At 39.5% G+C, this 72,089-nt stretch overlaps 1 long non-coding RNA gene across 1 annotated transcript; it reads left to right on the top strand.

Moving 5' to 3' along the window:
- Positions 1 to 20,372: 20,372 nt before the first annotated feature.
- On the top strand, positions 20,373 to 60,675 carry LOC309669333. Its single transcript, XR_014268899.1, has 4 exons — positions 20,373 to 20,461; positions 43,659 to 43,718; positions 58,341 to 58,483; positions 60,647 to 60,675. It is a non-coding gene; the product is annotated as an uncharacterized lncRNA (long non-coding RNA).
- The last annotated feature ends 11,414 nt before the right edge of the window (positions 60,676 to 72,089 follow it).

Below are 72,089 nucleotides of genomic sequence, written 5' to 3'. Positions count from 1 at the left end.
CCAATACCAGAACACTGAAAACATTGCAAAATCACTAAGTGTTCATTACAGCTCATACAGATGTCCACTTTGCCCTATTGTAATGCCATGAGTAAAGTTCTCAGTGTTTTGGCAGGCTTCACTTACCTGGTTTCATTATCATTTTAATTAAATGAGATTTCAGCTGTGTATTTTTAATTTTATTTTATTATTTTTTTGCATGTGCAGTATGAATGTGATCGGAAGGATTGCAGCTTTTTGGTGTATCCAGTAAATGTGGTCTGAATTGCCTTTATACATCCAAAAATGATTACAAATATGAACGAAGTCACCAAAGCATTTCCCATTCCATGTGACCAACAGGGCTGAATTGGCTATCCCTGCGCTTGATGACTGAAGCTTCTGCTTTGCATCCTACATTTTTTCAAAGCATAATGCAGTTTCTATTTCCCTGTTGTTATGATTGTATGAGACAAACCCTAGCTTTAGAGAAGGCAGCAGCAAGTCAGGGCATTAAAATTAAAGGGGAAAAAAATCTACACAAACCACTTAAGCACACTCATTATTATGGCCCTTGCTACCTCGGGCCACTGGAGAACTTATAATTTAGTCAGCATTATGCAGTTTGAAGTGTTTTATGTTCTGCATGGGAGCAGGCTGCAATTCAAATATCAGTGGCCATGAAAAATATGCACATACGTTTAGTATGAAAATCTCCAAGGGCATAACAGAAGAGACGGGCACATGTAGCTGCAGTGTGATGGAGAATTTCTGTGAATTAATCATTTGGACATAGTTTATCACCATTTTATATTTTGCCAGAGACGCTTCCTCGCCATTTGTTGGGAAAACTTATTATACATGCACATCTTAGGAAGATAATAAGGCCAAAGCCTTTGATGCTTAAAGGCAACAGGCTTTGTTAGATTCTGTTATGACACAGACAACTTCTCCACTGACAGAGCCATTCAGATAACAAGAGTAATTGCTTATTTTATCGAGTTTAGGGAATTGTGCTCCATTCTCCCTTCCTGCCTATTACATCAGCTATTATGACCCATCTTCTATCATAATTTAGGGGGAGTGGAGTATATGCATTTTGAAAGCTTTTCTTGAAAGAATGGAGTGCTGTATTTACGTTTTTCCTTCATTAACCCAAAGTGCAAATACTTAAACGTATTCCTTCCAAAGAAGCAGGGTGGCATGCGTGTGCATGTGTGTGTCCCTTTATGTGCCTCGGTGTTTGTGTGGGAGTGGGTAGGGGAATAAGAAGGGTTCATTTAGTTGTTTCTTTATACCCTCTTCTTACAATTGCCATTGTAATTGGTATTAGCAAAACTACATATTGAGCGGTCGCTTCTGACACTTTAAAAGAACTTTATTGACATCCCCAAACACGTGGGGAATTTTAAAGCAGAACTTTTCCATCTGTAAGTCTTGGTGTGATCAAAGGCTTGATAGCAGCTCCAGATTACTGAAAATGAGGCTACAGACCAGATCCCAGCTCTTTTTGGGAAAAAAAAAAGCGCTTTAAATTTGATTCAGCCTAATCCTCACAAAACCATCAGAAAACTAGCATTGCAAGGAGAGAATTTAAAAAAAAAATAGATGCTTTCAAATTTTATATGCCATCCAAAGATTTTTAAAGGTACAAAACCAAAATTTCAGTGTAGGATTCGATATCTTAAAATGCTGCTGTGCTGTACAGTTTTATTATCTAGAATAACCAATTTTCGCTGCTTCTAAAGCAGTTTTAAAATCCCATCACTATAGCAAAGTTATGAAATGGGCGGAGTCTGACTTCTGAATCAATACAATACAATACCGACATTAACGGAAGGACAACTCGCAAATGGAAGTTGGGAGTTAAATGGAAACCAAAGTAAGCTATACCTCTTTTACTACCTAAAAATACAATAATTTTCCAAAAGAGTAACCACATATAAAGGCCAGTTCTGAGCACATTCTATTAACTATTTTATGAAAGAGGAGTTCATGACTTTTTCCCCCAAAGAGGATGGTGCACTTTTGCACTCCAGAAGCACCAACGAAGAGGCTGCAACTCGTAAGCGAGAACTTTGTGTTCGCTAACATTTGTTTTCCTGGTTCTTGTGAATGCCCTGGTAGAGCATCTGAACTCACTCACCTACCATCACTGCTATCAGGGGGGTAGACTGGATGCCAGCTGCATTTCCCTGATGCTTGTTCTGCTTTTGTCTCCATGAAAAGGTCTTGTTAATACATCCACCTTTGTGTTTGTCATATTTAAATGTGCAGCCAGATTCTTAGTTTTCTAAGGACCTTTTCATCATCTTTTGAAGTCACTCCATGAGACTGGTAACAAATGAGAGCTTGCCAGCTACGGAATGGGTATTAACAATGAATTTTCCACAGCAGACATTCATGCGTTTGTCTTGCGGCTGGCTGCCTGAGAGGACACAACTGTGTTCAGCATCTCAGTGGAGCAGCTGGCAAGATAAGCAGAGTGTCTGGATTAATGTGCTCTGCTCTAATTAGCTCCATAAAGAGGCACTTGGCCTAGGCAGAGGGCTATGCTGGAGTGATGAAAGTGCACTTTTTTTTCAGGACACTCTCTCTGCATAGCACCGGTTTGTCTAGATAGACCAACTCATTTGGGCCAGCTCATTTATGACTGAACTATGCTCTGTTGTGCTTGCTGCTTTGTCATTTCTAACTGCAAGGTCAAGAGTGACATAAGATTTCTGTAGGCTTGATATCCTTGGCAAAATGAGGGAGATTCAGCCATCATGTATTCAAGCAGTTCCATGAAACTTAGGGAAAGAGGATAGCATTTTGATATTTCTTTTCACAGATACTCTGTCCCTATTTTTCGTTATAGGGATGTCACTTTGGGTTGTTTCCTGCAATGGCAGCTGCCGCTCTCTACGCCTCCATGACCATTATGGCTGCAGGGCTGTTGGGTCAGGAACCTGTTGAGATTGCCAGGTAGGTTTGCACTGTCTCCAAAGGGCTGTCCTGCCGCTACCCTCAAGTCAGTTGTATATACAGAGGCAGTGAGCCTGCAAATGGCCCCGCAGCCCGGCTGTCGTGCAGCTGGAACTCCAGTTGCCCACCAGCTTAGCAGCCAGCCACATGCCCGCACGCACACAGTGCTGTGCATGTGCAATGACTCTGGCATACTGGTTGTGCCAGGCTCACCACGCGTGCAAGCTCTGTGTGTGCAGCAAACCTGAGACGTGGTGGATTCACTGAGCTTGCACTGTGTGCCCAGAGCGACTCCTCTGCACCTGAGTAGTAAATCCAAAGTGTGCCATGCACGCACGCAGTAGTCGTCTGTCACTGAGTTCTGGGCATCAGGCAAGTAGTCCACGCTACTGCCTCTGCTCTGACCTGTAGTCTGGAACAAATGTCCAAATTCCCTTTGTCCTGTGGGAACAGTGGAAACTGCTCCAAGGAGAACAAGGCATGGTATCTGGGGAAGATGAGGCACATGGCAACCACGTGGGAGGCAAGCAGATGACCACACAAGAAGAGTTACTGAGAGCCACTTCAAGACAGACAGACATAGCCATCAATGATATATTGTACTAAGATCAGATTGTGTTTGACCCAGTTGCTTCTTGGCAACACTCTGGAATGTTCTCTGGCTGCGGCACATTCTGCGTTACATTGCTAGCTCCTGTGGTTCATCTCCTACGGGGCCCAGTAGTTCGAGTCCTACACAGAAGTAGTAGCTTTTTAGGTTTGCTAAGAGTTAGCCATGGCTTCCATATCAGGATGTCCTTTTACGGCAGAGCTACTTCAGGATTGTCTGAAGCGTTGGTGATGCTTTTCTGCAGCTGTTGTTGAGTTGCCTCAAGTAACTTGGAGCACGCCCTTCGCTGTTCGACCTTCTCCTCGTTCGCCCTCGAGTCTGCCTCCCCTCCTCCTTTCATGTTGCTTGTGATACATACCGCTTCCTGTTTGTGTTTAGTGCTGGTAGTGAGAGCAAACAAACAGCAGTAAACAGGTATTGATTCAAGCAGCAAGCAGTGTGGGACCTGCCAGGGCCGCCCTTCCCAGGCCTCCCAGGACAAGGGCAGGGAGAACTGGGGAGAATTTTTGGCGGGGGGTCTGGGAGAGTATTTCCCCCTGCAGTGCTGAGCCGTGTTTTCCGGGCACTCGCAGCCTGTGGTCTTTCTTTTACTTTTGACGTAGATTTTTCTTTTCAGAAGCAACAGCCGGTGACTGTATTTGGAACAGGGGTCTCGGAGAGTTTATTAATTTTTCCATATTGCCGTATCCATTCCAGCTTGTGTTGCTGCGGCCTCCCTGTCAGGAATGCATTCCCGCTCTTTCAGGTCATTTGTCTGGTCTTTGCCTCCCACCTTCTCCCTGTTACTGAGTTCTCTGTTGGTTCAGGTTGGGCCCCAAACAGTTTTTTATGCCTCCTAGTTACAAGTTTGGCATTGTATGCTGCTGTTTCTTCTTCCCTCCAAATTAATTAACTGCTACTTTATAGATTCTCTGAAAAAAAATGGAAAATCCAGGTCACTTCTGTAACCTGAGCACAAAGACTGTAGTCTGACAGAGCACAAGGCCTAATAGAGCAGAAAGCCCGTGGCCTGACTCCATTGCTTAATCGAGGTTATATATATTAGCAGCAGAAACTGCAAAGGTAGCAGAAATTGCAAGTAGGGACAGGCAAGATCAAAATGGCTCTGGCAAAAGTTATTTTAGTCAGGTAGGGTTTTTTTTTAATTTATTGCTTGGGACAAAGTATGAACGCAAGCTAAAATTGCAACAGCAAATAACCCCAGAGCGTGGCGAGTTATACTTAGCTAGCATTAAGGTAATGTCATGTAGAAGCAGAATATTTGTGGTTAGCTAAAGTGACAAAAATACAGCTGCACTGATATTAATCCTGTATTAATCTTGTAAAGAGATGGGATTTTGAGAAATAGAGGTCTTTGGAAGGGATCTACCTGCTTCCTCTGCATAGACCAGTTTTCTCTTTTTAGGCATTAACTGAACTTGTTATTCTGATTTGGTTGTTGATAACCCGGCTAAGTAGAGAGCTAAGCTTTACTGCTCACTTATCTGTGAGTTTTATGAGTTTATTTAAAGTCCTTGTCATAGCCCTTAAATTCTACTGATCATTAGAGGTCCCAGTTTGGGAGTTTTACTGATGTTTTAGTAACTGGTCAGTAATTCACGATGTGCTTTTAAAGATGCAGCTGGCCGCTAAATGCTTTTCAACTGCAATGTGAAAATCTGAGTGGATGCAATGTGATTTCATAAAACATGATCCTAACTCAGGAAAGGATGAAATGTATTCTTCGAGTTATGTCAGTACATAGATAGCAGTTGAATGCTTCTTAATCTATTGCATATATTTTAAAAGCATATCCTGGTTTGAAATAGAGCATTGCAGGCAGTGAAATTCAATTCTTGCAGAGGGCAGTAGTATATATACATGTATCTAATGTGTAAATGTGAACAATATTGATATCACTCATTATAAAGTCACTTTCACTTGAAAAAAGGTGATAAATCATGTAATAAGTAGCTGTTATTCAATATGGCTACAAAATTTGGTTTTGCTGAGATCTAAACATGAAAATGTTAATATTTAAAGTAATTTGCTGTAGCAATAGGCTAAATTGAATCCGCCAGAAGACAGTCAGCCCATGCAATTTATGCAGTGTTGTAATATGTTATAAAATTATGTTGGAACTGTAAGGTATTTGCAAGGGCTAACTTTTCTTTTGTTGGTATAGGAAAGGTGTAATAAACTGACCTGGAGAAGGGGCCTTACACATTTGAAACAGAATAACAACCACTAAGGGGTTAGTAGGATCCCATTCTGTTGCCATCTCTTAGCATTTCTTTTAGTTCTTCATTTCCCTAGGAAGTGCTTTGGTGAGAAATGTTGGCAGTGAAATGGAGGCAGCTTGGGCAGGTCTAGAAACCCTTGAGCTTGCATTGCTGGATATCAACCTTTCTAACTAACTAACTACTGAGCGACATTTGCACTCAGTGGAATTTTTTCCAATAGTAAAAGGGGAAGAATCATGATCTTCAAGGGGTTTATAGCTTTGGCCAGTTTCCTTTTTCCCTTTTCCAGTTTCCATGCATGCCACTGTGCCTTTGGATCTTCCCCTCCCCCGCCCCCCCAGACAAACACACTCTGCAGTGTTTAAAAACTGTCTGCACTACAGTTCTTTAAAAAAACAGTGGCTGTTTGCCTCAGATCTTTTTTTTTTTTTTTCTGTATTACTGGATTCATGGTTATTGTGTTCCCGGATTACAAAAAGAGACTGGTGACGAATACTGGGTTGTTCATGACTTTTTCCCCCAGGGAAATGCAGTGCCAAAATGTGATTTCCTTTTAGTGAAGCAAAAGTTGCACGTCTGTTGTATTTTCAAAGGGAATTTACCAAGCAAATTTGGGACTTCTCATACCTACACCATTATTTCAAAAAATTTAGCATGGGTTTCCAACATGGATGTTCTTCATTGTATCTTGAGTATCAAGCCTTGTGGAATTAAAGCACTGCAGAGGGAAATGCTATCTGATTTGGAGTCTGCGCCTTACATTGCAGCCTCTATAGTTTAAGTGAGGTAATTGGTGAGAGCATATAGCATAAGCAGCTGTTTCACATGGCTTCCTCTGCAGCCTCAGCTGCTGCGGGATGAAACAGCCCTTGAGGTGGGGGGATTTTCAAGGTGATTCATGCTTTAGCAGGATGAGAACATATTTTAGTCAACTGTACAAAAGAAAAATCTACAGGAATTTTTAAGGTGGTGGTGTTGTTACTGCTACTTCCTGACCAACTGGAGATATTGATATTTGCTCAAGTGGAGCATTTCTGGTAGTAATCTAATTGATTTGTGAGTTAGTTTATTGGCTCTTCCAATGTCATCAGTATTTACTTCAGTAGAAGAAAATCTCCTATAGTGTCCATCCTCCCTTGATTTTCAATCATAACACTATTTAGCACAGTGAATGTATACTTCATTTTGTTTCTGTTACGGTTCGTTTCTGTTAAATGATATGCAAATTCTGGTCAGTACGGTGCTATGAATCTATCACTTATTTTTAATTAGGTTTCTTAAAAAATGGAGGAAAGGAGAAACTGGGATATTCCAGGTAGCTTGAAGAAACATTTTAAGAACAGCGGGTATCACAGGAGAAGTAGGGATACTCTGGTAAAAATGAGAATAAGCAGACAGTTATTTGGACTGCTGTATTCCTCTTTTTGATGTGGGTTTGGGTACTTGCCTGCAAGTCACTTGCCTCTCTGCAAGGCAAGGGAGGGCATTTGCAAGGGAGGGCATTTCCCTGTTGCCTGTGTAAGCCACAGATACAGGAGAAGAGGATGGTGACTGGCTCTACCCTAGTCTATCCCTCCATCTGGGGAGCAGATAGGGCAAATGGAGCTATTCCCTGGAGCTATTCCCTGTTGGTCAGGAGAGAAGGAGAGGAGAGATACTGAGTCTTTTGGAGGGACCATGCATTTAGAGTGAGGAAGGAAATCATTCATGTCCCTTGTCCTCAGTGTGACTACAAGATGACTGATCAAGTTGTCACCGGTGTTGGTTTTGCAAAAGAAACATTTATTTGAAAACTGGAGGGAGTACTTTCACGTTTACATGGCTATCAAGCGATGATAAGATCATTGATGTTTTTTCCCAGTGTTGGTCAGGCTGAGCTAGATTTAAGTTACACATTTAAAATAAGCATCAAAAAGGAATTTGAAAACTGGGTCTCGATACCAGCGGATGTTAGAAATAAAAAGAAAACGGACTCCATCATTTGGTGTTACTTTGCTTTGTTTATAACATAATCTCCTAAATTGATAACAATATCATATAGTATAATGTCATTGCAACAAGATACAGTGTAATATTAACATCTTCAAGTTTTCTAGCTAAAACATACCACTACCACACAGACCGTGTCTTTCGTTTCGTGTTGCAGAGTTTTTAGTTGTCGGCAAACACAGGCGAAATCACAGCAACCTGCAAGGAAAGTAAGGAGAGTATAAATGAGTATCGTTAAAGAACAAGCTACAGTAGCTTTAGAGTGGATGGCTTACTTGGAGTCCCAGGCTGCACAGTGATCGAAGTTTTCTTGTTCATGGTAGATTGCTGTTTTATTTTTGCTTAGAGGTGCTGATTTATAATCTTTATAAAACGTATTATTTTCCAGGGTGATTGACTGGGAGAAGTCTGATACATTCCAGGTGCTAACCGCATGCCAGACACTGGAGGCTGCATGCAGCGTAATCCTCTTGCAGCTATCTCATTATTGGAGGTTTTATGTGAGAGCAAAGCAGAGCACGTAAACCAGAAAAATTTCTATTGACTTCAGAGGATATTGGCTTATGCACTGAGATGCTCGTTGTAACAGAGTCAATAAGAGAGAAGACAGCAGAGAAAAACCTGAGAATGAAAGTTTTACCACAACTTCCCTGACTTCAGGGATATAAAAGGCCCATGCGATGCTGCGTTGCATATGACCCGTTCAGGTTTGGTGTAAAAGCCTTAGCTGAGGAGGCAGAGGTCCAGCCTGCATCCACTCTGTAGCTAAAGAGAGAGGTGTTTTTCTCAGAGCTGTCAAGATATTGCCATTCATAAGCAGTAATTTTATACAAATTAATTTGAAGAGATGGAAAAAAGTTGAGTTTGCTTACAGGTAATACATGTGAACTTTAACAATGTGAAAAATTTAAGAGCAAGTGGAAAGAAAGAGAGAGAGAGCAAGCCATACTTTTCCCTTATATTTAATGAAGCACTGTGAATTTCAGGCTCTTTGGGAAAGGTGTATTACTAAGAGTCATTAATGGAACCTAGGCTTAAAATACACTCAGCTGAATTGCTGACTGAAGAAATGTCTATGTAAAACTTAATGTTTTCCTTTTTGTGAATATTTTAGAATCTTTAAAAAAATTTTTGAAGAAAAAAAAATCAATGTTACACTTCTTACCATTTGCTTTAAAAAGGATTTTCCACTTGCTCATTTCCAGAAGGTCATCTCTGAGATGTACAAGCTAGCCCTTCATTTAGGTCTCCTCTTACATTCATATTTAACTTTCTTTCATTCTGTGGCCTTTATTAGCTGAGCTCAAGGAGCTTGTAGCACATTTTAAACAGCAACACTGGGAGGATGTAAATGCAGAATAATGTATCAGGACTCAAATTTGCATGGTCAAATGTCAAAAAAATTAGGCCTTCCCCAGAACCATGTCAAGAGAAATAACATAAGTGGCCAGCTCAACAGCAGGCATGCCATTATCAGTTAGTTCAACCTGTCATCACTGACTGGGAGTGGAAGCAGTGGTCATTAGCTTTAACTCTGCCAGGGAAGGTTGCGCTTCTTTTTATTTTATTATATATATTTTACACCATCTGACAGTATTTCACAGAGCACCACAATGTTATGGTTTCCTCCTTGACAGGGGAAGGAGGGGGAGGTGCAGATGAGGGAGTAGGGAAGAACACTTGCAATCATCTGTTGTCAGCTGGAGGGGGCAGGAATTGCACTGCCTATCGGATAAATACTCATTTAGAGTAATCACTTTATTTCAGCCCTGTAATGACATTAACAAGCTTGGAATACAGGGAATTACATGAGTCAGAACAAATAATTGAATATTCCACTGCTGGGGAATGCAGCACAAGTCTGACTTAATGTCATGCCATCTCTGAAGCCAGCACTAGCATGCAATTAGATAATAAGCTTAAACAGCATATAATTGGCACTACTAGTATGAAAAACATACTATTAATTGTTAAATTCTTACCTGCTTGTAATTTTCATGAAACAAAAGTATCTTGCATGTCTTTTTAAACAAAAAGAGCCAGAGGAAACATTTCAGTAAGTTTTTAAGAAACTACGGGTTGCTAGTGAAGAGGAAGGAGGAGCTGGAGTCCAGGATCTAGAAGGAATGATTTCAACATGTAAAACTATAACAATCTTTCATTTTTTAGGAAAGCATTTGGTTGAGAAAAGGATAAAAATTATTTAATATATGATATAAAATACTATCATATTTCATATCGAAAGGGAAAGGTCTCCATTAGTCCTTTTGTTGTCAGTACATTTGGTCAAGTCACTGTTTTTTCTTCAGATATTGTTGCCGCACAAACCTGTGATCTCACAACTTTTTTTGTACAGCCTTTTTTTACAGTCACTCAATGCTCTTGGAATGTCATTAATAAGGCCTTTTTATAGAAATATGACAAAGTATCCAAAACTATTCTGGGCTCTGGCAAACAAGGAGGGGGAGGAGTTGTAAAGTGATTAATTAAAACACCACCTCATAACCTGTCTGATTTATCACCAAACTCTAGGTTTTCTTTTCGCCGCATTCTTACAACATCCCAATTCAGTGTAATTTGGCGAATTCCATCATTTTGAGCATCAACCAACCTAATTCATCAAATTATAAACTCTATGGTAGAATATTAAAAGGATTCAGTTGCATATATTGTATACACTGAATGATTTGATAGCAGTTACCACAGGCAGCACAATTCCTGAAGTATGTGACAGTTTAGGTAAAGCCTAATGTCGGACAGATAGAATGTATATGCAGAAGCAGCAGCATCTCCATCACCTGCCTAGATTATATCTGAAAATTACAGTCTTATCCAACAGATAACTCATTAAATTTGCAACACTTGAGCTAAACACAGCGCAGAACTTCTCACATTTATTATAAAGACGAAAAGATTAGGCCATCTTAAAACTAAACTCCTCTTCTGGATCTTTGGCCGTTGGTTTCAGCAGTGTTGGAACTACTTTATATTTCAAACAATAATTTTCAAACATTTGCTATTTGTTCTTCTCACCGGTCTATTACCAGGCCACTGCTGAGCCTTCTGTCAAGACTTGAGCAAAGTACTTTGCTGCAGGAGCGTGGCAGGCCTAGGGAAGAGCTCCTTTTTCTAGAGGGGGTTTGTGGGGAAGCCCAGGCCCTGTGTGACGGTTCAAGCAGGCAGCCAGGTTTTTTCTTCGAAAAGAGAGAGGAATCCAAGCTGACGGGGAATTGTGGGTTATGATAAGTGAAGCTTTGCATGGCTAGCCGAGTCTCAGAGATCTGAGACTTGTCATGTTGAACACTTATTTCTGTTTTCTTAACAGAAGAGAATGACCCCACCTCTTGCTTTCCCGAAGATAAGGCATTCTGGGTGATCGTACTTCAGATTATCGCTGGCATTTGGAAAATGTGACCCATGTGTTTGACAAGTTGGCTTGAAGAAAAGCTGACTGTAAAGTAGCAAGCACAAGCTTTAGATTAGAAGGTCAGGTGAAATATCTACTATAAAAGGATGCAGTTGATCGCCGGATGGAATCCGGGTATGCTGCTCCTGTAATGGTGTAGCTTTGAAATTTATGAAGCTTTTTTAAAAGGAAATTTTTGCTGCTTTGCTACTAATTAGTAATAAAATTTAACCACATTTACGTTATGATTTTTACTCAACAGATGGCATAGTCTCAAGGACTTCCATTTATTCTATCAATAAGAATACCTGCAAACCTCATCTCTCTTAATTTTAATAATGATACTGCAATTAGAAAATGCATTCGCAATTGACGTATTTAACAAAATTTAACCTACTAAAACAATATTAACATTTAAAAACTTTGCAATTACTAACAGCAATCTGAACATTTATATTAATTTGCTATAATTTTCTATCTACTTGTATGTGTAGTCATTCAAAGAAAGCAAGATTATTTTGTGTATTAGTGCTATCCATGCATGTGCCAGGATGCTGGTTCAGTTGTTTCGCCTTGGAACTGTACTAGCACCCCTGAAGAAGTGACTAAAAATGTTAATTTATGCCAGAGAAGGAATTTGCAGGTAATATTTATAGAAAATGCAAAAAAAATATTAGGAGGTACCTACTAAAGAAAGGTAAATGAATGCAGCACTGGTTTCCATGTCACTTCCCAAGTATTTGTCGGGTATCTGGGTGCACTCACTGCCCTCTGAGGGTTTGGAAGCCTGGGCTCAAGGCCAGCGCTGAGATGGTACAGCTGGGTGGCCTGGGGTCCAGCTCTGCTGTGAAAGACGTTGTGTGAGACAGAGCTGTGAGAAGGTTTGCTCCTGTTTTGCTTGAGTGCTGTATTTAAGCTCAGACCCTCGCTTGTTGCCGCTGCCTGACCTTTATTTCAGCTATGCCTGTGGTTGGCCACATACTCCACTGAGCCAGATACCAACTTGTGGACTTAACTGCCTGGTTTGGCTGTGGACCTGCCTTGGCATTACAGACTTGTCCAGTAGTCTGGACTCTTGCTTCTGGTTGCTGCCACTAGACCTGCTTTGCTCTTCTTTTTTAGGTACTGCGGGTCTGTGCCATGCCCTTGCTGATGAAGCTTCTGCCTGCCTTGATAACTGGCTCCCCTTCCCTTATGGAACAGCCAGCCCTTGCTGCTCCCTGTTGGTTGCCTTGGACCTTCTTGAGCCTTGAGCCAAGCACCACGGAACCTGATCTTTGGGCTCTGCAAAACCCCACCACACAGTTTGCAGTCAGGGTCCTGACAGCATTCCTAAATCCTGAAGAAAGCAGATAATAACTTTCATAGCAATGTAAGTTTGGCAATGACTTCAGAAAGGCCAGCTAGCACCTTTCCATTCATAGATAAATATACCTGAACCATCCCTTACAGATACTTGTGTAACATTTTCTTCAGAAACTTTAATGACTGAGATTCTGCACCCTCTCAGACAACTTTGTCTGGAGTGGAACAGTTCTTAAAATTTCACCTGAGAGCTAATCTGGGTGTCTTCTGCTACCTTTGAAACCGGCTACTTTCTGTTTCCCTCTCACTGAATACGAAAGAGTATAGATAATTTTATGTTTTACTACAAATCTTACAATATTTTTAGAGATTCTTCTCAGTACTTTTTCCCAAGGCTGGACAAACGTAATTCCTTCTACCTGTCTTCACAGGCCATGTTGCCTAAACCTATCGCTATTCTTCCCCTGAGCGCTTCTGTCATTTCTCTGCCTTCTTGAGGTATGGTGCCGGGAACTGATTGCTGTGTTCCAGCCAAGGCTGACTGAACAGAGTAGAACAATCTCTATCGCTTTGGTCACATATATGACAGTCCTACCAGTATATGCTAAAAAAGATTTTCCTTTCCCAGCAGCAACATCACAATGCTGAGTCTGTCAATTTGTGGACCAAAATAACTCCTCACTGCTCTAGCTCTGCAGTTATTCTTTACATCATATTATGCACTTCACTTCTTCAGGTCGCAGTTCTTTGCATTTGCCTATTGAATGTCTTCCTGACTTACTAGGTGCATTTTAATACCATTTCTATCTCTGGTTTGAGGCCTTCCAGGTCAGTGACATCTGCAAAATGGTAATTTTTTTTCTCTGACATTCAAGTTGTAAATTAATGTGTTGAATAGTGTTTGGCCAAAGACACTCATATTCTACTCCAATTACAATGTATTCCCAATCTGACACTGATATTCCTAATGTGCATGTTTTCTACCAAGTGAGTGGTCACCCTATTGTAACTTAATCTCCACTGCCTTTGCTGGTTCACTTACAAGACTGTCATGAGGGAAAATATCAAGTTTTAGAAAAATGAGTATATTGAATCTGCTGCTTCTCTCTTTCTATTATGCCAGTTATGCTATCAAGGAAGATAAGTAGCTTGAACTGATGCTAGAAGTTCTTGATGTGTTGGCGAATTCTTTGCCTTCTATGTGCTTAAACACTGATTGCTTAATACATAGTTCTAGGGTGTTGAAACTGAGCCGTTTTGTAGTTCCCTCCATCTTCCTTTTAGGTACTCTGTTTCACTCTTGCTACTCCACCGATCCCTCCAAGTTCTCAAGTGCTTTAGAGATCACATTGACTCCTAAATTTTGCAGGGCACTGATTCTTCAACAGGGGAGCTAGTTCCTCACCAGGCAATGGGAGATAATGCAGCAGGGGTATTCTGAGGCGGCAGGGAGAAGGTACTGATTCCGAGCTAAGAAATCATTGCCAGATACATTCTTGTGGTAGAGGAAGCGCAGCAGGCAGGCTGAGGCAGAGATGGCAAGGAAGGAGAGGTGAGGAGCTCTCCCTGCAGAAGTCCGGAATGGTGCTAAATTTCTCAAATATGGCTTGATTACAGAAAGTTTGGCAATCTCTTCTCAAATGATTTCTGCCAGGCTCTGTGGATTTGAATGCATGTAATTTATTCTTCTCATCCTTTTATTTTTAAGGGGGAGAGGGGAATGTCTGGTATTCTGTCTTTGATAAAAACTAATTGTATTAAAGTTTTGGGAATGAGTGATGTTATTATGAAGAGGTAGACCACGATCTATTTAGGGAAACTGAAGAGAAGATTCCTGGAGAGGGACTTAGTCTTTCCTCCCTATTTTTGTTTTGACAGTTTTCAGAGGAGAACCCACCTACGTGAGCAGTTGTTGAATGTTCTGATTTCGTGCTATTTCTCCACCTCTCCCCTGCAGTAAGCAACCAGAGCAGCTTTGCTTCCTGCTTATCCTCTGATAATTTAGCATTCAGTGGACTAATAATATGGGTTTTGAGAAATCCTGGAACAGAAAGTCTGCTTGCTGACAAAGCATAAATGAGCTTTAGCTTGGTACTTACAAACAGATGTGTACAGCAGCTGGATCTGAAAGAAGATTTGGAGTGCTCAGCACTCGTTTGAAGGCTGCATCCATATATGGTTTTCATGTCTGGATGAACAGCATTTTGTGTTGTCAAATACTGCATGGGGGAGAGAGGGAGATATTATGCCAACACTTGCTGCTTAGCTGCGAGAAAACATCGATGCCAGAAAATATTTCAACATCAAGAATAGCTATATTTCCATACAGACTTGAATAGAACCCAAGGGGTCAAAACATTAAATTCTTGTTTTCACTCTGCGAGTTCTGGTATAGCGGAAAAGGGACATCAACATGGGGCCAGAGCAGTTTTAAATTTATAATTAAACTTTTCTTTTATTTGGAGTGACCTGTACCATGTAAGCTTAGGCATGATTCATTATGAATCTTCTCTGGCTCTTCAGCTGTTGGTTATTGTAGATTACCTCTTAAATAGAAGGAGCTTTTGCTCTACAGGCTTTGTGTATTGCTAAGATGTCTATAACCTCACGAATGCAAGTAGCCAGACTGATCACATGCCACAATGTAAGCAGGGAAATAAGAAATTTTTATTACATATCTGAAGACAGGATGATTTTTGATGCAGTTGTGGAGTTGTTGACAAGAATGTCAATATTTTAATTTGAAAGATACATTATCTTAGAGTGCTGTTATGGCTGGAAGAGTCAAATTTTCTTAAGTTGTCTTCGCCACAGAGATAAGTGACAGTAGACTCTTTCCCTTCTTTCTCCAGGATGTGAGTAAACACACCATTTCTTTATAACCCCCCAGATGGTCTTAGCAGATTCTAGTGGTTTGTTCATCAGCTAGCTTTGTCCACCACCACGGTGGAGGAATGGGAATATGACCACAGACCCAGTTCCCTTTGCAGCTATGTGAAGTATCATTACAGTGGAGACTTCCAGAGTGATTCTGCCTGCCTGTATCCCTGTAAAGTCAGCTGGAGGTCAGGGGACTTCACCGTCATCCGCTGATCTCTGACTGGCGTTAGGAGTGCTGTGGCAGCTGGCTTCCCCTGCAAGGAAGGAGTTTTATGAATCAACGTTGCTGTGAAATTATGAGGATTAGAAGAACAAAAAGAAAAATTTGTTGTTCTTTTATTTTTTTTTTCAACAGGTTGAGGACAATGATTCTAAAAGCTTAAGAAATCTTAAATGAAGGCATTTGAGTGATCCTGAATGAGAACAAAGCTGCCATAGGACTCATAGGAAAAGTCATAGCTACTGTGTTTAAGAATGATTCACCCAGTATTTGCCTATCTTGATGGTAATCATAAAAAATACTCCCCATAATAAGTATTTTCCAGCTGGGAAAGAGGAATAATACCTTCACATGTTTACAGTATGTCAGCAAAGAAGCGTATCAATTTAAAACCAAGAAATAATCCAGTTCTGTGACGCAAACAGTATGCATATAATGAATATGGAGCTCTGTGCTCACAGGGACTTTGGATACATTTCTGTATAAGGGTTTGCATTTTCCTGGAAATGGCAATTTTTACATCAGTGTCAGATTGGCAAAGGGCTGGTGAGATGAGAAACCCTCCTGATGCGTTTACTCACACAGATGTTTAAGAAGAAGACTTTTCAAAGACATCTGCATCTCCGTGGCATTCTGAGGTTGTGCTTGTTCATGGCTGTTCTGCCTGCTGCTTCAAAGGAGGCTGACAAGGCAGATAATACCTCGGTTTACCTGCTCTTCCATTTTTCCTCACCTCATAGTTTATTTTAAACATTTCTCTGACCTTGAGAAGACTCAGGAGAAGGGATTTTAAATGTTGCAATCCTCATTCTATCAGGTTGAGTGACTCAATGCATATTCCTGCAAATGTCTTTGATATGTGATCCTTTATGTGATCCTTTAAAAACCTGTATATAAACATCTTTCATGTCTGTACCTTAACATAGGTGCTGCTTCTTCCACCTTGCAAATTTATGCAAAAGCATAAGCCAGGTTTCTTCCTTTCTCTATTCCTGTAAGCAGAAGTGTTTTATAAAACATACAATACTAAAACCCTGCTGTTAGGTTGTTACCTATAGATTCTATAGAGATACAATATTTGTCATGGTCATAATTTCATCAGAGATATTTTCATCCTCTAATATAAATCTGTGAAACATCAAAACTGTTAATATGTGAGTCATGGTCTGTTTCGTAAAAATTACCATTATGAATTTCATTCAGTGGCAGTGTTTACTAGTAGTCCTAGTTTTGTTCATGATTTGAAATGGGTGGCTCCACACAGGAACTTCAAAACATGTCCATGGAGTCCAGGGTAAGAGCTATTCAGATACAGTGATTTTATTTAGCCTAAAATCCAGACCATTATTAAACTTGATTAAGATTCAGCTGACCATTACTACTGTTCAGTGCTACTGATTTCAGTGTATTTGTGTAACGATTTGTCCCCTTTGAGATCCCCATATGTTAACCTAGAAACCATGTTTACGGATTGTAATCCTTTCTGCTCTACAGGTTTGAGTAATCAGATTACAATACGCCAACTTTAAAGAGACTTGCTGTTTAAAACTGAACAGTTTTGAGGCAAGAATTTGGGACCAGATTTCTTGTTAATATTTTTCCATTGACTTGTTGAACAGTTGTTATAGACAAGACATTGCTATGGTGGTCACAAGGTGAATAGACCTCAAGAAGAATTGTGCGGCCTGAAGAGGTTGTCTGTTGAAAATAGATATTTTTCCATTTGTTTCCCACACATTCTGGTGTAGAAGTGCTGTTTGGGGACATCTCTAATAGCTGTAGGGTCCTTGGAGTTATAGTTTGTGATGGTCACATAGGCAAAGGTGCCCAGAGCATGAACCACAATGAGCATCCAACACCCTGAATGTTTAGTGATGCCTTCTGAGTTCACAAAATCAGATGTTAATAGTGAGATAAGCGAGTCTTCCTTCCACTGCCCTTCCAGTTCCAAACAGAAGTAGGACAACCAGAGTTTTTTAAACCTCGATAGAACTGGTGTCACATCATAGATAAGTTTATATTAATAAATACAATAGGGCCAGGGTCCCAGTCCTTTAAGCTGTATACTATTTAGTTCATACTGCTGAAAAAAAAGAGTCCCAAATGCCCCAAACCCCCTAATTTCTGTTAATGTTTGAAAAAATATTTATAAAAAAATACTATTTAGCTCTGATAATTTGAAAGCACAGTTTTTTTGTTAAGGATCTGTGGGAAACTGAAACCTTAGTAGGTGATAATGAGATTTTTAATTAATTTTGAAAGCACTTAAAACATATTTCTGTGTTTTTACAATTCAAAGTATAGCCTTTTGGGGTTGCTTCCTTGTACGTGGCCCTTGCAGTTGTTTTCACTGCAGGTACAGAGGCTGAGAAATACTAGCTTGCTTTGCTAGATTTCAGTCTTTCTCATTAGAATATGAGACCTTTTCAGGCCGTTATGCTGAAGAAATTCAGGTACTTTTACTCATGAGTAGCTTTAGGATGATGTCCAGTTTTTCAGAAATTAGTTTCTCATCAACTCTCAATTATTAATTATTGTATTTTACAACAGCTGTAGTTTTCTGACTTAGCATTAAAATGATCCTTACATTGTCTTTCTACAGTTTTGTTCAGCTGATTAACTCTAACTGGTTTATCGCTATGCCATCCACTTAAATTAACAGTCTGCAAAGAAAGCAGATAAAATGCTTCACATGTCCCATTACTGGGGTAATATTAGTTACTCAATTAGGCACAGTTACTTCAGTTTCCAATCTGTTTTTTAATGATCAACACAAGACATTAATTTAAAATAGTATTAGCCAACAATTCTATTTAAAGAGATATATTTTAGCAGGTAGAAACAACATTAACAGTGAGAAAAAACATGCTGTTTTACTTACTAAGCATCTGCACTGCAGTTGCTATCATATCTATGAAGCAATACAGTGTTATAGACTTTCCAATTGTGACCTCTAGTTGCAAGAGTGTAGCCTGATCAATTGTCCATTGACAGGCAATGAACTAGGAACGTTTCTGAACACTTTTTCCCATCACATGGAGGGGGGCGGGTAGTTGAGGGTGGGGACAATCCCTATCTTGCTATAAAGTTTATCAGCATTTGATATGTTTTGGGATCTCCTGTGAAATAACGGTAATAATTAATCTTTAACAGTTATTTAAGCAGCTGCTGCATTAGCAATCTGATAACAAAATTGGTTATAGGGAACATAGCTCAGAACAGGGAGGCATTAAAAAGACAGTCTGATAACATATAGCAAGTCCTGTTCTTAAGCGTTAACATTTTTACACACTGGAGAAAAATAAAATGGAACATACTCAAACAACTCTGACAGTCTTTCTGTCCCAGGAGCACTACTATGGAGCTGCATTTATACCTTAATACACTTCCAGTATATTCAGTGCTGCATTAGCAAAATGGCAGCTCTGACTTGGAGAAATACTAGCGTGTCCTGTTTCTAAAATGCAAAGAGTATGACTCATTAATAAGTTTAAAATTTAAAAAGTGGAACTACATTCTGGTTTTACGGCTCTGTCGATGCTGCAAACATAGGAAATCAAAATCCTGCATATGTGCTACTAGGATTCTGAAGCTGAGTGCTTCTATGGCGATTGATTAAGCATCATACTAATTCTGCACAATCAGCATGTTACACAGTTTTTGTAGGTGGGTAAGCCAAAGCATGGAGAATCTGCTTTGCCCGAGATTACGCAATGAAATTGATACCCTTGAAAATGCCAGAAAAAGAGTAAAGTAAGAAAAAAGTGTGGGGAAGCGTGAAATTAAAAAAAAATAAATTATTTTGCCTCAGCCACTGATAACTGGAAAAACATTTTGTGGTTTATTGAAACTAAAACATATAATGAAATTTTGTGATGAAATGAAAGGGAAAAAAGTTATAACTCCCTTGAAAAGACGGATATCGTTAGATCAAATTTGCTTTTGAACTTATCTGCCCATTGTATCCTTGCAGATATATTTTCAAAGGACATTCTTTTCATCAAACATCCCATAATACTTTAACTATAAAATGATTGGTAGCATTATTATTCCCAATTAAAACAAAACCGTGCTTGTCAAAATAAATGAACAAAGTACACTCTGTGATGCAGTATCCTTGACTTTTTTAATCCTGTTTGTTTATTTACATGCTAATTGCAAAAATTGATAATCCGTATGAGGTCACCTAGGTCCATGCAAATGAGTTTTTACTGTATGTTCTGATACTGTAAATATTTATTTAGCTGTCCAAGTTATTGGAACTAAACACTGTAAGGCCAAGTAAGAGCTTCATGAAGGGGAAAAGACAGTAAGAGGAGTTATTTGCAGGAAGTTTTTTTTTAATGTTAATATGCAATATTATATATATTTTGTAGTTATGTAATTGTATAATAATATGATTGCATATTATCATCCATATAAATCATGGTATAATACACGATGACATAACCGATCTTATTTGCTGTGTTCAAACAGCAAATTGACAATTTCAAACCAAGTTGCAGTCACCTTGAAGTTTTGGGGGAAATATATGAAAACGTATTTCAGCATACGTCTACATTTTCCACTGACTCGCTTATTAGGTGCTACACAACCATTTTTACAATGGACTGAGGCAGATTCTCAAACATTGAAGAATGTAACCTTTTTATCACAAAGTTGCTTCAAAGACCATATATATTTGATGAGCATAAACTGATAATACCAGATATTATTACTTTAAATAACAAATAATTGCTTACAAAAGTCATTAAGCCTTTGTCATGCTTTTTGTCCACATTTGTGTCTTGCCAGGTTGGAGTTATATAGGAGATTTAGAAATACGAAGGATTCTTTAACCTGTCTGATAATTATCCTTAACATTTCTGTTACAAACATACAAGGTAAGTCATACTATGCAGCTTATATTAAAATGTGTCTATAAATGTCAAATGCTTATTCTCTCTGAAATATTTCAGGCTTCATTATGTGTAACAGCGCAGAATTAAATGGACTTGGACTTATGTTTATCTCTATATGTACTCATAAATGAATCCTTGAAAGAACTACAGTTTTCCTGTTAAAAAGAGGTGTCATATATTATTCTGTTTAGGAGAGAGTTTCAACCAGTTTCAGTCTCTGTTTATCAAACATCAGGTGAAGCTGCAAAATTATTCAGACAATAGGATTGTTTAGTAATTATGCTGAATAAAAAAAGGAGGAAAGCATGATAATAGAAATGTTGTTTTATTGGAAAGTTCAGGATTCTGAATCTGCATCTTTGTAATAAACTACAGGCATTAACAATTGTCTGCTTCTGCAAGAGAGAACTGCAGGTATTAACCAGACTAAGAGTACAGCACATAAGAATTTATATATGCTGGTTCAAAATCAGTTCTAAATACAAATATTTTAATGTAAGTATTTTTAAGATTATTTGAAGTTAATTTTAAGATTAAGTTTATAAAAGGGCCTTCACTGCACCTGCATTAAAATATTACATCTGCCTGTACATATGGGGAATATCTGCATTCATACACACTAGTGTGCTATCATTCCATAAAGTAACGGCTGCAAATCTCTAATTGTTAAGATATTCCCTCTAGTGTTAAAATAATAAAGAGTGTGTAAACTCAGATCTGCTCAATGGTAGACACATAAACAATTAGGCAAACACTAGCATTTGTGAATATGTTCCTTAACCTCTAAATATTGCAGAATTGCTTATGGTTAGTTTTTGGTCACAATTTGTTGCTGATAATGGCAATGCTCTTATTCCTTTTGGCCACTAAAATGTATTTGGAGGACCAAACACACACCATGTTTTCTTTTGTTACAATTTTAAAATGTCAGGTGTGATGTTCTTGACATTTTAATTTTCATACTTAGTGTACTGAATACAGATTGTTAACACACATTGGATTCAAGTGCCTGTCTTTAACAAAAATAACTTTAAAAAAAAAAAAAAAGATTTTCTATGTTTTTCTGAACCACAAGGAGACAAGAGCCTCCAATCATTTTCAGAGGTGATTGGCTATATGTTATACAGTCCTGAAAAAGCATGGAATCTATACTACCAGAAGTGATATCACGCCTCTTGATTCCGCAACCTAATATAGAGCAACACAACTCTGTCATATATACATCAGTATAAACTTGACACATAAACAAGAATGCAGTTCCCTTCTTCCCCTTTCTCATCTGAAAGGAGCAGGGGGCTGGGGAGCACAATGGCGAGAAGCTTTCTGCTAAAATCTGCTGGAGAGAAGGGGAAATAGATGAGCAAATAGGCATCGGTAACACGTTAAGAAGTTGTTCTTTTGCAGGAGGAGTGAACTCACCAGCTTACATGTTTCTTCTGCTCATTTTGTTGCCTTTCCTGGGAAAGATTTAAATTTTTTAACTTGAGGTACCACACGATGGTAGTTGAGGGGATGAGACTGCAGACATTTCTTTTGCCATCTCAGTAATACTGTGATTTGTCAGCTTTGGTTTATTCCCTGTTGAAGGCGCTTTCAAACTGGAGGTCTGACATTTGTGTTGATTCTGATCCAGTGTTGATCTTTGGACGCTTCACGCTCTACTTAACCAGAGATGAGTTTTGCTGGCTACCCTTACTGCTCATTGTTTCCTTGCAGAGCTAGCAAGTTCCTTGAGAATGGTCTTAGGCTCATATGTTGACCTTTTCCTCCCTCAAGTCCAGATGCAGCAGCCACGGTCCCCTTTCTGAAGCTTCTGAAGTTAAATTCTTGGAAAACGATAGTGTGCATAGACTTCAAATCCTTATGTCCACTATTTCATTATTTAGCAATATCTTAGGACTGACATAAAGACTGTTGTCCCTCGTGTGTGAAAATCGGAGCTGTTCAGACTAATTTCTAACATGTAATTCATTCCATGAATTCTGTTTGCAAACTGCTGAGTGCAAGTTGCTTTTTTATAGATATGCTTTATTACATGGGCAATTTTATATGAATAGTCTTTGAGAGTGAATTGTTGAACCGTTTGCTTCAGCTGCTCACTCTGTGCTGTTCATTCCTCATGCTGAGTGAGTGGCCACCTCAGCTGCCTAGGACTGAGTTTGCTCCCTGACTGAATGACTGAAACTTTCAAAATGCAATCAGAAATGAATAATATATGATAAATGCCCATGTTCACACATGGATAGCCTGGTTTGCATGCAAATATTAGAATTCAGATTGTTCTCAGTGTTTTAGAATATCTCTAGGAATGGCCTGAGAACAGGAACTCTCATGGTGCATTATTTTAAGCATTCATACCACATCACTGTTAAGTGTAAGTGCACTCTCTCTCCACCAGACCTTTCATGGTCCTGCAAGTTTTAATGGGCTCCTCTTTGGTACCATTGGGGATCCCTATCCTCCATCTCTCAATCCAGTTAATAAAATTGACTTTTGTTTCATAGTAGGAGATGGTAGTATTGCTCCATTGTTTCTTGAATACATGGGAGTGGTGGCAACACCAGAGATCAGGTGGTATCGTGACCCTTTTGACTGGTGAGCTCGCAGTGGTATGTTGCATTATCTTCTAGCAAAGAGCTCTTTTGCATGACCTCAAGGGAGAAATGTGATTGATAAAATGTCAGTGATGAATTGAATTTGCCTACACTTTAAAATAGATAAATGCACATATATAAATATAAATTCATATATATACATATATATATAAACAGATATACATACACATACATACACTTTTTTGTGTGTGTGTGTGTGTGTGTATGTCTCATGGTGGAGAAGACTAAGAGGCAGCTGTTGCCCAGCCTCCACAAGAAATTTGGAATTCTTTACCCTCCATGTAAACATCTAATTGTGCACTCATGAGTAGAGTGTTTCTTCCCCGGGTGTCCATCCCTGATGGTCATCATAACAGGCTTTTGGGGTTATGAAGCTAGCAAGGCATCTCAGGGAAGGTACACAGTGCCTTCCCCAGTGTTGCTTCAGTGTGAAGACGTTCCTTAGAATGATACATTTCCTGATGGCTTCATTATGGGCTGGTGTTTTAGAGGTCTGAGCTGACCTTCAAGAAGCTGTCCTAGAAATGCTTCATCCGCTGCCAGTTTGCAATTGTTTTATCTTGGAATGAATTCTCCTGGCTCATCACCAGGTTTTAAATTTGCTGGTGAAGCTTAGAATCTCAGACTCGTTTAGGTTGGAAGGGACCTTTGAGATCACTGAGTCCAACCGTAAACCTAACACTGCCAAGTCCACCACTAAACCGTGTCCCTAAGTGCCACATCAATACGTCTTTTAAATACCTCCGGAGATGGTGATTCCACCACTTCCCTGGGCAGCCTGTTCCAATGCTTGACAACCCTTTTGGTGAAGACATTTTTCCCAATATCCAACCTAAACCTCCCGTTGCAGAACTTGAGGCTGTTTCCTTTTGTCCTATCGCTTGTTACTTAGGAAAAGAGACTGACCCCCACCTCGCTACAGCCTCCTTTCAGGTAGTTGCAGAGAGCAATAAGGTCTTCCGTCACTCTCCTTTTCTCCAGACTAAACAACCCCAGTTCCCTCAGCTGGGACTTATGCTTGAGACCCTTCACCAGCTTTGTTGCCCTTCTCTGGACACACGCCAACACCTCTGTGTCTTGTAGTGAGGGGCCCAAAACTTAACACAGCATTCGAGGTGGGGCCTCACCAGTGCTGAGTACAGGGGGACAATCACTCCCCTAGTCCTGCTGGCCACTCTATTCCTGATACAAGCAGGTTGCTATTGGCCTTCTTTGTCCCCTGGGCACACTGCCAGCTCATATTGAGCTTGTAGCAAGTTCAAGAATTTCTCAGTCTGGACCCAAACACACGCTTCTGTATGTGTTCAGGTTAGGCCAGAAATCCAGCTCGAGAAAAGGAGAGAAAACTGCACGGTGAGAGTGCCATTCTCACTGCCTCTCAGAGGAGAAGCAATTGGTAAGTGACACAGAGGAGAAAAGAGAATCAGAGCTTTCAAAATTGTGGCTCAGTAGCGTAGCCTTTGCCTTCAGAAGCTGGGTATGATAATGTCTATAAAAGCTGCTTCATCTTTCATAAAGGAGACTTCACCCTCTCAGTTGAAGGAAGTAACTATTCCCTGCATGTTCCACATTTTTTGACATTGAGATGTTTTAAGTTGAGAAAAGTAACATAGCCTACCCAGAACATCTGCATGCCACATGGGATTCCCGTGGCCTTACCATCTCCCTTGACAAAGAAATCTACATGATGCTTTACATTATACATATTTGTGTATGCGTACTGCCAAATAACACCTTTAATTATATCAGCATAAAGAGGGATACAACAGCTATCAAACATCAAAAGTTTTTACCATCATGCGCATTCCTATCACAGCTATCTGTTGACTCCTTGGACTGTTTTTCCTTAGTACAATATATCTATATTCCATATGCAAATTCCACTGTGAGTGATTTGCCTGTTTTGTAAGCTAGACTGCACCTGTAACATGTGGGATTGAGTTAAAAATGACAAGCAGACAAGCCCAAGGCACATTATCTTGACAAACTCAGCCTCCGAAAATTAGCCTGTGCCTGAATTATTAAAATAACAAGGAATATTTCACTCAGCTGTGGAGAAATGCTCCTAATTGTCCACTTTAGCCAACTTCTTTCAGACTTCACGATCGGTCAATTTACAGTAGCGGCTTGCAAATTCCTGAACTCCCATTAGAGAAAAGTGCAACAGCAGTCCAACACACCCTCATTTATTTTAATAACCTGCCAAGGAGACATGAAAATGTTAAAGTTGGAAGGCTATAACATGACAGGAACCTGACTTGTCACAGCCACATTATAATCTAGTTAAACTACTTTCTTTCTGCCTTTCATGTCTTTTCAGGTAAGTGGAAAACTAATTGTCAAATTACTAATTTTGTTGGCATTAATATCAATACCAAGGCTAGAGAAGCATGAACAGATAGGCCCGCGTTTTTTCTTCATGTTGTGCTTGGATGCTGGAAAGCATTCTGAAAATATAGAATGATAAAATCAGAGCCCGGTCTTTCTATCAGCACTGACCTATTTATTTTAAGAGGCATTGAAGCTCCATAAAAAGGCTAGTTAAAGTCTCTGGGTTCTTTTATTATTATTTAATGCCTGGAAATCTTGTTTACTTCAATCTTGTTTCCTTTGTGCATAATAGTGTACCTGACGTAACAGGGCCAGTATTCACATCTAAAGTATTAATGGTAGAGTCTGATCTTGTAGGAGAATACAAGGAACTGCACTACCAAGAAAAAAATCTTCAGCAATGTCGGGGTCACACTGTCTTTCAAAATCAAATGTAAGTAGGTCATGCTTCAACTGCAGGCAGGGTCGAGAACATTACTGCAAAAAGTGCTCGGGACGGTTAAGGAGCATGCTGAGAGAGCTGGGGACAGCTCAGGTGACTGGAAGGAGGACCTAATTGTGATGTACCTGGAGATATGAATCCAGCTACAGGCGTGCTGTTAGACCCTTATACCTACAGGGGGTTACTTGCCCTACATGATATGAAGGCCCTCAGGTGCTCTCTCAAGGCAGGGCTGAATCTATTACTTGGGTCTTCAATCTATTTTCCTGTTTGTTTGTTGGTTGGTTGTGTTTTGGGGGGGGCAGCTGTTTATTTGCTTGCTTTTTTGTTTGTTTTTCTTGCTCATTTGATGATAACCTTTCTGGGGCACGGGACTTGGCTTCAGAAGTGTTTGCAGAGATTTGACTGGCCGTCATGGCACAGATATGTTCCTATGAATAATAAGCCATTCACAAAGAAGAGTGAGGAGCCTTAATAAGAAAAGAAGCACAGCCTTTCCCAGTGAAACATGGAAGCTTCTCCTGCCAAGTACTTAGCTTTGCCTCTATTTCATCTGGAACAGGCCTCTTAGGTCTAAGGTAGAATGGCAAGTTTTATTAGCCGTGATTTTGCAGGGAGCTGAGTGTTCAGATTGTAGAAACATGTTGCTATTTCTTGTACAATTTTGGACAGAAGTTATTTTCCATTGTCTTTTACTTGCTCTTTTTTTTTCTCTGCTGAAAAAAAACCCACGCAGAAGCCTATTCCCACAGCCCCTTAGCACTTCGGTTCTGTCCCGGTTGGAACCAGAAAATGTAGCATCAGAAGACAAAACTCTTGGTGTTACTGACAGGATTAATAAGAGTGTGATTGCATTTGAGTGAGACCTGATGGCTTTGTAAATATTTTCTTGTGGAGAGTATGAACATAGGCAAACCCACAACAGCACAGACCAGTGGTAGGACTGAAAAACGCAACTCTGAAAGATTCTTTATGCCTCTGTCTGTCTTCATCCCCCTCTGCTCTTCTCACTACTCTCACCATACTTCACACAGAATAGGTTGGCTAGGTTTGGGCTATGACACAAATATTTGTGACGTGGTAGTATTGCAATGAGCAGGAAGAGAAGAAGAGAGGAGAAGGAAAGTAAGTCTGCTGGAGCACACGCAGGGAAGGGTGAGAAAAGTGGTACAGTTAGTGTTTCAGCTCCCAGAAGATGATAAGGATTATGTGCAAACTTGGGATGGTAAATGGTGCAGCTAAAGGGTATAAGAGCAGTCAAGCAGCACTGAGACGGGGTCTTAAAAATAGCTGGTTTCCTGGTGTTGCTGGCAGAGCAGGGCAAGTTTCTGTAGTCCCCTGAGAACTGGGTCACCCAGGAGCAGCTCTTAGAGAGCTTTACTCAGAGTAAAATGGTAGCTACTTTATGAGATGTTAAATTGGCTTTTGAGAAAACTCACTGATTCCCCGAAAGACTGATGGTTTGGGTTGGATGGAATTTTTTTCCAAATCATTTTCCTGCCTAATTAAAGCTTTTTGAATAATTAGAAATTAATAGAAATACAATGATTTAGTGTCAGTGACACTGCCTTTGTGTTCACACGCGTGTATGTGTGGCACGTACTCTCCTGTACTTGGTTCTTCCTGTCAGCAATCTACAAAGTACTTATAAAAGTGCTTTTTACTTTTCCCATTGTCTGCTTTAAAAATGTCTCCATTTTGGGAGACAAGACGACAGCCGTGAATGTTTAACTTGCCATTAGCATCTATATTTTATGTTTGAAACATTTAAAAGCTTCTGTTTTAAATGAAGATAAACACATCCCCAAACAGCTGTGCAATGCATGACACAGAACAATTGAGTAAGCATCAAAGTGCTTAATAGATAAAACAGTGCTGGATGTGGTAAAATAAACAGGACTTAATCCCTTTATAACTTGAGTAAATAAATACAGCTTTAATTCAGATACAGTTTTGCCTTTAGGTTGCTCTGTTCTGTTAACACCTATCTGTCAGCGGTAATACCATGTAAATGAGCCACTCTGAGCCTTTCCCCTTGCATCTTGTTTAATCCTCTTCCATTCTTCTAATCATCCTACACACAGAGGCCAATATCTATTTTCATCTGGCAAGATAGGATCTCCTAAGGAATTAAAGACTGTTTCCACTTAGCTCCACAGTAGGCAAAGGCTGGGCTGTGATCTAGGGCTTTAGGGACTTCTCATAATGCGCTGGTGCTTGCTAGATCGAAGAATTGAGTTCTGGCTACTGGATTTTTAATCCTCCTGTGGCTGATGTTGGGAGCTCCAGTGATTTAAGATCTTTGATTACTCAGAGCTTGGCCCTTTGATTGAGTGAACTTCTGAAGACAGCCTGTGACTGATTTCAAGTTAGTGGTTTTAAGTAACTACTGGAAAAAATAGATAGGAAAAGCCCTGTGATTAAGATGCACTGTCTCTCTTTTTAATTGACTTTCTGAAGCTATCTGATGCTTTACTCTCTATACACAAAAGAAAAACTGTATAGATCAGTATTTGTTCTAATGAAGAACTCAAGTGTCACAAGATTTGTCTGTACTTGTTTGCAATGACATGTCTGTTAAAAGTGTAGACACTGAAGGGTATATTTTAAAAACATACTTCTCACAGGTTAGGTATTAGAAGTAGCAGCAAATATAGCCTTAATGCACAGGGCTTAGTTAAGCAGTTGATATCATTTCAGTTTGCAATACATTTGCAGACACTATATATTCACCAGCAGAACTGTGCACGCATAAAGGCAGGTAGGGGTCATGGAAAGCTGTTTATGCTGGCAATTTGAAGCGTTAGCAGACTGTGAAACTGAACAAAGGCGTTTTGATGCATCTAACCATATTCCTGCTGAAATGTTTAACAACAGTCATTCTGAAGCAGGTGGAACTTCTCTGCAGAGTAATGTTCCAATAACATTTGCCTTTTTTGGAAATAAAACAGCTTTTTTATAAAATACAATTTTAGTGCAGTTACCTTGTTTCAATGTGGTCCTCAAGTAAAAGGAGTGTAGATGTTGGCTAGTTATATCTTAGATACCTGTTACAAGCAACAACACCCTTCTTGTTTAAAAGGTGAGATAAAATACAGTTTCTGTGGGAGCATTGCAGGAACTGTTCAGTTGTATCTTGTTTGAAGGTCCAGCATCTCTACCTTGGGAAATAAAGAGAAAGTAAGGGTAAGAAAATTGGCTGAGAAAAAAGAGTGACTATGCGGGAGCCAATTCAGCTTGCCAATTCATCTTATGAGTGAGCTGCAGAATTATTAAGAAGCATAAGTAAGCTATGGAGAGGTCCTGGATTTATTTTCATGTGCTCAGTAAGATTTTAAATATGAAGGGAGTGAAAGAGACTGTGTCTCCAACTTGTTTATATCAACATCAGCTAGCGTTTAGGTTCACATTTAAGCAAGACTGAACTCTGGTCATTTTCTTAGAGAAGAAAGGGAAAGAGCTCGGAAGGCTATTACCTTCCCAGTGGAGGGCTTGGCCAGGAAAGAATAGAGTGCACATAGACGTCTCCAGAACACTGTACATATTGCTTTTTTTCCCAAAAGAAGAACCCCATGGATGCATGGAGCAGCTATGCAAGAGCAGCTCCTCTGAGTCTGTAGTATAAAATCTCATAAGCTAAAGCTTGCCCTTATCAAACTTTTTTGTTTTGACATTAAGATTATGAACTATCACTTTGGAGTGACCTCATGTGCTCCTTTAATGGTAGAGCTAAGGCTTCTGAATAGGACAGTGGGTGGGAACTAAACCCCTTTGCTAGCTGGGAGCTGAGTTTTCCTTCTCCTGTTTTACTTCCCATTTAATTGTCAGGTTCACGAAACAATGCAGAAGGACGCCACTTTTGTTCAGCGAGTCAGTTATAAGGTATTAATCATGTTTCAGGACAACCACAGCAGTTACAGATATAATTCCTATTCACTGGGTATGTAATTTCATCCTGTTTCTTAGACCTCTCTGCAAAGACAATCGCATCAGGATCTTTGCCTTAAAGCAACACAGACATTTCAGGTATGCACCATGAACATGCTTGAAAAAGTACAGATGACACTGCATCTCTGTACTGACCTTGTAGATAAAGAGGATTTTGTATATACTTATATAGGACATTTTGAACGTTTTGCCGATGTTTCTCTTTGTAAACTGCATGCGTGCACATGCCCTCACTCCCATATACGTGTCTATATGAATGTGGCAGCTTCAGGAGCTATGGTGATGATTATCATTTCTACTTTAGTGAAATAAAGCCTTGCTTGTCTTCTCCAGTGAAGGTTTCTGGTGTATTCCCTTCACCCAGCTGTCTGTTCAGAACACAATGCCACGTTTTCCTCCGTGTTTCCCTCCCTTGGTGCTTTTGCTTTGTGCAGTCTCTGTTAACTTACTGTTTTGGGTGCCTGTCTCACAGTAGTTTTATGTCTTTCCCACAATTCTCTTTCACAAGCTAATGTCTGCAGTCCTCCCAGATTTCAGCTTTTGCATGGGAGCCGCACCGACTGGAGAATGGAAGTGTTTGATGCTGATACCCTTTTGTTCTATGAGAACATCCTCTGTAATCTTCTTGAGCAGGCTTTAGGGAATACGCAACTTTGCTTTTGCACTTGAAACTGGGCTGCGTGAATATGCTAATAAACTGTACATATGAGTTTGGGAATTTCATTCGTATAGCGTAGACCATTCTGCTGCATTTCTGATGGGCACATACTTGGTCATTTGGGCATGTGCACATGATGTGGCAAATCTGCATAACCAAATATCCAACAGTATAACGCTCCCTGTATAATCATTCATTAATTTTATTAAAGGTGGGCTGGGACTGGAATGAGGATTAATTAGGAAAAGTAAAAAGCATAATTAGCAACATACTTTTCCTCTCACAGCTTTCTTTTCCTCTGGATTCTTTTTCCTGGTGCCCTAATTATTTCCCATCTTTTAAAATTCACTTTAATTTCAATTTAACTCTCCCTGGGCATGCAAACTTGACAAGTGTTTTTTTTCTGCCAAAGATTGATTGACAGCAGTTTCGAAACTGTCACAGTGCTAATTAAAACCTTGAATATGTGTCTTTATGAAGCCTGAAACACTCTGCACTGCTGCAAAATCCTGGATCTTGTGTTTTGAATGAGGTTTTTTAACAGCTAATATGGAATCATTATCACTTGCCTTTCCTCAGGCTTGATATCCAGCTCTCTCCTTCACACTTTATTTATCACTGAATTTAGAGCTTATGTTGACAACACGAGAAAGAGAAGCCCTCCCAGGCAATGATTCCTGCTCTGTCTATCCAATGTCATTTCACACTTTGCCTTTTCTGCTTGGCAGAGCTGGGCAGAGTTTGGCCCTTACCAAAGCGCAGCACAGTTTGACTCACAGTCCTGTGGATACCCAGGGAATTCCCGTTAGGGATACAGCGGTCATATTTTACCATCTCTGGACTGACTGACTACTGGAACTGTGTTGTCAGGAATCTTCTACCTTATGCTTAAAAAAGGAATATTGATAACATAAGGCACTGATTACTGTATGCACCAGACTTGGGTCCTGCTTTCTAGCTTCCAAACTTTCTGGAGGCAAGAGTATTCCCAGAACCTTAAGAAAGGCATGGCTGGAGGCTAAGGCAAGTATCTGCCACTAAGCCACAGCTGTAAAGGCAAGGTAGGGTAACAATCCCTGCCTTCAGTTGGAATATGGCTCTCTTTCTAACCCCATCTTAGTCAGTTTTCCAGTAAAGCAGAGAAAATGATGTGGAGGCAGGGTGAGGATTCTGCATCCCTTCCTTTACGGCAACCGGTAGAGATGATTAACTGTGCAAAGCTGTGTGAGAGGATATCCTGCAGCAAGCATGTTACCAGTTCTGGTTCGAAAGTCCAGAGCAGGTCTTGTTGCTTCTCATGGACACAATAGCACTGTGGTACCTCTTCATAAGTACAGTTCATTTCATACCATGATACTTAGTGTGATAATATTGATTAAATGAATAAACCAAGTGGAAATGGCCTGGCTACTTCACGTTTTAAGAATCTGCATAAATATGTTGCACAGAGGCATTAGATTAAGTAATCTGTATTATCAAGGTGATTTTTTTTTAATTGTCTATCTGACTATAGACAGAAAATACATTTGGATTTTCTGTGGTCTTACACAACACTTAAAAATAGGCTCACTTTGTCTTTCTGTTTCTTGTTGACATAAGCATTCTGAAAGATTTTTGTGTTTAAAGAATTTTTTTACTTCTTAATACAGAGTGATCAAAAATAGAAAATATTACCCTTATTTGGTATAAGTCTTCTTGTACTAAATTATATGACAATGGAAGGTTTAAGATTGTCTTTTTTGAGTTAAGGTGATATTGTTACAGGTGATAATTCTTGCAGAAACAAAATAAAAATTTAAACAGTTTGGCTAAAAATTCTTTCCTCTCTCAGACACTCAGCTTCTAGTTCTTTAGCTTCAGCAGTCTTTTAATTGTTAGTTGTCCCAGCCAGCATGATGCTTAGGCCCTGATTCCCCTATTCTAAACATAGAACAAGATCGTCAGGATCACCTGCTGGAGAAGTGGCTGGCTTCTCAGTGCCTGAGACCCTTCTATCTGTCACACTCAGCCACCTCATCTGTGGGCCTGAATATCCAGCGTAAATCTTTTAGTCTGAGTGCTTTTTCTCTCTGTCTGAATGGCTCTGTTTTCATCCTCCTCGCCTTCCTCTGCTGAATCAAGGTCAGCAAGACCAGCCAGAGGGAAGCGCAGAAAAACAGCGTAGTGACAAGAGTTAGCAGACCTCAGTATGAATTGACCGGTGAAGGATGATTTCAAAAGATCTCAGCTGCTCTAAAACCGGCCACTAAAAAAAACAGTATCTCCTCCAGTTGATGATAAGGATGATCTGACTCTCGCCTATCCATCCCCCACCCCATGCACACTCTCCCTATGTATTTAGAATATATATATTTCTTAAGTCCCTGCCTGCATCACTCCTCTGTCACAGTAATTTTCATGGGAAAAATTGCTATCCATCAATTTGTGAGCTGTTGGACTTTTTAGGAATACATCATAAGCATATCAAGGTATAGAGAAGAGAGGTGAAAATGCATTTAGCTATGGAGGGCAAGAAGCAGATGTCAAAGATACATTTTTCCCTTCCCTATGCAAAAACCTTTCTGGCAAATTTATTTTAAGGAGCTAACACAGTTATTCCTAAGTAACGGCTTTTACCACATAAATTCAGTCTTGAATAGAGTGGCTATTGCTTACACTTCTGATTTTAACATGAACATTTTCACAAGAAATTGTGTGTAGTGATAGAAACTGCCTGCTGTGGCAGTGATTGTGCCTAATTGCAGACAGGAGATATCCATAGGTCCATCCTCAGTCAAAAACTGCTTGTTTGGTTCCCCTCTGCTTATGGAAGTGGAGGGGATTATCAGATTTTGACTCCTTTTTACCCCAAAGGAACCTTTATCAGTCCCTGAACATTCTGCATATTTTCAAATAGATAATTTATAATTGTTTAAATATAAAAATATAAATTTTCTTTACCCCAAGTTTAAATTATTGGTAGTACTAATAAAAGTGCCCTGATTAAGAAGTGCTAGGCTCTGTATAACATAATATAAATAGTCTTGCCTAACAGATAACCAGCTAAATACAGGATGGGAAGGTGGTAGGACAGCATAATGATCTTGTTTTGCATGAAAAGCAATAATCTTAGTTGATCACACTCTGAGACAGACTATAGTTCAAAAAAAAGGAATAAGTGTTAAATAAGACAGAAGACGGTCATTTATTTTTTTCTGAGCAGGACTTCCTTATCAGCCTGCAGACACTGGAAGCTCCCTTCTCCTCTTGATGGGTATCAGAGTGCAAAAGGTCTAGCTGATAAAATTCTTTAATGATCTAAAGGTAACTTTGGGAAGTAAAGGATATCAGATATTGGAGGCTGAATGAACTATTGCTCTCTGTATAGTAGCAGTGGCTTATCTTTCATACAGTGAAAAAACTGAGCAAAGTTTGAAGCAGAATAACTGTTTATTTGGCTTTGTAAATATGGATTTAAACAGCAAGTAGAATGGAGAAAATAGAGCAGTGGGAACCTTTTCATCTGTCCTCAATTAATTTGTTTCTGTTAGGGTTCATGGACCAAAATAAATAAACAAATAAATCCTGACATTGTTATTAATCATATTTATTATTGCAGTGGTTAAGGGTCAGCCAAGTATTGATCTCCATTTTGCTAAGCCCTGTACAAACACCGAGTTGACAATTTAAATAGACAAGTTGCAAATAATTCAGAGCATAACTGGAATAAACTGGTCATAGCAGGACCCATCTTGTCAATTCCACAATTAATTTTAGTAGGAGATGAATCATTCAAAAAGAGAAGTAAAGTGAAGTTGGTTATGGAGTGACTGAAGGGCAGGAAAAAGAAGAATGTGGAAAAAGATAAGTATGTGTTGGGGTCATAGAGCTTCTTGCAAAGTAAGAACTAGATTATTATTAAGAGACAATCAGATACTATGGAGTCATCTCTCCTCCAAAACAGAAAATCATAGTCTCATGACTGACATTAAATCTGTGCTCAGAACCTCATTCAAACGTACATTTATTGAGAGCAACATACTTTTTTTGTGTGTTGCCAGCATGCAGGCAACTTGATTTCACCCATTTTTACATCATGTGTAACAGCGAGAACAATTGAAGGGAACCTGGGGCTGATCATAGCCTTTCAGCTCTTCTCCACCCTGTTCTTGTTTCCTGCAATTTCAACATAAGCCAGTTTCTAATTTTCCATTCAGTTCTTCTGTATCACTGGCACTATTCTGCCCCTTCAGACTAGAGCGTGCTAGGCCACCTCTACAAAGTCTTCTTAGGTTCTGGCGTGGCCAGGAATTGCATGTGGTTGCAGGGACTTCTACTCTTCAGTCTTTGTGGAAGTGCCACTGCTCCTGTATGTAGCCCACCTCTTGGGACCCCTCTGTCTAAGCAGTCCTGAGTGACATGGAGCCCTACACCACTTACTGCTGGAAAGAGAGGAACTCTTTACTGTCCCAGTGGCAGTCAGACACCTCCCATTGTTTTTTTAGTATCGTTACAGCACTGGAACAGTTTGCCTGGACAGGTTGTGAAATACCCATCCTCAGAGAGCTTCAAAATGTGATTGGACAAGGCCCTAGGCAATCTGTTCTAGCTTTGATGTTAAGCATGCCTTGAGCCATATGTTCGTCTGGATGGCCTCCTATGGCCCCTTCATACCTAAATTACTCTGTGACGACCCAAATTACTCTGTCAATAGGTCAGTAAAATCTTTGGACAAAAATTTTTAATTTTATCATCTTTTAAGTATTTAATGAAGGATGGAAAAGATGAGGCCTGAGTTGCCTCCAAGTGATATCATAGATCTTCCAAAGCTGCATTTGAAACAACTGTAACTGCTCAAAAAAGCTCGTCAGTAATGTCAGAGCCTTTTTTGATTTAGTTTTCATTTATGGATTTACCTTTTCTTGCCCATGGAGTTTAAAACAGCTGGGGCACAATTCTTCGTCACAGGTGATGTTTTATTTAAGGACTTCAGTGGTTAAAGGAGTTCTCAACAGACCTTAAGTTTACTTGATCTATTTCACGGGACCTTTACTAGACGTCTTCTATATGCCTCTTTCAGAGTTTCAGGAAAAGATTTTTTGGAGTTTTGGAGTTCTAAATTTCTAGCTACCAACAAGTAATCTTTTGGCACAAAAACAACAACTCATCTGGCAATGGGTATATATTTGTCTTAATTCTCTCCTGAAACAAATCAGAAGAGCTTTTGTGTTTTTAACTGAAATGGCTTCAGGTTAATTCACAATGCAGCAAAATTTGATTATTTAATCTTCTCAATATTAACCTGTTTGTGCCTTTCAAACCTGGCTTTCCAGTGAAATTATAAAATACCTGAGTATATATTTTATGCATGCAAGCTGCTAGCTCTTTTTTTCAATCTTATTATTGACCATAAGGAAATGTGGACTGGACACAGCATTACAGTTTTAGTATCCTTATTCAAGCAAAAGGGAACAAACCCTATGAATTATTGATCAGATAAATACAATGATATGTGTATATATATATATGCAGGTATATAATACATATTACATATCCATCCCCACGTGCATCCCATCTTCTTTTTAGTGTTCCATGTTCAGTCTGCTTGAAACAGTAATTTCCTTGAGAAAAGTACTTGTTTTTCCCCCTGAATATGCAATATTTAAGCAGTATGATAGATTCAAAATCCACTGAAGTGAATGCAACTGTCCAGCTTCAGTGGTCTTTCAGTCTAGGTTCTGGTGATGTGTTGACAATAACTTAAATACTTGTTTCCTATTCAGTGATGTCATTTTTTATAGAATAGGTGCACCATAAATCCTTTTTTTATTAAGTGGCCACTCCTAGATGGAGCTGTATGAAATATGAGTGGTGCTGGAGTTCGGTGTATGCTTGATCAACTTGAGGTAACAGTACTTCTTTATCAGTTACATTGTCAGATAAATTGCTTCTGGCTCCAACCTGTTTAAATGCTGCAGCAACCATGTTGCTGTTCCTGGTGATTATATTGTTACTACTACTGTTCTCTGTCCTCTGCATTAGCTTCCTGTCAGTTTGTGTGTTAATTTTTAAAATTTTATCATTGACTTTCAAAGCATGCGAGGGTGAAACCTTTCCATTATTGTTAACCTACAAAGTTTTCCCAAACCTGAATAGATGTGTGCTGGGATCGGCAAAGGTGCATGAGGAACATGGGTATCCAGCTCCATTGGCACTGCTCTCAGACTGGCTGCCTAAGTTCCTTAGATGCCTTTAAAAATGGCAGACCTTAGAATTTTCCTCAACAGTCTAAATCTTAAATGCGTACCTCATTAGATGCTTTGTTAAAGTACATTTCCCCCACCTCTGGTTTCATTTAGGTTGTGTGGATCTGCTGAGGTTCTTTTTAAGAGGGCAGTACATCATCCTTTCATCATCTATGTTCATCCAATATACTTGATGATACATACAGATTTTTCTAGGTTGTCATTCTATTATAAACACATCAATATAACTCCTCTACCCATTTGTCACCTCAGCCTGGAAATGCCACTGTGAAGAGACAGCCATAGCTAAGCAGAGAACTCATGGTGGAGCTTTCACTGCAGACAGGCAGCACACACACACAGATGGTGCAAGTAGGGACAGTCTGTGAAGAAGACATTTAAGAAATACTGCCCAGAGATTCATGGGAGGTGTTAGGAGGCCAAACCTCAACTGGAGTTGACACTTGTGTGGGATATCAAGAGCAACAGCAAGAACTTCTATTCTGACAGCAGTAATAAAAGCCTGAACAAGGAAAGTGTGATCCCATTGCTGAATGGGTGGTTTAGTAACAACATACACAGATAAGGCTGAGGCAACCAGTGCCTTGTTTGCTTCAGTCTTCACAAACAAGGTGTCCCTGGCCTCTGTGCTTAGTGAAAAGGCTTAAGGAGAACTACCAGCGGTGGATGTAGATTGAGGCAGGGGTAACTTGAGAAAACTCAACCCATAGAAGTCCATGGCCTGTACCCAAGGTTTTTGAGAGAGCTGACAAGTGTTCTTGTGAGGCTGTTTTCTACTTTCAGAACACTTTCAATGCTGACTTCCACAAGATCCTCATAAGGAACCTGATGAAGTATGGGCTGGATGAGCAGACAGTGAGGGGGACTGAAAATTAGGTGAACGGCCAGGTCCAGAGGGTGCTGATCAGTGGCACAAGTCTAGCTGGAGGCCAGTAACTAGTGGTGTACCCCAGGAGTCAATACTGGGGCCAGTCCTGTTCAACATTTCATTAACGATCTGGATGATGGAGCAGAGCGTACCCTCAGCAAATTTGCTGCGGACACAAAACTGGAAGGAGTGGCTGATATGCCAGAGTGTTGTGCTGCCATCCAGAGGGACCTCAACAGGCTGAAGAAATGGGGTCACAAAGTTCAGCAAGGGAAGATGCAAAATCCTGCACCTGGGGAGGTCCAATCCTATGCACCAGAATATGCTGAGGGCTGACTGCCTGGAAAGCAGCTTTGCAGAAAAGGACCTGGAGGTCCTGGTGAGCACCACATTGAACAAACCAGGACATGCAGCTATGTTCACTTGCAGAAAAGCAAGCTAATGGTATCCTGAGCGGCATGAGGAGTGTTGCCAGCAGGTCAAGGGAGGTGATCTTTCCCCTCTACTCAGCACTGGTGAGGCCACACCTGGAGTGCTGGATCCAGTTCTGGACATCCCAGTACAAGAGAGACATGGGCACACTGGAGAGAGTCCAGCGAAGGGCCTCTAAAATGATTAAGGGACTGGAACATCTGTCATATAAGGAGAGGCTTAGAGAGCTGGTACTGTTTAGCCTGGAGAAGAGAAGGCTCAGGGGAGATCTTATCAATGTATGTAAATACCTCAAGGGAGGGTGCGAAGAAGACAGTCAGCCTCTCTTCAATTGTGCCAGTGACAGGACCGGAGACAATGGGCATAAACTGAAACACAGGAGGTTCCATATGAAAGAAACAATTTTTTACTTTAAGGGTGACTGAGCACTGGCAGAGGTTGCCCAGAGAGACTTTGGAGTCTGACCTTGGAGATATTCAGAAGCTGTCTGGACATGGTCCTGGGCAACCAGCTCTATGTGGCCTTCCTTGAGCAGGGCAGTTGCACCAGATAACCTTCCAATGCCCCTTCCAACCTTAACATTCTGGGATTCTGGGATTCTATGACTTCTTTGAAAAGATATGGAGATCAAGGAAGATCCCTAGTGATTGGTTGGATCATCAAGCTCAGAGAGCAGTGGTTAGTTGGTCATGGACTACCTGGAGCTGAATGACAACAGCTGCAGTGGTTTATACTGGAACCTGTCCTTTTAAGCACATTTATCAATGACCTGGAGAAAACAATGGAGTCCTTGCTTCTCAAGCTTGCAGGTGGCACCAAACTGGGTGATAGTGACCAATTGTGATCAAGGCAGGGCTGCCATTCAGGGGCACCTGGACAGGCTGAAAGGATTGATCAACAGGAATCTCTTGAAATTTGGCAATATGTCCTGTGTATGGGAAGAGAAAACCCTCTACAAGAATACAGGCAGGGGACAGAGTGGCAGGGAAGCAGCTCTGCAGAAGCTGGACATGAGCCAGCAGTGTGTCCTAGCAGAAAAGAAAGTCCTGGACTATATTAACAGAAACATATCTGATAGCTGGAAAAAATTATTATTCCCACCTGTTCAGCACTCGTAGACCCCATCTAGAGAAAGGCACTGATAAACTGGAGCAAGTTGCAGTTGAACTAGATGATTGTTTTAGGTCCCTTCCAAATGAACTGTCTATTCTATTCTATTCTATTCTATTCTATTCTATTCTATTCTATTCTATTCTATTCTATTCTATTCTATTCTATTCCTATTCTACCCTGCTCTACTCTAAAGTTCAACAGAATTTGCAGAAGGTTGGACTTGAGACCTCTTGAAGTCCCTTCTAACCTGAGTCATCCAAAGAACTGATGCTCCTATCCTCAGAATTCTTTTCACAGTGGACAATCCCAAATATGCAAAATCCTTGTGATTAGGAGTTTGTGTGACACTTTCACCTAAAATTTCATCAGGAATATTAATGATGAACTGAGCTTACCAATAGGTTGGTTCCTTTAGTAGGAACTTGACGGAATTTCTGTCTTGCGTTTTTTATATGTGCTCTATGTGAATGCTCTTGCTTTGTGTGTCTTTTCTTCTGAGGGGGATGAAGAGAGAAAAAAAATGTTTTTTTTAATGCCTTGACACAGGCAAGTTTACTCTTCTTCCTCTTCCTGTTTGACTCTGTTTTTTCACATTCAAAGGGGCTTGTGACACCTGCAGTTTCACTTGCCCAGGTGAGCTTTGTCTCTTACGCCTCTCAGCAGTAAGTCATGCTACAAATTTTTATCTGACTTTGCAGTTTCTATAAGCAAAAAATTATGAGGTACAAAATAGATACGACTTTTTACTGACCTTGTTGTTAGGCCCATCTGCAAATTCCCTAATTTGTTGGTACTTATTTGCACCAAGAAAGCTGAAAAAAGTAGTTTAAATTTTGTATTTCTTTAAAAATGATGTAATAGACAAGTATTATCTTGAGGGCAGTGGATGTTGTCTACCTTGACTTCGGCAAGGCTTTCGACACTGTCTCCCACATCATCCTCACAGGCAAGATTAGGAAGTGTGGGTTAGATGAATGGACAGTGGGGTGGATTGAATAGTGGCTGACAGATAGAGCTCAGAGGGTTGGGGTTAGTGGTGCAGAGTCTGGTTGGAGGTCAGTAACGAGTGGTGTCCCTCAGGGGTCAGTACTGGGTCCAGTCCTGTTCAATATATTCATCAATGACCTGGATGAAGGGATAGAGTGTACCATCAGCAAGTTTGCTGATGACACGAAACTGGGAGGAGTGGCTGACATGCCAGAAGGCTGTGCTGCCTTACAGTGTGACCTGGACAGGCTGGAGAGTTGGGCAGAGAGAAACCTTATGAAATTCAATAAGGGCAAGTGTAGGGTACTGCATCTGGGGAGGAATATCCCCTCTCTGCTCTGGTGAGGCCGCATCTGGAGTATTGTGTCCAGCTTTGGGCTCCCCAGTTCAAGAAAGACAGGGATCTGCTGGACAGGGTCCAGCAAAGGGCTACAAAGATGATTAGGGGATTAGAACATCTTTCATATGAGGAAAGGCTGAGGGACTTGGGTCTTTTTAGTCTAGAGAAAAGAAGACTGAGGGGGGATCTTATTAATGCTTATAAATACTTAAAGGGAGGGTGCCAGGGGGATGGGAACAGTCTTTTTTCAGTCATGCCCAATGATTGGACAAGAGGTAACGGGCACAAACTTGAACATAGGAAGTTCCATCTAAACATGAGGAGGGACTTCTTTACTTTGAGGGTGGCAGAGCACTGGAACAGGCTGCCCAGAGAGGTGGTGGAGTCTCCCACTCTGGAGACATTCAAAACCTGCCTTGTCGCCGTCCTGTGCAACCTGCTGTAGGTGACCCTGCTCTGGCGGGGGCTTGGACTAGATGATCTCCAGAGGACCCTTTCAACCCTGACCATTCTGTGATTCTGTGATTCTGTGATTCTATATTTGGCAGTTCTCAGTAAAGGGTTTTCTGAAGATGCGCTAACGAAAATATCTTGTTTGGGTAAGATAAATTATTTTCTCGAATAATGAGCTGAAGGATCAAACAGATGTGAAAGTAGGTACAAAAATGAGAGAATGACAACTTCAGCAAATGCTATCTTGCTTCCTATTAAGGTGTACATTACTCGGTGTCAGCACTGATTGGTCTAACCAACTAAGCTTAGTCTAAGCAAGGATCTTTGGGATTATCAGAGAGGGAAGCAAGTGGTACAAGAGGAACGTACTTTTTTCAGGATCTTTCCCTTTTAGCTTTTCACACAAAATCAAGCCATAGCTATAGCAGAGGGAGTGGCAGAATAATTCTAGGGGCCAAGTCTCAATGAAGGAGGGCAGCATGTGGGATACAAATTTGCTTCAGAGGTTTATGAATAGAGGCATTTTGGATTTCTTTGCAGAGATACTGAGTTTGTGAGCTTCTCCTTCCAAAGGAGGTATGAGTCATGCAAAAGGTGTTGTTTAAAAGCACTGATAAACACTAGATTTTTCTTTGTGAAAAATTAATGATGGTAAAAGAGGAAGTTTCAAAGTTAGGTGTCTAATTCTTTATTTCACCACCTAAGTGACTGGAATTGCTTTCTTTGTTACAAACAGGTACAACCTTTGAGCAGAACTGGGCTTCAAATACACTTCTTAAAACAGGTAATTTTATTTCATGTTAGTGTACTAGGTGCTAAATGATTATACATTATTGATCTGCACAGCCAGTCTTCAAAACTGTTATTATTAAACAGAAGTCTTCGTGTGGAAGCATTTTTTGAAGAGAACATAGTTTTGCTCTTTTTAGTGAACTAGAAGTAAATTCTGAATTTGCTTTCTTATCATGTCCATACTCTGGTTCTGTAATAGGTTATTATATGTTTTCAGTTCTTGAGGTTTTGGATATGGTAAGAAAAAAATGTAAGTGTCACTTCTGGAGTATACAGTAGGTAGTTTACTTTGTAAAAAGCAAATAACTCAGCTTTTTTCTTCTCCCTCCAAAATATAGGTGACAGGTTATTTATAAAAACACATCTTAGGCGAGTAATTCAAACCTCAAATTTTTATATTCCTTTAAGTGTCATTTTTTCCCTAAAGGCTGTTATCAAAATAATCTAAATCACTTTCTTTATATTAATCAAAGAATTACAGCACTTAAATTTGTAGTTGTCACTCACATAGTTTGTGCCTAAAGCATTTTGAAATTGTTTTGTGTGGTCTTTTCAATCACTGTGGGTTTTTTTCTCAAGACATTGTCAACATGCACAAAGAATGGGATCACAATAGTGATGAATTTCATTCCTTTGGGACTTTGAAGGTGAGGTGTAATCTGATCACCAAGGGTTTTAACAAAACTAGTCATTGTTTCAGGAATTCTAACATTAAGCACAGTCAAAAACTACTCAGTCATAGAACATATTTTCCAGCAAATTAAAAAGTAACAAACCCAGGAGTTTCCTACTCTGTTTAACAAAACCTAATGAAATCTGTAACTGAACATCTTCAAGAAGTAGCTTCTAGTTTTTATGTTGAAAGTTCAAGGACAGTTAACACCTCATCATTAGTTTGGGCATTTTATATCACAGCAAAATTCCTAAAATAGCACCTGCATTATGACTGTAGATTAGATTATTCATATAAATATTACTAGGAATTATTCGTTCATGTTGTAGAACCTCGGAAAAGCAGAGTATTGCTTACTAGAGAACACATGAGCTTCTTGAAATAAGTAATTTTGTCTGTAATTAACAGGCACTGAGAAAAAAGACGAATAGTTCAATGACTGATAGAAATGATGCATTTGATTATTGGACAGTCATGCATAAAATAAATGTGAAAATAATATCTCTAATACAAGCTAATGCAAACAGTTTAGTAATTTTAAGTAGAGTCATCAATTAAATGGACATTGCTGAGGTCTAACATATTTATCTTTGATAGTGTATCTTCTTAACCAGCTCAAATTCAACAAACAGGATTAATCTAAAGACTTATGGGATAAATAAATACAACGTTCATCCCAGCATCTTGGATATATACTTTCTGGGGTGATACAGACTTTTTTTTATTACCTCTGAATGAGTTTGTGAATTAAACTGTAAAGGACAAAAGAGAGGAATATACTTATTACCCATTAATAGAATGTTATTTCAGGTCCCCTATAAAAAGTCTGTTATACAGTTTCACACTTTGCTGAGCTCACTGTAATTATGACAGTTAACAGAAATGTAATTCGTAATAGAAAGAGTAATAATGAATATTTAGGACTTATTGTGGTGTGTTTTGTATAAATACGTGTAAATTATCCACTGAAGCCGACCAGCACTTGTGTATTCTCTCATATTCAGGGTATTTATCTGTGGCGTAATCTCCTTAAGTTGCACTGAATTCATTCAAAAATTAGCCAATAAAATCAACAGTGGTAGAAAAAGCCCAAGAAAGAATGATGTTTGCATTTGGACAAGTACATTGAAGGAAACAAAAATATAAATGAAGGAAATAAATGTGTTCTTTTTCTTCATTTTATTCAAAGTACAGCCAGAACTCTTGGGTAATTTTCTCCACCTTTTTGACAGCCCTGACAGAACTGAATGTTGTGGTTTGATGCCTTTTTTTTTTTAATCAGTAGGACAGCAACTAAGAATTTTACCCATGACAGCCAAAGAGTCAGAACAAGAAAAGAAAGGTAAATTTCCTCTGGTTACTTTTATAAAGTTACAGGCAGCCCTGCAAATCCTTGAAAATTTTATTTATTTTATGATTTTCCAACTGTTTTGTTGATAATGTAATAAAATTATAGATTAGAACAATGAAAACTAAACTTCCTAGATAATATGTGTTTTTTTTTTTTTTAAATTCTGAGAATAGCGAGATATTGAAGCTAATAAATTACCTTGTTTAAATGGCTGTTTGGAAACCTTTGGCCTGTTACTGAAGAGGTGGGGCAGTTTCGCTTCTCAACTCTAACTGACTCTGAGTCACATCATAATCAAAATATTAACAATAACATCTTTTGTAAATTATTTTTATTATTTTATTTGCCATTTCATCTTGGTTTAGTAGCTCATTTTGATCTTTTTAACGCAGTGATCTTGCTTTTTTTTCTTAATTTCTCTTTTTTCTTTCTTTAATGATGCCTTTGATAACTCTGGGTGTTACAGCAGGGAGAGGGAAAGTGAGAAAGAGAAAAATGTGCAAGTGAACGTCTTCATTGAGAAATAAACCAGAATTTGGCAAATAGTTGAATTAACTGTGTTTACTAGGTGGCTTGCATCATGTTATCCTCTTCCCCCACACAACTAGCTACTGTATTTTAAGGAAGATATCTGAAGTCACACAAAGAATTGAAAAATCAATAAACTAGCTTAGGTGCTCGAGCAGTAAAAAATCAATTTTGTGGTGTCTTGTTTTCTAAGCAAAGTTTGTGGAATTACACTGTAATTATGGATAAACTATGCATAAAAATTAACCTCCCTGAAGGTCTGAAAATATACAATTGTATATTTTTTCTTTAATAATCAGTACTAAATGCCATTATTTAATGACATTTTCAAACAAATAAGTTTATCATTTAGTACAGTGATCTATCCAGTAAATAAAATAATTTCATTCCAATATATATTTCATTTCTATTACTATATAATATGTATGTAATCATATGTATTCATCTCCATCCTTTATGTGTAAAATGGGAAAAAAATAATTGTGTCTTTGATTACAGCCTTTACTCTCATTTGAAAGGCAAACCTCTCCTGTCACGAGTGGAACAGATACGCTAAGGGGCCAGTGGCCCATTCGTTTTGAATTTTATTTTCAGTAAATCGAGAATGCATCTGTACCATCAGTGACAAAAGAGAATGGATGGTCACACGAAAACTCTGGATCTCAGATCTGTTATGTTCATTGACAGATGATCCAGTGACCAGGATTCAGTGAACAACTGACTACAGTCAGATTTGCATCAAGTGCTGTGTTTTTAGATTTCAAACCCATCCCCTCTAGAAGCAACATCTAGGAAGGTTAAACATGCCTCACTCAGTTTGGGGCTGCATCACACATGTTAATGTGAGATAACAGCTGCTAAGTGACCAGTACGGTTTGAAGGATTGTGGGTATTTTCATGGCAGATGGATGTCAAAACTCACATCGCTTATGGGATCACCTTACAGTAGACTACCTAGGAGATACAGGTTCTAGTCCTTAGGTTGCATGTATAAAAGGCTTGCTCAGTGTTTTTAAGAAGAAGGCGCTCTCCCTGTCCCTAGGATTATTTTACAGGATTGTCTTGTGACCTGGCCTGCCCAGGAAGAGGAAAGACTGACTATTCTTACCTCTATGCCAGGCAAATGCTGCATCTGCTAGGTAAAAGTTAGATATCGTATATATAGCACTATCACCGTGTAACCATTATGGTTTGTATGGGGTCTGAGAATAAGAAAATAATCAAAGTGAACCCTAGGGGTGAGACAGGCCGAGATGCACCCAGTTTGAAATTCTCGCTGATGTGTGAAGAATGGCTGCAAGAGTGCTGTGTGCCATCAGGCGTTGGGTAGCTATGGTCATGGCTGGTAGCAAAAAATTAGAGAACAGTATTAGCACCACTGAAACCCCGAGGGACTTCTGTGTCTTCAGATTTAGCAGCAAAAAGGCAAGCGGACAGGTAAATTTAATATTTAAATTTTAGAGTGTACCATGGCACTGAGAGTATTGAAACACAAGACTGATGTGGACAAGGAAGTTCCCTACTCCCATGCAGATGGGACTTCATGCACTGCGTTCTGTGTCCTGCAGCCACGGGGTCAGAGACTTCAAGCTGCTTATCAGGCTCAATCTTTCTCCCTGTCACACTTGCATTGCTGCTGCAAGAGCCAGGAAAAAGCTATGGACCTGTGTGTGGGATGCAAATAGGTATTGGGGGGTGTCTAATCTCTCTGTTCCTCCCAACTAGTGCCTGTTTTTATCCTGAGAAACTTCTATCTGTATAACCTGATGGAGGAAAAAGTACGACAGCGGATAGGATTCATAGTCCTAGGAAAACATTTCACATATGTAAAGAAGTGGACAAATTGTAGTCATTATAATGTTTTAAAAGTCTTAGTAGGCACATTGCTGGTGTTTTTAGAACTTACTTTACTTAGATTAAAACCCAAAAGGATTTTAACAGAGTGAAAGAGTCACAAGTAGCATTTCTTAGCATTTAGAATTAAAGTGGCCTGCTCAAGCCAATGCATCAATGAAAAGGAAAAGCCAAGCTTGCCTTTTAGAGTTCTTTAAACAGAAAGACTTATTTTGATTGTAACAAAAAGACCCATAAATCTATGCACATATATATTGATCTTTCTTTCCTCTTAAAAATGACTCTGTCCCAGTAAGTTGGCATATTTCATAAACAAACCAAGAAATTATTGATCCATCATATACTCTAAAAATCCTGTGAAGAATCTAGGTTGCTTTTAAGTTCATGCTGTTCCTAAGGGAATGAAAAACTCCAAAATGAAAAATAGATATTTAAAAAGAAGCACAAATAATAGAAGACGTATAGCTACTTTTACTTCTGCTTAACTTTTCATCATAATTCATTCTCTGTTCATCAAAACTATTCTTTGTGAGCTAATAGGAAATGTAATTTCATAATATGATTCCTTGTGGCGGCTATTAGTTATTAAATTAATTATATATCCCTGCAGATATCTCTGTTACTTTTTGGCAAACGCTGTGATAGTGCATATTTTCTTAAGCAGGAATAGTACAAAATTAAGACAGCCTAGCATCTCATTGCTGAAAACAATGTTATATTCGGTTTGGTTTAGAGATGGATTCTAGTCACATGTCCTATTGAAAAGGAAATAATGAAGTAGATTGCAGGTGCTTAGTAGTACTAAGTTAAGGAACAATGCTATGAAATGTTAGAGCCAGGTCAAGCTATCTTCCTTACACTGTTTTGAAGAGCTGACATGACACACGGAATCACCAGGAGCTTAACCATGAATGACTTCACATCCCAGGGACGGCAGTAGGCTGACATTGCCTTCCGGAAAGGAGAGGGAATTCATTATATTAGTTAGTGGTAAACCAAGCCATTGTTACTGGCTATTTATTTAGTCACCGATCCATTAACTACAAAGATGCAGTTCTTCTCCATTAAAGTGTAATAACAGAGCTGTGGAAGCTAGGACTATTTTTGCAGAACAGCTGCCCTGAAGTAGCTGAAATTCCTGTACTTAGGCAAATATCAGGAAAAAAAAGCTTGGACGCTGTGGTGCAAAACTGTGGTCTGAAAAAGACTTCCCTCTTGTCAGCTGTCTAGTCCTGGAGACGCTTTCCAGTGTCACCTGAAAGTTCCTCATGTTCCTGCTCTTCTTCTTTTGTCCTTGCCTTTTTGTACTTGCTCCCACCTGCACAGGTAGATGTCCCCTTCCTCTGATGGGGTGAGAAACAAGAACTCCATGAGCAGTGTTTAAATCTCCTGCTCAGTCTTTAGCAGCGGGCTGTCAGCTCACCTATACACACTCACAGGGCTGGGCATGAACTAGGGCATGAATCAGTTGTTCCCGTGTGCACAATGGCACAGATTCTGTAAGAAGAAAAGAGAGTGCAGACAGTTACTTTCTGCCCCCTATTCCTTTATTTTCTTGTCTTTGTCAAGCAAGCAATGCCTTACTTTTAAGGCTTTTCTTCTATTTTGCCTATTATGTGAATAAGAGGAAGGCCGAAAAGATCAATCAAACCTTGGCAGAACAATGTAGGAGTTGATTAAAGATGTTTTCAACAGTAAGAGTAAAAAAAGCTTAAGCAGCATACAGGATCCTTATGCTAACCACAAAAATAAAAAAAAAATAGAAAAAGAAAAGCTTCTTTGTACTGATCTAACAGCACACTGAACTACCAGAAATACAAATCATGGAGCTGATTCATGAGATTGTATTTGTTAGATCTTTTTTCCCCCTCTCTTGTAACACAGTAGGGTAGAGCTGTGCAAGGAAGAAGCCTTTGTGACTAACAGCCATGTGAAATGTGAATGTTTACTGTTTGTGTGCCCTCTGTGTTTTATTGCAAAGATTGAGTGATCGTTATGAGTAGGGGAAAAGCCAGCTCCTCTGATTGCGACTTTAAGGGTCGAGGGCCTTACTAGAGTTTTCTGAATTTTCATTTGATTTTTCCGGCCTGTACATTGAAGGAAATCTCCAGCCTTTGTGGAGCTTCACTCCTGCTGCTGAGGGGGTTGTAGAGACGAGTTTCTGAGCTGGTATGTGAAACTGGGAAAACAAATTGGCTTTTTCTGAGCTTACAGTAAAGCCCAGCTGAAGTTTTCAGAGAGCTGTGGTGGAAAACTTCCTTCAAGCTGGGTACGGACTCATTCACTGAGGCAATATGAGGAGAGAAGAATAAAGCTTTCCCTCACTTGTCTGAGTGAGAAAAAAATCAGCACAACAAACAGGGAGAGGTATTATTAGTATTCACTCCATCAGAAGGATATCAGAATGACTCAAACTGAGCTGCTGCTCTGAAGGCTGCTTTATATTCTCAGTGCACCTGGTCTAAGATCAAGGCTTCCCAAATAGGAGTACTTTACACTCATAGGCTTAACATGCTTTATACTTCCACTGACTTTTTAAAAAAAAGGATCTTAAGTTTAAAAAAAAAAAAAGCGAAGATATGAATACTATTACCATTGAAATTCAGAAAGATACATTTGAAATGTATTTGTAGAACAGTTGTTGCATACTCAATGTCTTGAGCATATAGAGAGGATCGTATTCCATTTATTTATCATGGATTATCTTATTTATATTGGGACATGATACTTTGAACATTTAGTTCAGTACACCACAAATTGTGTGATAACGGTAGGAAGCTAAGCCTAGGTATTATTTAGGTGTTTTCATTTGGTAAATAAGATGTGAAGGGACCATAAGTTGGACGCTAAATGTAAAAGTAACATTCGATCAGTCTTCCTTCAAAAACAAAAAAAGACTTCTTTGAACAAAGAAAACCTGAGGGCTACAGATACTTCAAAATATAGAAACTTCAAATGTTTCTCATAACTGCTCTGTATGAGATAGTCAGAAAGTATAAACTATTTTTTGCATGATTATTTTTGAGGAGAAATGTTGCATTTTCCAGAAAGATGAAGAGAGTATTTTTCATAGTAATAACCATGACAAAATTTACAATGATTGAGAAATAGTTGCTTAATTCTTCATGAAAGACTGTCAGATGCAAAAAAAATACAAACAAAAATCATTAAAGTAATTTTTATATAGTTAAGAACACAATTATTGAAACAGTGTTGCTACTAAGAAAATCTTAAGACGTATGCTGCCAGAGTCACTCCTACAGAGGATCTGTGTATGGGTACGGTTTAGTGAGTGCTATAAAGCTATGTTTAAGAAGCAGAAAAATCTTTGCATTGTCAACAAAATGCCAGTTCCTTTTTCAGATGAGGAAACACTAATTAACTTGCTCTTGCTCTCTGTTGCTACTAACACTTCAAAACAATTAAGTATACCACGGTTCCAAAAATACATAAGCATAATCTACCCCATAGTTAGACAACTATCAAATTGAATTAGAAATACTTGATAATGTAATAAGTTTAAGTGAATTAGAGGTTTTTTGGCAGTTTTTCAGTATTTAGTGCCTACCATGCTACTGTTAATTTCGGGAGGACAACAGTTCATGATAAATAATGAAAAAGATTTGCTTCTAGCTAATTACTTAGCTCATATACTGCATAATGCAACAAATTATGTAATAGATTAATCATCACTTGATGATATAGGAAATAGAAGTTTTCAATTACATTGTATAGCAATGAGTTTTCTAGTTGCTGGAAATACTTAATTTTGTTAACTTTAAATACATGGAAGTTTTAAGTTTTATCCCTCTAAGATTATCTCTATGAGGTTGAAAGATTCTTGATTATTTCCCAGCTATTAAAAATTAGATATCGAATGTCAGATGAGACAGATTTTTCAGTTCTCTGAGAATGAAGAAATGGTAATGACGGATTCACATCTGGTGCCTGAATACTAATTATTTCTTTTCCAGAGTATGTTAAAAAATAAGTCAGGAAAAATGTAAGGTGTCTCCATTTAATGATATACAATTGCTCTCAAATATCTGACTTCACTTTTTGATTTGGCAAACAAAACTCCCCTTACCTGATCCAGTCACCTTTTGAGAAAAAATGTCAAGCATTCTTGAAGGCTCGGTAATGAAAAAGACGGGGTATAGAGTGTTTGTCAGGAATATCGTAGTGAGATGCTTAGTAGAGCATGCATACAGCTTCAGAAGTGTTGTGTTAGGAAACAACATTTCAATCTTCAAATCCTGAGTATCTTAATTACTTAAAACCTGTGGAATTTATGTTCACTCTAATACAACAGTAAGAATAATATTTCCTTGAGTAAACCGGCTTGCTAAGAATACAGAAATCTCATAAACATGGATTCTGTAGAGACTGTTTAAATTTAAATTTTATTTCGCTTATACATAACAAAAGTTTTACGAATTGATTTACAGTGCCTATTTGCATGGAACTGTATTAAGCAGGTATCATTTAAAATTTAAACCTACAATACTGAATTGTATGTCTGAAGAAAATAAATATGTGCTCACAGACACAAACACGTATCTAGACGAAAAACTTATTAAACTAAATGGTGTTCCCTAAAATATTCCTTGAAACAAACTTTTCAAGGAAAAGTAGTTGTTTTCCTCTTTGGAGTCTCTTGATCAAACACTTTTTTTGGGGCAGGGAACGCAGATATTTTAATCCCTTTAAGTTGCAGAGGTCTCAGACCCCATTCTACTGCTTCTTGGGGGTGTGCTGCAATTGCCAGGTGAGGACCCCTTGACTTCTGCAAGGCCTCAGGAGCCTTTCAAATACCCTCGGTGACTTAGAGCTTAGTGTACATCCCTTGTTTTCCCATTTCTGGCATCCCACTCAGCACAAATCCATACTTGCCATATGCTTATTTCTCTCTCCTTCTGAAACATGCTCCCACAATGAAGTACCGCATCTTCACAGCTACCTGCAAGTCTGGGGCTTCCTCAGGTAGCCAGTGTTGTCTATCCCCTCCCACACGTGGCATACAGAATAGCTGACGACATTTCAGTAGAGGAGCACACCACAAACTGCAGCTGTGTGGTGACATATCTTAATAGAGTGAGAGAGGGATATTGGAGACAGGGCACGGTGAGGGGTCCAGGCAAGACCTGGCTTCCTATCCAGTTGTTCCTAATAATTGTTTCTACCTAAATCAGAAGTCCCATGTCTTACAAATTGTGGAAGTGTAAACACATCTGTGAACAGAAGATCATTCTTGTATAAACAGAGTACTTTTTCTGAGTAATGTCTTCCAAGGCTTTTTTAAAACTAGCCTTCAGATGTCTCTACTAGATATGCCAAAGTCACTGCAGAGAAAGCATCCGCCATGTGAGTTTCTGCCCCAAGAGCAGCCAAAGATGTGCGTAATGCCTACACTTCCAGAGGCAAAGATACAGTTGCATTTCTGGATGCATGTACAATCTCTACCTCTGCTTTGGGCTATGTCTCAAAAATATAACCTTACCACTAGCGCTTCTGATGTTAATTAGCAGTGCCAAAATACTGGGTTGGACTGATACTTCTGGGAAATTTAGAACTTGATTTTGACCTAAGTTTTGATTTAGTGACAATCCTTTTCACAGAATCACAGGATCATGGAATTTTCAGAGTTGGAAGGGACCTCTACAGATCATCTAGCCCAACTCCCCTGCTAAAGCAGGATTGCCCAGAGCACGTTACTCAGGACTGCATCCAGGCGGGTCTTGAAAATCTCCAGAGAAGGGGACTTCACAACCTCCCTGGGCAGCCTGTGCCAGTGCTCTGTCACCCTCACCGTAAGGAAGTTTTTCCGTGTATTTGAACGGAACTTCCTGTGTTCCAACTTGTGCCCATTGCCCCTTATCCTGTCACTTGGAACCATTGAAAAGAGCCTGGCTCCATCCTCCTTCAACCCACCCTTTAGATACTTGTATGCCATAATAAGGTCTCCTCTCAGCCTTCTCTTCTCCAGGCTAAAGAGTCCCAGCTCTCTCAGCCTTTCCTCATAAGAGAGATGCTCCAATCCCTTAATCATCTTAGTCGCCCTACGCTGGACTCTCTCCAGCAGTTCCCTGTCCCTCTTGAACCGGGGAGCCCAAAACTGGACACAGTATTCCAGTTGTGGCCTCACCAGTGCAGAGTAGAGGGGGAGAATGACCTCCTTCAACCTACTGGCCGCACTCCAAGGATTCCATTGGCCTTTTTGGCAACAAGGGCACATTGCTGGGTCATGGATAATTTTCTGTCTACCAGGACCCCCAGATCCTTCTCCTCAGAGCTACTTCCAGCAGGTCCACCCCTAACCTATACTGGTGCTTTGCATTCTTCCTTCCCAGGTGCAGAACATTGCACTTACTCTTGTTGAACCTCATTAGGTTCTTCTCTGCCCAGCTCTCCAGCCTGTCCAGGTCACGCTGGATGGCAGCGGGGCCCTCTTGAGTGTCAACCACCCCTCCCAGTTTGGTATCATCAGCAAACTTGCTGAGGATCCACTCTGTCCCCTCATTCAGGTCATTGATGAATATATTGAACAAGATTGGAAAACTTTTCCATAAGTTGTTATGATATACCAATATCTCCCTCCCTAAAGCCACCTTTTGTTTTGTCTAAACATTGCACCAGTGAAAAGAAGTTCAGAAATTTGTTTACTGACTAGTTGCTAGAAACACTGACAGTTTGCCAAATGTCTCCCTCTGAAATTTCCTGGGTGGTTTTAAGAATAAATGTTACCCATTCTTTGTACAACATCTTGTAGCTTTGTCCTCCATTCTAGGCTCTTATTTAAAATCCTGTCTAAGCTGATCTCTGTAACTGTACACCAAATGTAACACAGATTGTGATTGTTTGCAGCATTGTCTTGCTGCTCACATAAGAATTCTCAGCCGCCCATTGTTGCAGAAGAATCAGTGGCCACCTTTTATCACATTTCCACATTGCTCCATTCATTAGAGGTTTCTTTTCCTAACACTGTCGTTAGACCTTTACTGATGTGCACTTGACATGTCTCTTGAATGTTTGCCCTCCAGTCTTCTTCCTATTATTGCTGCCTGAACAACAGGACTTTCAGGACCAGACTATCTTAAATCCCGTTGCTTTTACCTCCCACTTCTCTTTTGTTTTAGTGGGCATTTTTTCTCTCTGAAGCATCCATTCAGAATTTGATCTCCCAGTGGTTAATCTCATTACAGATAATCCCATGTACTGAAAATCCTTCCAACAGGATAATCTTGCAAACAGCTTCCCTCTGCCGCCTTCCCACCATTCTTTCAGGGGTGAATAATTTTGATCTGTTAAACCAATGGATCTCACCTATATACACGTACATTTCCCCTAAGACTAATCGGTTCGTACTGAATTAGTAGCCTCATGCTTTGCATCCAGTCTGATTTCTTCACTATGCAATAGAAAATCAGACTGATGTTTTCATCACCACTGACATATATGAAAGAACTGTGACATGGAACATACTCAAAGACTGGTGACAAAAGGAGGCACAGGCTTCTGAAAAATAGCATTACTCAGTTTATTAATACCTATTAGCTGTGGAATATGGAGATAGCAATTATTATAATAATTTCACTGGAAATTAACTACATGTAAATCTAAATGTCGTCTTTCAATGAGTGTGTGCAAGAGCAGGAATTTATACTTGCACCTGTATGTGTACATACTGCACAAAGTACATTTAAATCATAACATTTGCTACAATGTTAGAATGCTTTCCATAGGAAAAAAAATTACAAAAACATTGTCACAGTAAAAAAAATAATCTTATGTGTTACATAACAATTTGATTCCTGCTAATAATTAATAAAAAATAATTTTCCTAACAATTTGTGTATTATATTAATGGCCTGAAACATAAATTGCACAGCTGAATAAAAATCTTAACTGTGGTCTGCAAGATATACAGGTATAGATACGTACACAGATTCTTTCAGCATATATTTTATGTGTCTTGCCATGTGTAAATAGCAGGGAAAATATGAGTTTAAAGCTCTGAGCAGTCTGAGTCTGCTTCCCTGACTGGGTTATCCAAACTTTATCTGAGAACTGGAGAGTTAGTCAAATGCCATAAACCACGTACAACTTACCAAAGAATAAGGCCAATTTTTGTAAACAGACTTTTAATTATTTTTAATTAGGCGATGTCTTAGATTTTATTGGAATTTAATGGAGCTTGTCAAATGTTTGAAAAAATATTCCTCAAATAAATTATTCAACGAATATTGCCATTATACATGAATTAATTTATTCAGTGAATAATATTCAGCCAGCTACAGAATTGGTCAAATGCTGCTAAAAGCTATTTGCTGAAGAATGGTTTTGATGAATAACATCAGTACTCTTTGAATAATACATTTGACAAAGACTACCTGACCAGTTCTATTTTTATCAGGTTAGAGATTTTGAAGTCTTACAACTGAGCAGCCATAGAAACTCTGGGTACACAAGACCCATGTGAAACCCAGTTATTTGAGTAGTTCTTGCTAATACAGTGAACTAGGGAATGCTGAATATTTTGCAGTAGTCCACATACCATTAATATCTTCTGAAAATTAGGATTGCAGGACTCCTGACTCCACAGATAAACTATTGGATTTTTTTGACTATTTAGTGTAATGCTTAGGAGGCTTTTGTTCTCTGATCATTTTCTCGGTAACCTGGCTACAACCTCCAGGAGATTCAGGACTTCTGCCATCTATCCAGCAGCTCCAAGAAGAGAGTGGAAGCTACTGAATTCTTAATGACTTTTGAAAAACAAGGGCTTCTTTAGCTGTTTAGATCCAGACTTATCATGGGACTGACTTCAGGCTCTTAAAAAAAAGAGTTACAGATCTGGAAGAGTTAGGACATGCTGCACTGTCCTGCTAAATTCAAAAGCAGCGAGAAGCAGTTTTTGAATCAAAGGGAGACACAACCCCTCCAGTCCGCTGACCATGAGATTTAGAGGGACTGAAACAGTGTGACCTAGCAGGTTTATTACCGGCCTTGTTGACAGGTAAATGAGTATGGTCTGAGAAAATGAAGTGGGGGTGTATGGGTGTGTGGGTGTAAAATAGGATTTACATGATTTAGCCCTGGAGTGCAAAGCTTTGAGTACAATACTTATGGACATTAGGCAAACTGCTGCATTCAGAGCAGCAGCAGGGTTAATTAATCCAAACCAGTTCAGATTGTGGTTGCCTGGCTAATCACCACTGTGCTTTTATTTAATTTAGAAGACCAGGACTCCTCATGTTCCACTTTCTACTCTGTGCAGAAGATTTGTCTTGCCCAGTCTTTAGAGAGGGACTGATTGCACTCAGGGCATTTGAGTAATACTGCATTTGAACTATGGTCAGAGCTTGTGGACATAACTGCAGAAACTGGATTTAAAATATAAAATAATATGTAATAAAACCCGACTGGGAAGTAGGGTACTTAAACATGGATCTATGCCTTTCTGGGGTCCAGCTGCCCAGGCTGTCCTGTTATTAGACACAGTACTCTGCTGCTGTAGCCTTACAAATCTATGTAGTTAAAGCTTAAGCATGTCAAGAGGAACCTTCCTCAGAAGCTGGGCCTATGGACACACCTTCACAGGCTATGTCAGTATTAACCATTAAATTAGTCCAGTAATAGGAACAGCCTTCTAGGGCTAAAGGATCCAAGATCCCTACTATCCACATTTCCATTGGGTTTAGTTTTGGCTAGGTCTAGTCTGATCCTATGGTCTGAATGTCTGATTTCATTTGATGTGCATTAGTTTTGCTGCTGGGGAGCGAGCATCTTCCAGTTTAATTTCATCCAGATAGACTCTCTGAGACAAATGAAAACTCAGTAACTTGGGTGGATTGAGAGATTTGCATCAAAAGTGCATTGCTCGGTGGAACAAAACACTAACATAGACACCCTCTTTATTGCTCATGGAAGCAGGCTGGCTGTGTGTTAGATTTTAGATAATCATGGAACAAAATTAGGGGTTTATTATACTTTCTCATTAAAAAGGCAGCACTTCTTAGCTGCAAAAAATGTTATTAGGCTCAGTTACAATGCCAAAATAATAATAATAATAATAATAATAATAATAATAATAATAATAATAATAATAATAATAATAATTTCTCATTCCTACAAGTTTTGGTCTTTGTATTTTGCCATCTATGAGGAAATCCCAAATGGTATGATGAACAAAGACCTTTAAAGCTCTACTCCCTCTGGTGTATAATGGTTTTACTGTAACTGCATCCATGAGTTAGAAATATTATGGGTCAAAAGCAGGCTTAGGAGGCCCTCAAGTCTGACCTAATTATCTACAGTACATTTCCACTTTTCTCCAGATACAGTTCTATATCTGGAGGCCAATTAATTTTCATGCTATGTACAGTGGAGCATATTTTTGTGTCTCTTGTAGTCACTTGGGACCTAAGAATACTATAATATTTCAGTATAATAACAGAACATAATTGAGATATTGTGATTTAGTAATATAATAAAGAGCTCAACATCACAGGTAACTACTGTATAAACTACACCAGAAACATAAAGCTGTATGCCTAACATTTTAGAAGAATTTGAGGTGAGGAACACTAAAAGCCAAACCTCTTCATCTCAAATCTACTTGTCTCTGTTTTGGCTGTGTCCTCTGTAACACAATGGCCATACTGCAATGTGTGAACACACTAGCCAGGACTCAGTCTGACCTAAATGCCCTAGAAAACCATTATTTAACTGGTTTTGTGATTATCCTGCTGTGTAAGTTGGAGCCATTTAAACCTTGTGTGCCTCTGTTTCCTGATGATGACATTCAGTTTACCATTCTTTGACAGACCACTATGGACTACCAATGTAGAGGAACTAAAACTTACCAGTAAACCATCCTAGTTATTGCTCTCTGTATTACAAAATAGGATTCCTACTAAGTGCATCCTACTCTAATATGAAGCTGTTTCCTTTCCTCTGTCTGTGGAGTGAGTTCAAGAGGGCACACACAGCACTGCTCAGCAGGAGTGGGTGACACCACTTCTGTGCTGGAGCACATAAGACCTGAGAACCAGGAAAATAATGCTTTAGTGAAAGTAGAAAGAAAAAGAGAAAGAAAAAAACACAAATTATGGAATGAACAAGGGCAATCACATTTAAAAGAAAAGAGAGATAAAAACAAGTGTGTTGACACACAAATAAAAAATGTGAGGTGTAACTTCTAAAGCACTGAACATTGGACTGGTGCTATTGTATCAGTGGATACTTCCCAAAACCCTATGTAAAGTTTATTCAAGTGCACTTTTATATTAGGTGTTGTCTGCCCTGCCCTCTGTGGTGACCTAATGCTCTCTAAAGTATAACATACAGTTTCTTAATGTTCAGCCCATATAGCTTGTCCGTTTGTACATATGCCTCAGTCTGGCATCACACTTGCTCACTATTATTATTTTAAAATTCCATGAAGAACAGCGCGATGAATGGTTGAACTATTTATTTTGCTCACCGAATACGCACTGTATGCTCTGTTTTGTTAACAAGCCTGTGGCTGGGCAGCACATCACATTCAGGATCAGGAAAACTCTATAGATGGAGGGGAGATTGTGCCTTTCCTTGAGAGTTATCTTGTTGTGCAGCTGGGAGAGGCATCTGGGCTGTGGGGTGGTGCAGGTCGGGATGGCTGGAGGTGAGGTGGATTTTAGTAACGTAGGCTTTGCATGAAAGGAAGGTAAACATGTAGTCAAGTGTTGAGGTGATGGTGATGAAAGAGGCTGCTGCAGAGCTCCAGCGGGTACGGTGAGGTTTGGGCATGTTAGGAGTTTGTCATTGGCTTGGAAATCAGGGCTAAAGGGAAGGGCACCTCTTCAAGGAAGAGTAGGTAAAGGTTTCCAAACCTCTAGTTTCAAGCTGCTTTATTCAGCAGTCCTGACTGAATAAAGGACTTACCTTCGAGCTTGCGCTATATTAAGCCCACCTTTAGTGTGTGGGAGCTTCCCGGCATCCTTGCTGGGGGGAGGAGGTTTCTCTCCTGAGTGCTGGATCAGGTGCTGCTGCAGGTGGGTCGAATTCTGCGTGCAATTCTTGCAGGTGCTCTGGGGCCAGATTACAACATGTTGTGGGGCTGTGCTTAGCTGGGGACAACTTGGTTGTTTTAATGCTGGCTAAGCTTTTAGGTGTTCTATTTCTCTTAAATGAAGCTGTTATTGATTCTTTTACCATATTTATTCCTGTTTATTTTATATTTGCTGAAAGAAACAAGACAGCGAGTGGACATTACTGTGTAAACAGTCTGATGGGTTTCTTCTCCTCAGCTTCATACGTGCCAATATTATAGAGAGGGATTCTGGTGTTTCTTTTGATTTTCAACTTCTGAGTGCCCATCGGAGAAGTCGTCGGTAAGGATTAAAAAACTAAATAAATGAGTACAAAGAAAATGATACTTATTACAATGCATGGGCCTGTAATCTCTGTGGGAGAAAAAGAACAGGCTTCGGCAGCCGAAAGGCTGAAAGGAGATGTCTGTGGAATGGAGTCAAATGCTGCCCAGAGAGTGTGACGTTAGAAACACGTAGGTGACAGCCTGTCACCTAGAAGGCTTTATTTTGGCTGTTCAAATCTAGTGAAAAAACAATAAAATCGGTGACGGCTGAGAAAATAGTGACCAATGTTAGGCTGTAAGAGATTTGTTAAAGTAATAAGTAATATTGAGAAAGTGGGGACTGAATGTTATAAGAACTTCAGGATGCCAAAAAGCAGTGTATTTGTAGTGCTGGTGAGACTGAGGTGCCAGGAGTGCTACATACTGTCTTCTTCTTAACTGGAGTGAGTAATTCTGCAGAAAACAGGCAAGTTAAGCTGAAAAATGAGATGCACATCTTAAATGGTAGAATAATTTAAGCTGGTAAGTGATGGAGTCTCAGTCTTCTTCGTCTTCAAATCAAGACTGATCACCTTTTGTGGGAAGATGTATTGTAGATGAATGTAAGCTCCCAGCCAGTGCAGGGCATAGCTGAGTAAAACGTAACACTTTGTGTCAGACTGAGCCTTCTCCTGGTTCCTTCTGTCCTTAATGTGTGTAAATTCTCATCTTTTTGACTGTACCGAGTGCAGGGGCCCAGGCTGGGCTGGCTGTGGGGGGCTGCAGGGCTGCCCTCTGGTGAGGAGCAGCCGGGGCTGCCCCGTACAGGACATGGCCAGTTCCATCCCGTTCCAGCCAGCTCCAACCAGTTCCAGCCAGCTCCAACTGACCCACCGCTGGGCATGGCCCAGCCCTGCAGCCAGGGTGGTGGTGCCTCGGGGAAAACCTGTGTAAGACAGGGTGGAAAACACCACACAAGCAGAGGAGGAAGGGGCAAAAAAGGAGTGAGAAACAGCAGAGGGAACACTGCAGCTGGAGGAGGAGGAGGAGGAGGAGGAGGAGAAGGAGGAGGAGGAGGAGGAGAAAGAGGAAGAGAAGGAGGTGCTCCAGGGCACCACTGGAGCAGACACCCACTGCAGCCTGTGGAGTACCCCATGCCAGAGCAGCGGATGCTTCCTGACAGGACTGCGTCCCACCGAGATCCCATGCTGGTGCAGATTTTTCTTTTTTCCTGAAGGACTGCAGCCCACAGGGAGAGCCCATGATGGAGCAGTGGAAAAACTGGAGGAGGAAGGAATGGCAGAGAGGAACTGCTGTGTGCTGACCACACGCGCCCCACCATCCCCTCCTGCGCTGCTCTGAGGAGGAAGGGTGTTGTTTTAATGCTGGTCTTTGTTTCTCACTACCTGAATCTGTTTTAATTGGCCATAGAGTAATGGAATTTTCCCCAGGTTGAGTCTGTTTTGCCCGCAACAGTAACTAGTAAGCAATTTCCCCGTCTTTATCTTGAGAGGGGTATTTCTCATCCTGCTTCCCCTGCCCTGCCCCACCGAGGAGGGTCTGTGAGTGAGCATCTGGGTGAGCATTTGGCTGTTAGCCGCCGCTAAACCGCATATTGACACGTAGTAGTGAAAATCTGAGTATACAACATAAATCTAGAGTATGCTTCCAAGCCGTAATGTTTTCAAGGGATTGCTGCAAACCCAACGTGCATGAAATGCTTAGTTTGGTCAGATTTCATCTAAATTTGGAACATTTATCTATCACCTACTGAATTCAACGGGCTAAAAAATTATGTTGAAATTTTTGGTTTAAGGAGAAGTAATGTAGCTAGACATGCTGATGGAGGACTTTGATAATTCTAAAACTGGCCTGAAACAGGGAAGGTCTAAAGTTTTCCTGTAAGGAGATGCCAGAAAAAAACATTGCTGTGACTATGAACTAAGAAGAGTGACTGGAAAACATAATATTGCAGATAAACACGTGTCTATTTCCATGGTGGTTGAAGAGTATAACATCAGTCTGTAAACAAGAGAGATGAATTTAATTGAGAAAGTGAAATGACAAAGGAGAAATTGTCCTGCCTATATGATCTGGAGACAATCGCATAAGTTGGAACCTCTGTATATGGGTCGTTTTGGTCTCTCCACTATCATTTTGGAAGAGGTATTAATCCACCTTGCTATTGTGTTTTATCCAGGTTGAACCACAACAGCAATGCAATGTGGGGAGTTTAGATAAGAAAATCTAACCAGAACACAAACAACAAGAAGAAAAAAAAAGGGGAAAAAAAGGTAACATTCAAGAGAAGTTTGAATGGGGTTTTGCGTGATTAAAGTTCAGGTTAAGTTTTGTTGGTTAAATCTGTACTGCTTTTCTGATAAGTGGTCCCCAAAGTCATTGTGACATGATGTGTTCCGCACTCTGTCCACCTCTTGGGCATTGCAAGCAGCTGAGGAAAACCTTGCCTGGGTATGCCTGGCAGCGTATTAACCATACAAAGCTTTTGGGAGTCCTTAGGGAAATAAGTTTCTGCGTGTTTTAGAGGATGGCCTTCTGCTTTGCCTAGGGCTTCATGCCTGGGGTTGCTACATAGGTAGATGGTGAGTCTGGAATTGAATGAAGAGCTCCTTTCAAATGACAGTCTGGATGTACTTGTGGGCACCAGATTTTCATCTGGCAGGGCTGGACCTGGGATCTCTGCAGTAGTTCTGATCAGTGGGTATGTGACATTAAAGGTTATGGACCTAAAATGAAGCATATTATGTTCCAGTCACAGCCATTCATTTTACAGTTTTGTCAGGTTAGGCACTGTAAGATGTCTACTGCACTTAGTGGCTATTCTAAAGTTATTTTGAGTTTCCTGGACCTTAAAAGATGACAGTAACATGTTGGCCAGTTGATATACATGTGCTGCAGAAACTGTAGCAAAAGACATTTAACGGATATTGGAAAAAGCAGAGAAAAAAAGAAGATGGGATTCCAGGTGTTGGAAACAATGTTAAATACAAAAAAAAATATTACTGTGGACACGTGGCAATTTTGCCTCTGGAGATGCATATATATGGCATGCTTCTAGGGCATATACTCAGTCTCCAACTTTCATGAGTGCTAAAATCCAGCAAATTTTTGATATTATCTCCGTCAGACTTCAATGGTCTTTGAGGAAGAGAATTCTTTTTAGCACTGTAGCTCTTAGAAAAGGGATAAAGCAGAAATGTTCAAACAGCTTTAAGTACCTGTCTCAAGAGAGTCGAGCTTAAACCATCATTTAATCTCTGCTATGCTGAGACTAGAGGTCTGAGAAAGATTTTTTTTTGTTTAAAGCAAAATTGGTGAATTTGGACTTTTGTTCCTTTTCCGTGAGGACAAAATTGGTCCACGCTTCCAATGCACTGTGAAAAAATAACTCACATATTTTGAGACTGAAAAAAATCAAGGTGGTTGCAGATATGAAGTTTAGCTGAAAGAAACCCAGTCTATTCTGGTAACACTAAAAGGAACGGTTTGAAAGGCAATGTCTTGGGATTCAGGAGCACAAATGTAGTCTCCATGACTCTTGTCTTTGTTAAAAAAGATTTCCTTTTTCCCTTCTCTTTCCAAATATCTCTTTGTATCTTACCACTTTCTTGTGTTTATGTAGGTGACTTTGAGTATAGCTGGACCCTGCAGTCAAGTATCATTGAACTAACCTGAAACCCAAGGAGGTGGGGTTTTACTGTTACATTAGCCAGAACCCAGCTTCCTAGAGAGAACTTCCCAGTTGCAACTTTTTTTTTCCCCCAGAGGAATTTTTTCCAACTTTCGTAAAGTAATAGAATATAGCCTTTATTAAAATTATTCCATGTAGGCACTATGAAAACATACGTCCATCAGTATCAGTGTGCTAAAACCCTTTGATATCATGGTAATAGATACCTAGATTTCCCCAGCTGTACCCGAAGACAAAGATCACAGATTGCGGAAATCTGTAGTACTTTGGGGCTGACGAGCTACTTGGGTGTGTTTTTTAATTGCTAGCAGTGAGAAGCAATAGCAGATATTGCCATATAGCGAAGCAATTGGCAATTACTGAACAGCGATAGTTGCACGACGGTGGTTGGTGCTTGTGAAGGTCTACAGCTCTTCTCTGATTGACGTCGCCTGGCTCATTGTGTACCTGGCTGCTGGAAGTTTACGTGTGAGAACCAATGATAGGACAAGGGGTAATGGATTCAAACTGGAACACAAGAGGTTCCACTTAAATTTGAGAAGAAACTTCTTCTCAGTGAGGGTGACAGAGCACTGGAACAGGCTGCCCAGGGAGGTTGTGGAGTCTCCTTCTCTGGAGACATTCAAAACTCGCCTGGACGCCTTCCTGTGCAACGTCATCTAGGTGTTCCTGCTCCGACAGGGGGATTGGACTAGATGATCTTTTGAGGTCCCTTCCAATCCCTAGCATACTGTGATACTGTGATACTGTGATACTGTGAGAAGGCAGCCAGCTCACAATATGGAGGCAACACAACTGTTGCTCTGTTGCCAGTATATGTAGGAATAGGAAACATGAGTGTTTGAAATGAGTGTTTATCACCAGCAGAATGGGAGAAGGGCTAAAGATTAAGAGATGGAGGCGGCTGAGAGACTGGCAAGTCATGCAGGACATGTACTTGCTGAAGTGCTCCAAATCGCAATGCTGCAAAGAAATTTCCTCCCTGACCTTATGTATGGCAGATAATTTGGGGAGATGCATTAAGTTGGACCTGTTTCTCCTGCCTGCCACGTGTGCATCAACTTCTAAAACCTCTGTTGCAGCTAAACATGTTTTAAACCCATTTCCAGGCAGTGACAATCTGCCATAGAGGAGGATTTTTAAAGCTCTGTACACACTATATGCTTTACAGGCATGAAAGAATACATAACTTTGTGACACCACCACCACCACCCCCACCCCCCCCCATCTGTAACAACATGTATGCATGCGTGGTGCAGAACTGCCACTAAATAGTCTAACCAGCTGGGCTACCCTTGTACTCCTCAGGCTCCTTTTTTCCTAGCCTGCTCTTAATTTGAAGCTTTTCATGGCTCAGTCACCCTTTTCTAAGTATGGGAGTTGTCACAAAAAAGGACCCTCCTCTATAGGATTTTTAAAGCTCTGCAGAATCTCCGCAGTGTGTTTATGCTGGTGTGTGGACACGTCCTCCTGTGTTAGCAGGTAGCATGTGCCAGTCAATGAGCATGTATTATAACAAAAAGTGAACAAATGTATTGTGGTAAATAGAATAGCCCCTGAATTGTCAAAGTTATTTCTTCTAAAATCTGTGTTTACATGCTGCTTGAAGGAGAGTATGAGTAGGGCTCATACTATGAAATTCTAATTGTAAGAGTTTAGTATTGAACTCTTTGTAAAAGAAACATTAAAAACATTTATTTGGTGGAATATTTCAGGGAATTTTAGCTAAGTGAAGCTTAATGTTTTGGCTTTTTTTTTTTTTTCTGAAAGCTTTTCAGGCTTTTCTAGTGTATTCGTTTCTTTGATCTTCTTTTGTAATAACATGATAGTCTCACATTTCAATAGAGAAACTGGAACTAAAGTACACATGAAAAAGTCCATAACAGCTCTCTTGCTGTTTATTTCAACAATCTTAATTAAAGAAAACCCTAATCCTACAACAGACTTGTGATTTGCCTTTTCTTTGAAGCACAATTAGTTTTCATTCATATCCCTTGATGTCAGTGAGGGAAAACTATTGGTGGGCGCATCAGTGCTGATGGGGTTCAATTAATACAATTTTTTTTTCTGAAATGTATCTCACAATAAAACCATGCACACAACGCACGTGCACACACACACACACGAAAGTAAGCTCTGTATTCATGCTGCCTGCAAAGCCATGTCTAAGTCTGTCTTGGCTGCTAGCCAAGGTCTCTAAAAACCCATTAAGGCTATTAGAGAAATTATTTCTCTTCCTTTGTGAGCTGGGTGAATTTCACAGTTATCATTGCAGGAGGAAATGAATTGGGAATATATCTGTCTGGGGATGGTTGGCCCTTCAGTGGGAATTAAGCCAACTCAGTGTAAAACAGCAGCTGTGTCAGTGCACGTACTTGCAGGAGAGAGTCAGTGGATGGCACTGTAATATAACTATTGTGCCAAAAAACGTCTTGGAAAATTGTAAGTGCTCTCTGATATTTGTGAGTAAATTCATATCTTCTTGCAATTACAGGCTTTATTGGAAATCAGCTTTTGCTTTAAAATTATATGTAAACCAATATTTCCCATGTCGTGTGCTTTCCAGATTCAGGAGAACTAAGCAATTCATTCCCAAAATGGTGCAGCCGCATCATGTATGGCATTGTATGGTGACCTTGTCAGACCACAATAACAATATAAAAACATACAGTACAAATTCAGGAGATTTACAAAGATGGTTGGACTTGGCCTGTGCCCTTTCTTATGCTTCACAATTTTTGCATTTGGAATTACCAGTTCCGGGGAAGTTCTTGATCGGTGTGGAAGTCAGAAGGAGCAGAATTTCCTTTTGAAAAGCTATGGTAAGTACAGCTTATGCAATCTGCCACGTCAAAGTTCACAAGAGAAGAGAATCGCTTTTCTTGTTTTTAAAATCTCACTTTTCAAATACCCTGAGTTGAAACTTGGAGTTTCTGGAACCCACATGTCAAATATATGCTAGAACAAGCACGGTGACACAAGATGAACCTTTAGCTTTGTACTTAGTCACACAAAAGGTTTTTATCTATCAAGTGAAACAAGCAAGATATGTTATATGTTTCCCAACTTTTTGCCAGTACTCTTATTAGTGATTTGGGAAAGGAAACGCGTTTCCTTCCCCACATCACATACGTTTTCTGAGAGGGTTTGTTTATTTATCTTTACTTTATTTTTTCCTCCTTTAAATTCTGGCCTATTTTCTTCATCTGTTTGTCTCCCTGGTTGCTAGCAGCTAGCAATGGTCTGTGCAGAACTTTTTTACTGCTCTGCTTTTAGATGCTGCAGGTAACAGAATTATGCAGACTGTGTCAAATTATGCTCTTTGTACCCTCTGATCCTGTAAGATTTTTCAAACCTTACGTATGTCAGTTTCTTAGAGGGCTTTGCATGTTTTCCAAGCTTCTTTCGTAGATCCACAACAGCACAGGACTGAAAGGAGTAGGACAATGGCAACAAACATCTCTTTTTCTCCAAAATGGTAGATATAATAGCTAGAGGAAATGAAATGTGTGAACCGCTTGAAAAAAATAAGTAGCCATAAGTATGGCCTCTACAGTTACTAAGGTAATCCTTGGTATGATATTTGCCCTGAATAACGTCTTTTTTCTCTGTTTCTATTACATCTCTTCCCTCCCCCCCTCTTGTGCTCAGAGTTCACCATTGAACACTGAAAGTTTTCTATGCAGTTCATGTGCCCTTTAACATAGAATATTTGATTATTTACACTTATTTTCTCTCAGTGGTTCATTGATCTATAGAAGCACAGGCTGTTTTTTCAACCCATGCTTATGAAAAGTGTAGTAAACCAGTGATAATTTCAAAAGAAGTAAGTCACCATGCCCACATGGTATCTATCCAGGAGTTTTGAAGGAGTTTTAAGTATGACTCACCTGAATTTCTAACAAAGCCAACAGCTTGCTTAAAAATGGGCTAACTGGCCAAATGATAAGAGGGGAGAAACGCTGACCATATCTTTTAAAAAGGTTCTAGAGGAGCTCTGTGGGACTGTGTGCTGATAAACCTTACTGGGTACTTAGCTGGAGTAACACTGAAACAGAAAAAGGAGTTGGAAGATAATAATGTATAGCTGATCATGTAGTTCTGCAAAGCAATCTTTGGCCAGCTTACGTCATAAAATTCTTTGAACGCGTCAGCAAATGACAAGAGGGGATGTTAAGTATTTCTTTCAAAAGGCTTCTGACAGGGTCACAGGTGAGACACTACTCAGCATTGCTAGCTCTTGGGATTTTGTCGTAAGCCCCGTATTACCTGATTTTGTTTCTTTGAAATTCTTCATTATGGAAGTCAGGAAATAGAATGAGAAGTGTTTGTAAAAAAGAAAAAAAAAATCTAAAAAAATCCCCCAAAAGAACAACCTAGAAGCTCAGAAATTAAAGCTCATGATCATGAATCAGTCTATCTCAGAGATCGGACACCAGGAGAAACAGAATTGTTATTATGTCTTAATATGTCATGATTTGTAAGCTACCACGTGATCCTGTGGCTAGTCATGCATGGTTTTTTGAAAGTTGTGGATTGATAATATCTCTCCTAAAAGAAACCAAGTAGCCGTGAGGCAATGTAATATCATGGATCAAAAAGTAGCTGAGAGGCAGGAGACAAAGCGGGAACAAATGGTCCATTTTCATCATGGCAAAAGGTTAATAGCCACAAGTTTCTGTACTAGGTCTGCTGTTGTGTAATGTATTTATTAGTTATCTGGAAAGAGGAAGGAGAAATGAGGCAGCAACACCACGTTATTGGTAAATAACCTCTTTGTAGGTTACTTGTTAATCAAGTCCAGAGAAGCCTTAAGGAATTTCACATGGACTCAGTCAGACTAGGTGACTGGGAGGTACATTCCTTTCAAAGAAATATAGAAAAAATTTAAAGTAATTGCATACAGAGTCATTGTATCAGCCAGCAGTGTGGTGTTATATAAAATTTATTGGGCATTAATGGAAAGTCCATCTTGGAGAAAAATATTGCAGAATTAGACAGACCCAGATAAAAGTAGAGAGAAAGGCGAGTTCATAAAAGTATCTGAAGTGATTGTTTACCTGGCGAGTCGGATGAGAGTGGGAGTGATAAAGTATGTGGTTTAAAAAAAAAAAAAAAAGTAAAAAAAAGTAATGCAGCAGAGAACAAAGATCAGAAGACTACAGCTTTCCCTGTCTCTTAAGAATAAAGGAGCACTTACCAAAAGGTGCCTATATAAACTGTGGAACTCATTGACTCTGGATGAAGATGAAATCAAGAATTTTGCAAGCTTCAAAGACGGAAGGGGCATTTATATGGATAACAAGAATATCCAGAGTTATGATAGCAATGCTAAAAAAGAGTATTTGAAGGGATAAAACCCCTCATGCATCAGGATTTAGGGGAATCTATAACTAAAGGGATTAGGATGAGACCTTCAAGGGAGACAGATTATCCTGCATCTGTGGGGGTTTCTCGTATCTTTTACCAAAGCATGAGGCGCTGGCTACTGCTGGAGACGGTGCATTAGGCCTGGTGGGTGACAAGTTGGAGCCAGACCAGCACGTCCTGTGTTTCTATCTGAAAAACACTTAGCATGCATCGTCTGTGTTTGTCTCTTATTTCCACTACAGTGGGCTTTGTCTTCTGTTTGCATCACGATTTTGTACTAGGTCAGGCTCATGTTTCTGATGGTACAATGTACATTTAAAATCGTTGCAATGAAGAAGTCGTGCGAGCTAGTGGGCACCGCACAGATTCTGGGGAACCATTAACATTATACACAGCCAGAGAGGAGTTCCTCAGTCTTCCTCACTATTTCACCAGCTGTAAAATGTAAACCAGTTACTTCCCAAGTGGAATTATCAAGGGGAATTAATTGTTAGTTACTCTTTGAAAGGTATCGTGAAGTGGTATAGTCAGTACTGTTATGTCCTGACCATTATGTCCTGACTTCATTCCAAGGTCTGTGTTTTGATTGTATTCGTTTTTTGGATGTACTGAGCAAAATACTTAGAGAACAAGAGCGAGAAATGTGTGCTGCTTATTTCAATTTAGGAGTACAAATTATAGGGGGAATTATTTCTAGCTATACATGCAGTGGCTGCGTCCAGCCTGGGCACTTTAGAACAGTTTAGCTTTTGGTAACTTCCAGTTTTGCAGTTTCTTCTCAGTGTTTTAAAGGAAGACAAGTACAACTTCAAAACTGAGTAGCAAAAGAATTTTATAAAAATTTACCTATGGATCATCTATCTTTATATTTGATTAATTGTTTTTTTTCTGATTACAAAATATATCTGTTAGAATTCTGTGGCTATGCCCATGTTTCTTTCCTTTTTATTGCTAGTTCATTTGCCAGTGATCTTTTTCTTTTGTATCTACCTTTTTTAAGAGTATTTTGCCATACCTCCTGATTTTTTTTTTTTTAACTTTATGTTTAAAGTCTTTGACTTAAATGTTAGGACACCTGTATTTCAAGGACTTCTTTTGACCCATATGTCAGTAAGACCTGAGCCATGATTTTGGCTGCAGAATTGTAAGAAATTTTTGAAATTCCGTGTAAGAGTTAAACGATGGTACAACCATTTATTGCATCCCATTTTTATTCAATTGTATAGAAAAATAAGTTAATATTGACTAGGTAAGTTTTCTATTTTCTGGATTTCGTGAGGCTTTGGGGTGTTTATACCCACTGTGTGAAGTGAATGAATTCTAAAAGTGTCATACCTAACCATAGAATCATAGAATTGCTGAGGTTCGAAGGGACCTTTAAGATCATCAAGTCTGACCATTAACCTGCCCTGACAAAACCACTTCTAAACCATGTCCACAAGTACCACATCTACCCTTTTTTTAAACACCTCCAGGGATGGCGAATCCACCACCATGCACAAGATAATTGTGCTAATTAGGCTTTTCATGAATGACAGATCTCATCCCCGTGACGTAAGATCTACAGATACTGTAGCATTCTGTGAACTCTGAAGCATGTGTTCACATCTAAACTTTCCAGGTTTTCAGTGTCTTCAGTGCTTTTTTGTCATATCAGCTTTAAGTTTTTATGGTTCAGATATTCAGTATTAACCATTGTTGACTTAGTTAGATTTTATTTTTAATTGTCTTATTCCCAAAGCCACAATGGTTTCTAGTTTAAACATAAACATGCTGTCTTCTTTTTGTTTAAATCAAACAAATTAATGTACATATAATATTTTTATCAATTTGTATAAGCACTTTTGCAGATTCTTTTTGTGAATTAATTTGTACATTTAACTGCCTTGTCTCGGAAGTAGTAGTGAAATTTTGCAAACCATTTTGTAAAACTTTTAAAGAGAATGAAGGAAGTTCAGCTTCTATGAAATTGTTTTACAGTGGAAAAATCAGTAATATTGGAATTTGTTTCACTTTTAAATCTATTTTGGCTCAGTCGTAAATTCAGGTATTGCAGTCTGCCTGGCAAAAATTGCAGTCTGTCAACTGTTTCAATAGGTTATATAACCTCTAAGCTTTATTAAAATTGAGTTGAACACTGTTCAACTGAATCGGTAGTTTGTGGTAAGATTTTAGGGTTATGCAGACTAATTTGCAGCCACTTCTGCTATGGCTTAAACAGTAAGTATTACATTATTGGTACAAACAGTCTTTGGAAATACTTGACTGCTTTTGAGAAAACCTGTTCAAACCTCTCTTCTCTTCCTCGGTCTTTCATGTGTTTGATGAAGCCAGATAACATGTCAGTAGATTGTGTTGAAAAATGGCAGAACAATTTCACCAAAATAGAAGCAACTTTCAAATTTTTACCTTTAACATGATACAAAATAGAGCAACTTTTATCTGATCTTTTTTTTTTTTTTTTTTCCATTTGTGGAAAACACTGTAGACTGATGAAACAGCAACATCAAAATTATGCAGGCCTAACATGTTCTTTTCTCATCCTTATCTTTCTTCTTGCAATGAAATTGATAATATCTATGATTTAGTCTCCTTCTTTTTTTTCCTTTTACTGCTCTTCAATTTCAGAGTCTCTTGCAGTTTTAGGAAGTTGCAGAATAACAATAAAAAAAAAAGAGTGAAAATACCCATTTCTCATTTTTTAATTTTTATTTTGGATAGGCAAAAAAGAAGGGGTAGAAGAATGCGCAACTTTTTTTTCTCCTGTCTGTGACATAATTTCAGGTTGAACCTTTGCTGATAGCTAGTTTAGTTTACCATTTGAAAAGTTTTGAGAGATTTATTGCTCTGGCAATGTAAGAAAAAAAAAAAAAAAGACTGTTTCTGTAGAGAAGCATTGAAATCATCTCTACAATGGGCTTCTTTGGAGGACAGGTGTTGCGCTGTAGGTACAGTTATCCCATATTCCCCTTGAACACTCTCAGTGCTATGTGTAGTCTCTCTTGTGTCATCTGTGTGGCAGATAGCTTATTTCCCATGTAATTCTTGTAAAAAAATGCTCTCCTAGCAGTGAAGTCATAATCATTTTGTAGTGTAGTGTAGTTCTTTGACTGCTAGTCAAAAGTGTTGTAGTTGAAGTTGATTTTAACCCCTTCTCTGAAAGCAAATTGGAATACCTTTCTTGCAGCAGCTTTTCTAAATTATTTTTATAGATCACGTAGGTAATACCTAAACTGATACCACTGAGAACAAAAGGGAAAACAGTATGGAACCACTTCCCCAAAAGCAAAGGTTATATAAGGAATGGCAGCTCTTTTAAACTTAAGATATGTGTGAAGGTGGGGATGTAGAGAGTGACATATGGTGTGCGGAGGTTAGATGTTAAAAAGTGTGCCTGACAGTAAACAGCAATTAGCTACTATTTCATGCAGCACACATCCCAGTTTATAAAGTTAGTGTTTGAAGAGGCCTACAGTACAAATCCTGTCATCATTGTCCTTGCTGGGACCATGTTCTGACTCATGGAGTAATTGTGTGACAACAGGGGCTGGCTTATTTTAATAAAGATGTGTGTCTCCGTGTTCCCTCGGAGAGGCCAGCTCACCTGTCGGTTACAGTAGCATCTGCTTCACTAAACACCAGCTTTGAGTGTACGGCAGCAGCTTGGAAAAAGCACAGCTACTTGAGAAAACGCAGGTCAGAAACGCCCCCAGAGATGCCAATACAATAGTACTTCTCTTGGCAGACACTTGTTTTGAATATAACCTTCCAACAGCTCTGTGATCCTGGCCCTTGTGGAGTCCAGGAGCTCCGGGCGTCCTGCAAGAACTGGAAGTCCTTTAACCTTACTTCGTTGTGCACACTGCCGTTATCATGCCTGGTTTTCCCATGCTGATGGATGATGATTTTTGGCAGATACAGTAATCCTAACTACTGTTGTACAGTTTAGTCCTGTCTTCATTGCTCCTGAAGTAAGTGCCAGATTATCTGCGTGTCACTTTGCTGTTGCTGCCTTAAGTTTCTCTCCCTTGATTCTTCTGGACTTTGGGAAAAAGAAAAAATATTCCTGTATTATCACTTTTTTCTTCCCTGGGACCCTTTGTTGTCCTGTCTGTGACTAATTAAAAGCAAAAGATTTTCTATATGTGTTCTTTTTAATCAACACTGCACGTTTAGGTTGATAATGGCCTAACTGAAGTTTTCCAGTTTTGGAATAGTGTTAATGATTCACAGAAGAAAGAACAAACACACACTTCAGGGTTCCGGTGTTGTTAACAACTAAAATACCTTATTCAGAACAAAGCCAAGGTTTTTCTGTATGGGATTGGTATTTCAGCCTTTGGCCTATCTCTCCTTCTCAGCTTTCTCAGCTGAGTGCCCTTGTTCATAATCCCGAGCTGTAAGGAGAACCATCTTTTCAGCTGGCTTCATACCCCCAGTGGAAGCCAACAAATTTAAACAGCTCTTCAAAGTCAACCTGAAGACTTAACCTTCCTGGAAAGATCCGGTCTAAGGGAAGCTCTGTTGTAAATTCTGAACTATTTTTACTGTGATGAGCATG

The sequence above is a fragment of the Vanellus vanellus genome (assembly GCF_965231255.1).
Source record: "Vanellus vanellus genome assembly, chromosome: 2".
In the NCBI taxonomy this organism is placed as follows: Eukaryota; Metazoa; Chordata; class Aves; order Charadriiformes; family Charadriidae; genus Vanellus; species Vanellus vanellus.
This window is presented reverse-complemented; position numbering and strand designations above follow the sequence as displayed.